The 72,089-nt window shown below is 41.9% G+C and overlaps 1 protein-coding gene across 1 annotated transcript; it reads right to left on the bottom strand.

Annotated features, from left to right (window-relative positions):
• Positions 1–8,223: 8,223 nt before the first annotated feature.
• MTAP (methylthioadenosine phosphorylase) lies at positions 8,224–54,852 on the bottom strand. Its single transcript, XM_019965874.2, has 8 exons — positions 54,698–54,852; positions 39,512–39,598; positions 38,303–38,361; positions 34,553–34,720; positions 21,662–21,764; positions 16,184–16,423; positions 12,303–12,425; positions 8,224–9,444 (listed from the first exon to the last, which is right to left on the bottom strand). Exons 1-8 carry the CDS (start codon positions 54,728–54,730, stop codon positions 9,406–9,408), a joined length of 852 nt encoding a protein of 283 aa, XP_019821433.2. The 5' UTR covers positions 54,731–54,852; the 3' UTR covers positions 8,224–9,405.
• Between the last annotated feature and the right edge of the window lie 17,237 nt (positions 54,853–72,089).

The following is a 72,089-nucleotide window of genomic DNA, read 5'->3' on the forward strand; positions in this document are numbered from 1 at the left end:
GGCCAGAAAATGTTAGAACATGCAGGGCTTGTGATAAGGAAGGGGAAACTGTACATTTAAAAGTATTGGCTGAAAGCCTTCTAAGTGCCAGACAGACACTGTTCTGGTCATTTGGAATATGTATCAATGAATGACAGGATTCCTGCAGAGTTTACATTTTTGAGAAGGCAGTAGGGGGAGGGTATCAGCAAACAACAAAAACAAATAAGCAAACACAAATACTAGCATATGTTGGGAACATTGAGAGCTATGGAGAAAAAAGAAAAGTTGAGCCAGGAATGCTGGGGGTGTGTAGGGGAGTGAGGATCTTTGCTTTCTGTTAAGATATGATGGTTGAGGTTGACCTATCGAGGTTTATTTTGAGCAGAGAATTGAAGGAGCTGCAAGCCTGAGCCACATGTTTATCCGGGGTAACTTTTCAGGAAGAGGGACACAAAGCAAATACTTAAGGAGGAGAAGGCCTGGTGTGTTATAGGAAAAGTAAGGTTGGTGGTATGGAGCAGAGTGAGTTTTGAGGATAGTTAGAAAGGAATTCAGAGAGATAAGGGAAAGGTACAGGTCTCATGGAGAAGAGTAGAAGCTGGAAGACCAGTTAGAAGATTATTTCAGTAGTCAGATAAAAATTAGAGCAGCTCAGATCAGGGTAGAAACAGTAGATGCTGTGAGGAATAGTTTCCAGATGTGTTTTGATGGCAGAGTGAATAAAGTTTTCCTGGTGTGAATATGGCTTTTGAAGTGGCATGGATGACTCCATGTTTTTGGTCTGAGTAACTGGAAGGAAGGAACTGCCAACTGTGCAGGGAGGGCAGATTTGGGATGCAGATGAGAAATGGTCCCCAAAGTATGAGTGAAGATAGAAAAATCCAAAGATTGAGCCCTAAGGCAGGTAATGTTGAAAGATTAGGGAGGAGGAACAGCGGAGACTGAGTAGCAGCTATCGACATAGAAGAAAAATCAAGTGTGATGTCCCTGAAAGCCACGTGAAGAAAGTTTATCAAATAGCAGGAATGGATAAATGTATCAAATGCTGCTGATAGGAAAAGGATGAAGTTGGAGAGTTGACCTAGATTTACTAGAGATGACTTTGAGAATAATTTCGGTGGTATTGGAAGTGGGTTGCTGGCAAAATTTGATTTGGAGTGAGCTGAACAAAGAATGAAGACAAGTTGGAGACAGTGAAAATATATAACTCTTCAAGAGGTCATATTTCAATGAAAGTCAAAGCATTAAGACAATCAGTAAACAGAATTGTGGTCAAGAAGTATGTTTTTTTAATGGGAGAAAGAATAGCATATTTGTGCACTGAGGTGCAATGATCCAGTAATGAGAGATGGTTTGATTTTTAGAGAGGGTCAAGTGTCAGAGTGACATCTTTGACTAGGTAAGAGTTACAAGATCCAGTAAGTGGATGAGCAGGGAAAAACATCTATGATAGCAGTTTTCAAAGTGTGGCTTCAGTGTCACCTGGAACTTATATTAGAAATGTAAATTATCAGGCCCTATCTCAGATGTCTTGAATCAGAAACTCTGAACCCTATCTTATATCTATACTACTCACAAAAATTAAATTGAAATGAATTGAAGACCTAAATGTAAGACCTGAAACCATAAAACTGCTAGAATAAAACTTGGGAAAAATACTTATTGACATGGGTCTTGGCAGTGATTTTTTGAATATGACACTGAAATCACAAGCAACAATACAACGGTAAACAGATGGGACTACGCCAATTTAAAAGCTTCTGAATGCCAAAAAGAAACAGTCAACAAAATGTACGAGCAGTTTACAGAATGACAGAAGATATTTGCAAATCATGTATCTGACAAGAGGTTAACATTCAAAATATATAAAAAACCCCATACAACTGAATAGCAAAATAATAATCATCTAATTGAAAAATGGGCAATGGACCTGAATAGACATTTTTCTAAGATATTCAGATGACCAAAAGGTCATGAAAAGGTGCTCAACATTAGGGTACTGCAATCAAGACCACAATGAGATTACATGTCAGCCATTCCATCAGAATGTCTATCCTCCAAAAAAACAAAAAACAGATAACAGATGCTTGTCAGGATGTAGAGAAAAGAGAACCTTTGTGCAAGGCTGGTGGGAATGTAGATTGGTACAGCCACTATGGGAAACACTGGATGTTTGCAAGAATAAACAAAATCACTATGTTGAAGAGCTCTCTGCACCCCCATGTCCTTTTTTTTGCAGCATTATTCACAACAGCTGAGACATGGAAACAAACTGTGTACTCACTGAGGGATGAACAAAGAAAATGTGGTATATATAGAAACAATGGAATATGCTACAGCCGTAAAGCGCAGGAAATTCTGCCATTTGTAACAACACTGATGGACCTTGAGGGCATTATGCTAAGTGAAGTAAGTCAGAGAAAGACATATACTGTTTAGTCTCATTTACATGTGGAATCTAAAATAGAACACTAAACTCATAGAAACAGATCAGATTTGAGGTTGCCAGAAGTAGGCTGTAGAGGATAGGGGAATTATGTGGATGTGGTTAAATGTATAAACTCCCAGTTATAAAATAAGTAAGTACTGGGGATGTAATATATAACATGATAACTATAGTTAATAGTGCTTTATGGCATATTTGAAAGATGCTATGGGCTCCAAAATCACTGCAGATGGTGACTGCAGCCATGAAATTAAAAGACATTTACTCCTTGGAAGAAAAGTTACAACCAACCTAGATAGCATATTCAAAAGCAGAGACATTACTTTGCCAACAGAGGTCTGTCTAGTCAAGGTTATGGTTTTTCCAGTGGTCATGTATGGATGTGAGAGTTGGACTGTAAAGAAAGCTGAGTGCCGAAGAATTGATGCTTTTGAACTGTGGTGTTGGAGAAGACTCTTGAGAGTCCCTTGGACTGCAGGGAGATCCAACCAGTCCATTCTGAAGGAGATCAGCCCTGGGATTTCTTTGGAGGGAATGATGCTGAAGCTGAAACTCCAGTACTTTGGCCACCTCGTGTGAAGAGTTGACTCATTGGTAAAGACTCTGATGCTGGGAGGGATTGGGGGCAGGAGGAGAAGGGGACGCCAGAGGATGAGATGGCTGGATGGCATCACTAACTCGATGGACGTGAGTCTGAGTGAACTCCGGGAGTTGGTGATGGACATGGAGGCCTGGCATGCTGCGATTCATGGGGTCACAAAGAGTCGGACACGACTGAGCGACTGAACTGAACTGAACTGAGCTGAAGGGAGCAGGTCCTAAAAGTTCTCACGAGGAAAAAATTTTTTTTCTGTAACTATGGTGATTTTCTGTAACTAAGGTGATTGATGCTGAAGCTAAAGCTCCAATACTTTGGCCACCTGATGCCAAGAACTGACTCACTGGGAAAGACCCTGATGCTGGGAAAGATTGAAGGCAGGAGAAGGGGATGACAGAGGATGAGATGGCTGGATGGCATCACCGACTCGATGGACATGAGTTTGAGCAAGCTCTGGTAGATGGTGAAGGACAGGGAATCTTGGCATGCTGCAGTCCATGGGGTCACAAAGAGTCGGACACAACTGACCAACTGAATGGAACTGAATTGATGAGGTGATGGATGCTAACTAAACTTAACTGCAGTAATGTTTGCAATATATACATATGCCATTGTGCTGTAGATTTAAACTTACAGTATCAAATGTAATTTTATTTCAGGAACACTGGAAAAGAAAATGAACTAAAGATGTTCAGGCAAAAGATCTCTTGGGAGGACAGATAGACCGCCATCAAATATTAGAACTGTGCTGTGTGGAAGAGATTAGATGACGCCCAAACAGTTCCAGAGAAGGATAAATGAAAGTTACAGGTAGATTAATTTCAAAATTTAAGAGAAAGAATTTTTTCTAAGTATCCTTTGTCCACCAGTGGAATGGGTTATGTTGGGAGCACCAGTCAACAAGCTCAGTAGAGGCTGGAAGACACAAAGATAGAAAGGGGGACTGAGACACCAGGACAGAAATTTGTGTATAATTTAAGATGGCTGCAAAGCCCAGATTACGATGTCCCAGACTGAGGACTTTTAAAAAAGAAACTCTAGGGTGGCGCCATGTAGTCTGTTTTAAGAAGCCCTCCAGGTGCTGCTGATATGTATATTGTCAGAAATAACAAGAGAGGAGAAAAGAGTTTGGGGAATGGTAAAGGGGGGTATGCCTGGAAGTTCTCTGCTGAGGCTTCAGTTTTGTCAGTGAATAAGGAACTGAAGTTACCTGCTGAAAGTTGACATGGAGGGGAAGGTTCAAGAAGAGCCGATGAAGGTTTTATGTAGGAAAAATAAGATCAGATTTTCACTTACACAAATATAGATTGATCTTGTGATAATAAGTTCAAGGAACAAAGGATCTCATAAATAAAAAGATGTTTCATGATTTTATGGAGGCTTACTCAATAGTGAGATAGATTAGTCTATAACTGAATGACAGCCTTTTAAATATTTGAAATGCTCACATAAGATTTTCTCTTAAATGGTTAGACATACTCAGTTGCTTCCACCATTACATATGTGGGCGTTGTTTTCCCAGTTCCTGTACTTTTCTGCTGGTCCTTTTTGGTCAGAGTTCCCCTGAAAGTATTGTGCCCAGAACTGGACACACTGACCTGGACATGACCTAACAGAAATCAATGTCAGGCTAAAGAGATTCTTTTATATAAACTGCTACAAAGCAAGGTCTCTATTCTCCATTCCTCAAAACGTATAAGCATCTACTGATGCTTATGGTAAAAAGTCCAAACAGTACAGAAAGGTATGAGGTAGATAGTAGGTCTCTTGATTCATACCTCAGAGGTGGTCACTCAGCTTCTTTCCAGAAACTTTGTGGCCATAAAACATAAATATGCTATTCACAAACTGCTTTATTTCACATAATTTTCTGATTTCTACTTTTGTCATAGACATTGTTCTATACTGATGTATGAAGACACTGATTTGAATTAATGCATCTTATTTAAACTTCCCCACACCAGTGAGAATTTTAGCCGTTCTTAACTTTTGACCTGTTATGAACAAATCCAGGATGCACTGAAGCTAATCTGCAAAGTATTTTCAGTTCTCAAATGTAACCCTACTATTCCAGCCTTCTCCACTCTTTGGTTAACACTCTGCCTATGAACTATTCTAGTTATCTACTCCTCAAAATCATGAAAAACAATGCAAAATAAAAATAAGCAGCTCACAATGCCAGTAAAATATTTTTATGTAGATGCGGATGTACTAATTAGTAATTCAGCACTCTTCTAAGGGGCTGAGTTGCTAAGCTAGAACTTTTCTAATATTCCTATCATTCTCTGGAGAAACTCTGACATACTCAGAGCTCATCACAGTGTTTACTTATTGTTGTAGCTAAGAAAAGGAGTGAAGAACCATGGAATTAAGAAGTATTCCAGGGAGAAATGGTCAGCAAAGTCCTCAAGGATGAGCTATGAGGAAAATTATATTGTTGGTTTTGCTTAAGGAGTGAATGATGGCAACAAAGTAAGTGAACTGTATACTTCATTTGAGAAGTTAAAAATGTTGCAATAAAACACTACTGAATCAAGAAAATAACTTCTATAATTTGGAAAGCAAAAGTAGGAAGTCAAGAAATACCTGGAGTAACAGGCAAATTTGGCCTTGGAGTACAGAATGAAGTAGGGCAAAGGCTAAGAGAGTTTTGCCAAGGGAATGCATTGGTCATAGCAAACACCCTCTTCCAACAACACAAGAGATGACTCTACACATGGACATCACCAGATGGTCAATACTGAAATCTGATTGATTATATTCTTTGCAGCTGAAAATGGAGAAGCTATATACAGTCAGCAAAAACAAGACGGGGAGCTGACTGTGGCTCAGATCATGAACTCCTTATTGCCAAATTCAGACTTAAATTGAAGAAAGTAGAGAAAACCACTAGACCATTCAGGTATAACCTAAATCAAATCCCTTACGATTATACAGTGCAAGTGACAAATAGATTCAAGGGATTAGGTCTGATAAAGTGCCTGAAGAACTATGGATGGAGGCTCGTAACATTGTGTAGGAGGCGATGATCAAGACCATCCCCAAGAAAAAGAAATGCAAAAAGGCAAAATGGTTGTCTGACAAGGCCTTTGAGAAAAAAAGTGAAAGGCAAAGAAGAAAAGGAAAGAAAGACTTACCCATTTGAATTCAGAGTTCCAAAGAATAGCAAGGAGAGATAAGAAAGCCTTCCTCAGTGATCAATGTAAAGACATAGAGGAAAACAACAGAATGGGAAAGACTAGAGATCTCTTCAAGAAAATTAGAGATACCAAGGGAACATTTCATGCAAAGATGGGCACAGTAAAGGACAGAAATGGTATGGACCTAACAGAAGCAGAAGAAATTAAGAAGAGGTGGCAAGAATACACAGAAGAATATACAAAAAAGATCTTCATGACCCAGATAACCATGATGGTGTGATCACTTACCTAGAGCCAGACATCCTGGAATGAAAAGTCAAGTGGCCTTAGGAAGCATCACTACAAACAAAGCTAGTGGAGGTGATGGAATTCCAGTTGAGCTATTTCTTTTTTTTTTTCAGCAATATGTGAACTGTGAACCTGAGATCAATCACCAACATCCACTGGGTCCTCAAAAAAGCTAGAGTTCCAGAAATACATCTACTTCTGCTTTATTGACTATGCCAAAGCCTTTGACTATGTGGATCACAATAAACTCTGGAAAATTCTTAAATAGATGGGAATACCAGACCACCTGACCTGCTTCCTGAGAAATCTGTATGCAGGTCAAGAAGCAAGTTAGAACTGGACATGGAACAACAGACTGGTAAGGAGTACGTCAAGGCTGTATATTGTCACCCTGCTTATTTAACTTATATGCAGAATACATCATGAGAAATGCTGGGCTGGATGAAGCACAGGCTGGAATCAAGTTTGCTGGAAGAAATATCAACAACCTCACATATGTAGATGACACCACCCTAATGGCAGAAAGCAAAGAAGAACTAAAGATAGCCTCTTGATGAAAGTGAAAGTGGAGAGTGAAAAAGTTGGCTTAAAGCTCAACATTCAGAAAACTGAGATCATGGCATCTGGTCCCATCACTTCATGGGAAATAGATGGGGAAACAGTGGAAACAGTGTCAGACTTTATTTTGTTGGGCTCCAGAATCACTGTAGATGGTGACTGCAGCCATGAAATTAAAAGACGCTTGCTCCTTGGAAGGAAAGTTATGACCAACTTAGCATATTCAAAAGCAGAGACATTACTTTGCCAACAAAGGTCCGTCTAGTCAAGGGTATGGTTTTTCCAGTAGTCATGTATGGATGTAACAGTTGGACTGTAAAAAAAGCTGACTGTGGAAGAATTCATGTTTTGAACTGTAGTGTTGGAGAAGATTCTTGAGAGTCCCGTGGACTGCAAGAAGATCCAACCAGTCCATCCTAAAGGAAATCAGTCCTGAATATTCATTTGAAGGACTGGTGCTGAAGCTGGAACTCCAATCCTTTGGCCATGTGATGCAAAGAACTGACTCATTTGAAAAGAGCCTGATGCTGGAAAAGATTTAAGGTGGGAGGAGAAGGGGATGACAGAGGATGAGATGGTTGGATGGCATCACTGACTCAATGGACATGAGTTTGAGTAAACTCCGGGAGTTGGTGATGGACAGGGAGACCTGGCGTGCTGCAGTCCATGGGGTCACAAAGAGTCGGACACAACTGAATGATTGAACTGAACTGAACGGAATTTGGAAACCACCGTACTTTTGAAGGAACAAGAATAATGCCTACATTTCGGCCTTGACATCCTCAGATGTCTACCAAGAAAGAAGGATAGTAAGGCATAGCATATATTACAGGGTAGTGAAAACAATCATGGTGTACAGAGCCAGAGAACCCTGGGTTCAGATTCATCACGTCCTCTGTGGCTGTCTCATGCACAGAGCTGAAATGCTGCATCAGAGTCCAAGAGCCATACTTACATGTAACCCAGACAGCTCTGTATTAACGCTGAAGGGTAACTGGTTTATTATTTACAGTTAGCAGCTCATTATCTTGAAGACAATTCCTTAGACATAAACACATTCATTCTACATTCTCTTTAAACAGCCAAGAGATATACATTACTAAAGGACTGAGTAACAGACTACAGTGAGGAGTAATTCTGAGGGAAAAATGATCTCTCTCTGATAAGAAAACAAACCACATTCCTTTAAAATTAAGAATAAAAAACAGTAAGAAGCTTCCACTTTTTTATTTAAAAAAACTCAACTCATGTAAAATAATTCATCAAATCATGAAAAGGTGTAGAAACAAAAAGTCAAATACCAGTTTTAAAAATATCTCACACACTATAATGTGTGTATATGGTCTCTTAAATAATTTAAGATTAGCTCCATATTAAACACTCAGCTTTTCTCACATTGTTGCAAATCCAAATACTGTTCTAACCATACAGTCATTAATGGCCTTTTTAACAATATAAAGATGGAACTCAAACAGAACTCCTCTTAGCAGTGCCATTTTAACTTCTGTTGCATTACCAAAAACAGTGGGTTTTCAAGAACTGGATCTTTCTAATCCCATTTTTATTTCTAAAACTTCACTATTCGATTATATTCATTGTAGAAAAATGTGAAGAAATGGAAAAAATAAAATAAAAAATTATCCAGTATCCCTCTTCCCAAATACAATAACAGAAGACTGCATATATTTCTTTCTATTCTTTGTACATAACTATGTAGAATTTTAAAACAAAATCAGTATTGTAAAATGCTTACATATCCTCATTCCATATTATACAGCAACAATGTCTTTTGTACATTATGTGAAGCTATGATGTTCAGTTGGCTGCTTCACAGTCTAATTAAGAGCTTGACCATGATTTACCTCCATTTGTTAGATATTCAGATTGTTTTGAATATTTGCTATGATAACTATGTTATACATCCTTCTTTATTCATAATTATTTATATGTATCTCTGATAATTCCTTAAAGATAAATTCCTAGGAGTTTAACCAGCACAAAGAGTATTTTTTAAGCCTTTGATACATTTTACCAAACTGCCCTCAAAAAAGACTATACCAACTTACAGTCACACCAGTAAATAGTCTAAGAGCTTTTCTTCTTCAAATTCCTTGGCAGCACAGGAATATTACTGACTACCTTTATTGTTACAAATTTAATAGGGGAATGGTGAAAGGTGTCTTCTTTTTTTTCTTTTCTGGAAGTGTAATTTGCTTTCCTTCAATTATTTGAAGCAGTCCAAGTCTTTGAGAAGGCATCTCTGATGAGTGCAATGTCTTATCACTTCTTCCTTGGGGAGCAAGGGCATGAAAGCTGCCTATCTTTTCTGTTTTCTCAAGCAGGAATTCCCAAAAGGACTGGAATTTCGAAGTCTCCTGGGCAGCCATGCTGTTTTAATGTCTTGGTAACAAAACAGAAAACTGGGCCATTTTCTGAAAGGAAGTAGGCACAGATTATGATTAATCAAACAATTAGTACAGGCAGGGAATTCTCATGCTTGGGGGCATGATAATCACCTGGAGTGCTTATTTTCACTTTGATTTTTATAGAGTGAGGACTCATGGGATATATACTTGATAAACTCTCCAGAAAATTCTCATGTTCACTGAAAGTTTAATAATCACTAACCACATATGGAGTTTTGGGCATAAATCTTTTTTAACTGTTCGTTCTTTATTCTCCTTTCATGTAAAGTGAGGTTTAGAATGTTTATCTCAGAGGACTGTTCTGATTCTCACTTATCTCCACCCCTGCCCCTTTACATCCACTGGGACATATTTTTACACCAACCCCTAGCCTTTGTCTTATTCCACTGAAAAATGTCATTGAAATTTTAATATGCGAGTATCTCCAAATAGACTAGGAGCTTCTCCATAACAGCGTCTTACATATCTGTGTAAACCATAGCTTGACATATAGTTGGTGCTCACTAAGTGATTCTGAAATGAATTAGTGAATTAATGATACACACTTCAGTATTCAGAGAGCTGAAAATACTGCCTTGGAATAAGGGATTATTAGTGTGGTATTCCTTATATGTTACAGAATGGAGGCTATGATTCTCAATTTTGTCAAGAGTAGCAATTCTTCATTTTCTCTCTTCTACACATATTAACCCGTTTAAAAAAAATGCCGTTTTACACACACTTTCAGAAGCTTCACAGAAGGAATAGAGAACACCAATCTACTATCCAAATATTTTTACTTAAAAATGAAGCTGAAATAATAAATTTATTCCTTGACAAATTATCTTTGAAAGTTCAAGGGGCTATGGTCAAATTGGCTTAGTAAAATTCTGACCAAGGATCAGAAACCTTAAAAAAACAAAAAACCAAAAAAAACCCAAACCCCAAAAAAACCCAAACCCCAAACCTCACCATCCCATCCAGCAGGTAACAGCCTCAGCAGTACCAAAAGAATGAATCACATTTCCTGCCAGTCAACAGTGTGTTTGTTTTGATAAGCCAAAGTCATACTGTTCAATCGCATTACACTCATTACGTTTCACCAGATGTAACTGTTTCTAGTTTAAAGTGACATTCTCCAATTCCTAGAACTGATTTTCTGTTCCCTTTTTCTTCATCCATATAAAAAGAGTTGCCTATATTTCAATTATGATGAAATAATTCATGAGGGAAAGGACCTATCATTAAAGAACATTTATCTCCTGAGTAGATAGGCTGAAACCAACAGATGTGTTTCCTGTTCCTTATGGATTTAAAATCTAGTAGGGAAGACAGTACTCTTGCCTGGAAAATCCCATGGACGGAGGAGCCTGGTGGGCTGCAGTCCATGGGGTCACAAAGAGTCGGACACAACTGAGCGACTTCACTTTCTCTTTTCACTTTCATGAATTGGAGAAGGAAATGGCAACCCACTCCGGTGTTCTTGCCTGGAGAATCCCAGGGATGAGGGAGCCTGGCGGGCTGCCGTCTATGGGGTCGCACAGAGTCGGACAAGACTGAAGCGACTTAGCAGCAGCAGCAGCAGGGAAGACAGAGTACAAAATGCCAGTATTCCTGGTTTTGCCAGTCCTCAAGGCTGAGAGACATTTTACACTGGTTTTCTGGAGCCTGCTTGTACCAGCTTTGTAAAAACTCATTATGTATATCACTTCCCAGCTTACCGGTGGCTTCATGTTGATAGCTTGAAATGGGCTGTGCAAGAGCATTTTATACTATGGCAGTCAGCAAACTACAAATCATGGCTCCTCCATGCCCAGCAGTCGGCAGTCATTTACTACCACAGTATTGTCATCACACTAAAACAATGGCTGTCATTCCAGGGTTCCTCCGTGGTTATTCAGGTTGAGAGGGGCTTTTATCAACTTTTCAAATCCTCTCTCAACTCTAACACCTAAGAGTAGAGATGTATTCTAGGAGACCTTTGGATATGCTGGCTACCCTCTTTGGATACTAGGTGAATGTAACATCTGATCAATTTCAGCCAACCCCTTATCTAAGGTGGTTAATCAAGAGACACAAGAGGTCCAGATAAAAACCACACATCTGAGCTCAGCAATCAGTTCAAATCATATTCTGGGAATTAATACTAGAGTTGAAAAGCTACCAATCTGCAACCCTCCACATGTTTATTACTATCTTAATTTGTCTGATGCAACATTAACTATAAGTAAACAGTCCCTGGCACCATTTTGGTATTGTATGCCAGTGTTTTGGCTTTAAAGGCTGCCAGTACTTAGCATAGATCTGCCCACGGACCGAGGAGCCTGGTGGGCTGCAGTCCATGGGGTCGCTAAGAGTCGAACACAACTGAGCGATTTCACTTTCACTTCTCACTTTCATGCACTGGAGAAGGAAATGGCAACCCACTCCAGTGTTCTTGCCTGGAGAATCCCAGGGACGGGGGAGCCTGGTGGGCTGCCGTCTATGGGGTCGCACAGAGTCGGACACGACTGAAGTGACTTAGCAGCAGCAGCCAAAGAGAAAACAGCCTTGTCTGCAGTATAATACGTGTACAGAGCAAACACTACCAATCTTCTGAAGTAAAATTTACGGATACACTGCAAAGCAGGACAGTGTCAAGAACCTGATAGACTAGATAATAAAACTCCTTCACCTCAACTTTTAGTGCTCTTGCATTACCAGCCAGAATATATCTCTCTTCCATTTATGGTTAGTATGCTAGTAAATGACATGAAAATATGTAGAAAACATCTAGTCTAGTATAAAATGCATGAACAGATGGACCAAGGGTCCAATGCAAATTAGAGAAACGGGCAGCTGAGAGTCTATGGAAGTGTCTGCTTGTAGATGGAGAGGATACTTACCTTCATGTTATGGAGGGTTTCTGACCATTCCATGGATCCTATCTGAGGTATGGTAGTGAGAAGTAAGCTTTTGGCTTTATTGGCATTTTCTTTCAGGGTCTTTAAGACCCGGTCCACTGAAACCTAGAAAAACAACAGCACAGGACATTACCAGCAATTTAAAATTCCACTGCTTTTCACAGAACATTTTTTTCTGAGTTCCTACTTGATCTGTTGAAGTCAGTTTACTCCCAAGAACTTGAACCCAAGTTCTGCATTTATTAGGGGAGAGGTCATAGAGAAATCCAATGACATCTCTGAAAAGCACAACTAGTTTTCAACATGGTGTCTGAGAAACCTTTTCAGTTGTATAATGTGTTGGCATGGCCCAGAAAGCTTGTGGCTCTTCTCATGTCCACAGAATGGATTCCAGTTTTAAAACTGTTGCTATACTGGATAAATCAGAAGATAAGAACACTTCCCTTTAGAGAAGTCTTTAATAAAAATAATGGAATCAAAGCATCACCATTTTTATAGTCCCAGTGAATTAATGGATGGGCTGTTAACATCACAAAACCAGAAACCCAAACCAAACAAACAGTCCACTTTCATGAGCTTCCTTGTGGATTATGATGTCAGAATTAGATCAAATCTCTGGATCCTGCTGCCAATTTACAGAAAATATAGAACACTGCGAAATTGGATAAACCATCCTAAGGAGATGATTTCAGTAATCAGACTGTGGGAAACTCTATAGGACAAATGACCTGGTTTCTTTTAAGAACACCTGGAAGCAAAAAATCACTTACGCTACTTGAGATAACTAGAAAATTGAACTTTGCCTGGATATATTAAGGAATTATTGTTGGACTGTGATAACAGCAATGTGGTTATGTTAGATGTCTCCTAAAATGTTCACAGATAAGTTCATGGATCAGCATGTAGATGAAACATGGTTGGCTTAAAATTGTTATGTTTATGACTGAAGTTGCATTCACGGAAGCTTACCCCATTGCTTCTGTGTATGACTGAAACTGCTTCCTAAGGAAGCTGAAGGAAGTTGAGTATAAGACAGATGACCAGAAAGAGTACTTGTCATGCTTAACTATGCTTAGAAGAAACCCAAGATTCAGGGGCACCATGATTATACCTTCCTATTCCTTCCTAGACCCCTCCCACAATATGGAGATGTGTTTACAACAAAATGATAAGCACCGTAGCAGAGAGGAGTGCCATCACTGTGGGAGGGATCACAGCAGAAGGAGGCAGCCAGCTGGGTGCCTGCCAGGTAGGCAACGTCAACTGCAGCGTCGTGAAACAACCAAGAGATTTGCCTTATATTTTACTCTTTTCCTCATTCTTTGTGGCTGCTATTTCTATACAGATTCTGACCTCCTTTTCCTCTGTGTTTTTGCTGCTGTGCTCCACCCAGAAAGTCCTTTCTGCTTTCTCACAATAAATTCTCACTCAACATCCAGCTTAAATCTCCAGAGTTTTCTTCGGAAACTACATCCCTCCACCATTCCATCACACCTATCATCTGACTACGACCCTCTTAGGGGCCAGTACTATACTGTGCGTGCTAAGTCACTTCAGTCGTGTCCAACTCTGTGCGACCCTACGGACTGTGGTCCACCAGGCTCCACTGTCTGTGGGATTCTCCAGGCAAGAATATTGGAGTGGGTTGCCATACCCTCCTCCAGGGGACATTCTTGACCAAGGAATCGAACCTGTGTCTCATATCTCCTGCATTGGCAGGCGGGTTCTTTACCATTAGTGCCACCTGGGAAGCCCTAGTACTATACTATTGGCTCCGTATTTATCATGTTTAATTCTTCCAGTAATCCTACAAGGTCAGAAATGTAATTAACACCCCCCACTCATGTGGAAGGGTTAAAGAAGTCACCCAATATTACAAGTAAAAAGAACAATGGGAATTTGAAGAAGGGGTTAGGCAACTCTAGAACCTTTTTCTGTGCCAGGCTGCACATCTGGTTTAAAGCACAATGACACACATAGCTGACTGAGATGATGCCATCTTTGTCTATGCTTTCCTTGTGGGATTTAACATTATTTGCTTTCATGCCTTACCACTTACACAGAGCTTAGTTTTTTTGCTTTTAACTGAAGTAGCTCCAGTTGACTGTTTTCCAAACCTCATGTGGCCTACTAAATGAAAGCACCATTAGCTCTGCAAAGGAGACAAATGTTATGAAACCACGCAGAAAGCCACAGGCAGGAAGCAGTCTACTCTCGGGGAGTGGCAGAGGCTGGAGTCTCCTATTAATTGGAAGCAACTTCTCAACATCATGAGGCAGAGCTGCCACTGAGGTGACCAAAGCTGCCAAGTCAGAGACTACATTGGGTCAGGATTTGCAAATCTCTTAACTAACAAACATCCTCAAAGAATCTGTGTTCATCCATGACCTAAACTCCATACCCATGGATGGAGAGGCAGCTAGAATATCTTAGCCTGTTTTACATGAAACTGGATGGTGAAACAAGCAGCTCTGAGATGGTGCTACAGTCCCCCTAGAGAAGACGTCACCTCCCCTAAATGTCTCTAGAACAGCCACTGCCATACTCCTTCCTTCAAAATTTCTTGGCTGCAGTTTTGTCCTTTTCTCTTTTTAAGATGAGATAAATGACAAGACAAATGATCTGGTTTCTTCAAGTAAAATGCAAGCAATGAAAAGGGAGGAGAATATTAGGTTAAAGATTTAAGAGGCTTATCATTCAAATACAATGTGTGGATTATAAGGGATCCTGATTTGAACAGTTAAAAATGATGAGACAGGAGGGAAAATGTGACAAGTCTGGACATTTGATTTTAAAGAATTAATATCACTAATTTTTTTGTACAACAGTGATGGTGTGGTTTTAAAAAAATTATTTTTAAAAGAGAGGTCTTTTAGAAAAATTTACTTCAAAATCATAAGGGTAGGGGGCAGAAAACTGAATAGGGGCATATAAGTAAGTCAAGAGTTGGCACGGCTGATGATTGTGGAAAGCTGGGTGATGGGCACCTGGGGTGTTCATTACACTAAACTCTACTTTTGTAGATGTTTTGAAGTTTTCCACAAAGGACATATTTGTTTTGGAAGCCTGACCTCAGTGGCCCATTATCCTCAAATACCAGCTGGATCTTGATGTTTTTTTCTGCTTCAAAACCCTCACTGACCTCCCATCTGAAATCCTTACATAGTCTACACGGCCCTGCCTCCCTCTTCCCCCTCCTCACCTCTCCAGCATGGCCCTCTTTCCCATCACACTTAAGCCAGGCTTCCTGGATGTCAAGTATTTGGTTGGGCCCATTCGATACGTACTTCTGTATCCTACCACATTATTTCTATATAACCCCGAGCCTTCTCACACTGGTTTGTTTGACCTCTACCCAGTTCCTTCAAAACCCAAAATGTTAGCTCCTTATGGACTTGTCTGTCTGCTATTGTATTTTTATACCAAGCACAGTACCCATCCATGGCAGGTTAGACATGAATACAGAATCCTCTTACCAGGAAAGGTACATTAATAGGTTTCCCCGCTACATAATAAACAGGAGCATAAAGAACTTATAACCAAGACTCTTTATCTGTAATGTAAGAGCTGAGTCTCAGTAAGATTCCCAACACACCTACATGTTTGCAATGTACTCTTCCCTGTTGATCCTTGCCTAAGTGTCCTTTCATTCTCTATGAAGATTTTGTTCTTCCAATGGGAACTACAGAAAAAAAATCTGGTAACACCTAATGATAATGTATCAAAAGCTGACTTTAAAACTTGGTATAAAGGCACTTTCTGGAACTAATGTAATAGAAACAAAAAGTTAAGACACTCTGTCACTGGCTCTCATGGCACTTGGAAACCCAGGCCATACATGTACCAAAGAGAATTCCACCTACCGCTTCCTCATGCTCCTTCCAGCAATCATAATCTGTCGCCATGGCGATACTTGCGTAGCAAATTCCCGCCTCCTTAGCAAGAACCACCTCTGGAACTGTGGTCATGTTGATAACATCTGCCCCCCAGGTCTGGAACATGATGCTTTCTGCCCGGGAGCTGAAACGAGGTCCCTCAATGGTGATCATTGTCCCTTTTGAGTGGCACCGGAGTCCTAACTTCTTAGCAGTCTCTATGAGGACCTAGAACAGAAAGAACCAAACTCAAAACATACAAACAGAAGCTAAGCTTTATTTTTTCTTCCCTGCTACTTTAAAAGATTCTTACTATAAATACCCAGTACCTGCAGGCCCTCAAAGAGAACCTGGGTGATCACAGAAGGGAGTTTCCTAGCTCCCCATCTATTTACATAACGCTCTGTCCCACCCAACCTCTAGCTCACAGCAATAAGAGCAAATACTGGGCTTTTTCTTTACACCAGGCATTTGTTTACATGCTTTAATCTCACTTTTTAGCTGCTTTAATAGATTATCATGGACTGAATGTGGGCTTGAGTCTGAGCTCTTAACCTTCAAAGCAACACAAGGCGCCCTCCTCATCCACGTCTCAGAGATGTGCAGAGTGAAGTTTCCAAGCTCCTGAGAAACCGATTCTCATTGCTCTTCTATATAAAACCTGAGGGCTTTTGTGAAAGCTTTTCTGGAGTAGAAGGTACTTTCATAATCTCTTTGCCTGCTGCCTCTCTAAAGACATACAATAAAAAACAGAATGCAGCTATGCTGATTTCTTCTATCCAGAGATAAACTTATCTTGGCACCCTTTAGAGGCAAGGCCATATATGAGTTTAGAAACATTATTTAAAAGTTTGATCACTTTTTCTAGTGTCTAATAATGTATATTTAATCTAATTTCATTTTTCTCTTACTCTGTGCTTAAACATTCCTGTTTAATTGAAAAAAAGTCCTTTAAACTATTAAAGTACTGACAAGAATTCACTTCCCTATGTCCTAGTTTTTTCATCAGTGATATGGGAGTAATAATATAACTCATAGATACTGTGAAGATTAAATGAGCTAAGGAATACACTTCCACTTCCCTGGTGACTCAGATAGTAAAGAATGCCTGCAGTGCAGAAGAAGCAGGTTCAATTCCTGGCTTAGGAAGATCCCCTGGAGAAGGAAATGGCAACCAACTCCAGTATTCTTGTCTGAAGAATCCCATGGACAGAGGAGCCTGGTGGGCTACAGTCATTGGGACTGCAAAGAGCTGGACACGACTGGGCAACACTTCCAAGGAATAAATGGCAAGGAGTGCCCAACACAATATATAAGTGCTTAACTGGTCTTCTAATTATTTTTTTTTAATCCTTTTGGCTGCACTGGGTCTGGATTGCTGTGCACAGGCTTCCTCTAAATGCAGTGCCTGGGCTTCTCATTGAGGTGGGTTCTCTTGTTATGGCCCACAGGCTCTAGGACGTGCAGGCTTCGGTAGTTGCAGCCCACCAGCTCTAGAGCGAGGGCTCGCTCATTGTGGTGCAGAGCCTTAGTTGCACCGCGACACGTGGAGTCCTCCCGGGCCAGGGATCGAACCCATGTTCCCTGCATTGGCAGGTAGATTATTAACCACTGGACCACCACAGAAGTCCTCTTCAAATTATTAACACTGGCAGCTTTTACACATTTCCCAAGTAATTGGTCAAAGTTCCTAGGTTACTGTATACAAAATGGAGTGACTCAAAGTCAATAGAAAGCTCCAATTTAGGCCAAAGTCTTGCCTGCACATGTCTGAAACACACAGGCAAATTAACCTATTTCCTTAAAAATAACATTGTCCTATGGCAATAGAAGAAAGAATTTTAGTAAGAGCCTTGGCAACTCTAAATTTAGAACCATGACAAGCCCTAGCCAATGACTAGTTGATGCTCCATCATGTTTATTTGGAGAAGGCAATGGCACCACACTCCAGTACTCTTGCCTGGAAAATCCCACGGACGGAGGAGCCTGGTAGGCTGCAGTCCATGGGGTCGCTAGGAGTCGGACACAACTGAGCGACTTCACTTTCACTTTTCACTTTCATGCATTGGAGAAGGAAATGGTAACCCACTCCAGTGTTCTTGCCTGGAGAATCCCAGGGACAGGGGAGCCAGGTGGGCTGCCGTCTCTGGGGTCACAGAGAGTCGGACACGACTGAAGCGACTTAGCAGCAGCAGCAGCATGTTTATTTATCCTGTACATGCTGAAAATAAGACTATGCTAAATCAAAACTGTTTCCTAAGGAGCAGAAGTTATAAATAATAAGCCTTATTAAATCACTCCTTCCCCTGCTGTCCCCACCCCCTTTCAAAATTAAGGTATAACCAGCCCAGTCCTGTCTTCATTAAATGTCTTTAAAAGTCCCAAATAACTGAGCTGTCTGTCTTGGCCAAACTTCAGAGTGCTTCTAAAGATGTGTGAAGGAAGATCACAAGTCTCGAAAGCCAGTGGCATATGGCATGTAAGTCTTCACTATCACCCTGGGGTGGGTGCCACGCTGGGGAGGAGGAAGTGGAGGCTATGGGCATGGCCCAGCCAGTGGCAGACCCTGAGGGCTTGCCACCCGAAGCAGCACTTGGCACTCTCACACAAACAGATAATGCCATTGTAAGGTGCCAGAAATACAGCTCCAGCCTGAGAGGTCTTTTTAATGTGTCAGGACTTTTTGAAGAAATTTGTTTCAGATTACTTTTTGACTAGAAGTGACAGTTTTCTGAATAGGTAATACTTGCACATGGTACAAAATGTAAACAGCACAAAGGTTCTTATTCTGTGACAAGTATTTCTTCTGCCTGTGTACAAGGGCTTCAGTTTCCCCATGGGAAATCACTGTTCCTAGTTCTTTGGTCAGCTTTCCAGAAACACGCTACTGCTACTGCTAAGTCACTTCAGTTGTGTCCGACTCTGTGCGACCCCATAGACAGCAGCCCACACACATAAATATTTTCATATTTATCTCTTTTATATACACATGCGTGAGCGCTCAGAGGCTCAGTCATGTCTGACTCTTTGCGACCCTATGAACTGTAGCCTGCCAGGCTCCTTTGTCCATGAGATTTCCCAGGCAAGAATACTGGATTGGGTTGCCATTTCCTCCTCCAGGGGATCTTCTGGACCCAGGGATTGAACCCATGTCTCCTGCATTGCAAGTGGATTCTTTACCACTGAGACACCAGGGAAGCCCCTTATATACACACACACACATATTTAACGCAAATGATAAGATACAGTACAACCATTATGTACCTTGCTTGCCACTGGACAATTCATCTTGACAATCTGTCGTCAGTACACAAAAGATCACAAGAATACTGAAAGTTTAAGTGATGATTACCGAGGGGCAACACCATCTACTCTTTACATTTTTGGATAGTATTTTTAAAATCCCTTTTAGGGTATATAAGAATAAAATAATATTGTGAAGGCCTCTTCCCTCCTCCCCATTTTCTTAAACTGCCTTCCCTAGCACTCTTAATCTTTATGTGAGGGTCCTTAGCTTGGCTAGACTAATAATAGCTGAATTAATTCAGTCTCAAAAGAGGCCAAACTGTATTTATTACTGGAAACTATCACTCAGCCACCACATTTACATGTACTCTGAATACCTCATTAGCACTTCCCTTACACACCTCTACTCCTAGTACCCAAATCTCTGGGGCAATACCTCAGATTTACTATTAACATGCATATTCTCTCACTAGTCTATTTCCTCCAAGCTTCTCCCAATCTGAAGTGGACAAAAATGTTATTATACACTTCTAAGTTCTCTTGGAGAGCACATGTATTTTGTGGACAGATCTGTGTTTCAGAGGTTAAGACCAACATCATTCTGATATATTCTGCTGATAACTACCCAGGAACATATACAGTTGAGCCTTGAACAACACAGGTTTGAACTGTGTGGTGTACTCTTACATGTTTTTTCACAATAGATTCATGCTACAATGCTGTTCACTCTGTGGGTTGGCTGAATCCTTGGATGCAGAACTGCCAGATATGGAGGGCCAACTGTAAATTTATACTCATATTTTCAACTGCATGATGGGTCAGTGCCTCTAACCACGCCCCACGTTGTTCAAGGCTCAAATGTATATCTAAACGCCTACTTAAAAATGTGCTTTCACAGAAGTCACAAAGCATAAACATGCAGTGATATATCTGAAATAGCTCCCTTCAACGCCTGGCTTTGGACTCTAGATTTCTGAGACCAGGGTGTGGTTATTTAGGGCACTCTAGCTGCACCCCACTCCAGTACTCTTGCCTGGAGAATCCCAAGGATGGAGGAGCCTGGTAGGCTGCAGTCCATGGGATTGCTAAGAGTCGGACACGACTGAGCGACTTCACTTTCACTTTTCACTTTCATGCATTGGAGAAGGAAATGGCAACCCACTCCAGTGTTCTTGCCTGGAGAATCCCAGGGACAGGGGAGCCTGGTGGGCTGCCGTCTCTGGGGTCGCAGAGTCGGACACGACTGAAGCGACTTAGCAGCAGCTTTGCCTGTAAAGAGGCTAGTTTTACATGATTATGCAAGGTTGAACATAAATCTGTGTTTCACATCACATGTTAAAATTATCTGAATGAGTAACATGTTTAGTTATTTGTATTGTCTAAGTAAGATTTTACTAGGCAGTTTGCTTCTGACAGTACTTTCGACCTACTAGGTGGCATCTGACTTTCAAATTTTGGGGTTATAAGAAAAGTACCATGGATGGACTTGTGAACCATGGTAGCCAGTTTTATTCTCTGAAAGCTAAGGCTAGGATTTCTTTCTTTATACCACCACTGGCTTTTGTAAGGGTTGCCTCTACAGTCCTGAGATCTTACTATAATCCTGGAGAGGAAAGGAGGCTGGACAGGAAAAGTCAAACTCAGCTCAAAGGCAAATGATGCCAATCTATTTATAGATTATTAATCATTTAATTCATAAAAGCAGTTACCAGTCACTAGATGTCTTATAACTGACAGGCATCATTCAAAGCACTTTATAAGTTACTCTTTTATCCTTCACAGTCCTGTGAGGTATCAATATGTTATCATTACTTTATTTTATAAATGAGGAAACCAGAGTCCAAGGTTCTGATCCAGAAACAAGCAACAATTAAGTTGAAGAATAAAGACCTGATCCTAAGAAATCTGGTTCCAGAGTGTATACTCCAAATTATGCTGTCTAAATTATTTTAAAAGGTATCCAGATATCCTGACACTAAAATCAAAACTTACTAAAAAAAAAAAAAAGGCAGGTTGCAAATTTGAGCGATTCAGCTTATAGATGACTGAGAGTAGTGGAGGGATTATTAACAAAGGGAAACAACTCTTCCTAAAACCTTACATAAGCATCAAACTAGAGAGCGGAAGAGAGACCACATGCTTAGCCAACTAATCTGTCTGTAGATGCCACCCCAAGCCCTCATAATTTATTCTGGCGCACCTTCCAGAAAGATTACGAACCTCTCTTGTTTTAGGGCAGAATGGCTCAGCCATTGGAATATGGCACACTCCTCTGGCACAGGAATGATTTCCATCATAGAAGGTCTGAAGCCTTCTGGTAGTCCTACAAAATAAAGTAAAAAAGATTATTTTTTTAAAAAGTTACCTCTCCACCCTTTAGAGCTGGTAATCAGTTGTATCTAGGTCAGTATCTTGGTCCTCACTCTAGAATCAATAGTTCTGGATAAGCTGAAAGAAACTGTTTAAAAAAGAGAGAGAGCTTCTTGATAGTACTTGGCTTTTCTGGCTCTGAGTTGGTAGCAACCTGCTTCCCAACAGGAGTTAAAGTATCTGAGGTCTGGTGACTGTGACAGGATAACCACACTGAACAGTAGGTGAAAGTCAACTGTGGGCTCAGGAGGCCAGGTGAAACACTTAAGAAGTCAACTATGAACATTTTCCATCATCTCAGATATAGAGGATTGTATAGTGAACCGCTTATATATATTTAGATTCAACAATTTCCTAAATTTCGTCAAACCTACTTCATTTATTGCAAATCCCAGACTTTGTCACTTTATCCCTACTTCAGATGGACCAAAATATATGGATTATTTTCCATGGCAATGTCATTATCACAACTGCGAAAAATGACAATTCCCAAGTATTATCTAATACATAGACCATCTGCCAATTTCCCTGGCGTCCTCAAAAAATAAAAAATCTTTTTTCTTTTTTTAAAAACTGTTGCTTGGTTAGTTTCATATTCCAAACAAGGTCTAACATCTAAATTTTGCACTTGACTGCCCTGTCACTAAATTGAGAGTAACTCCTGCCCTCCACCCTCAACCTTATTTTTTCATGCCTTTGATCCATTGAAGACAGCAGCCATTCATCCAGCTCTGTATTTCGAAACATCTGTCTCTGCTGTCTTGCTTAAACTTGTGCGTCTGCCTGCCAGAATTAATTCTGAAGTCTCATGAAAGTTCTAAAGTTAACGTTCTGATAAAACATTTTTGAGTCCATAAGAGAGTCCAAAATTAACCCAGTGCCAAGTCACCCAGCTACTTCTCTCTCCAAGTTTTCAGAATAAAGCACTTTTTGTATCCATTGCACTGTTCTAAACTTGAACTCATGAGTAATATAGGAAAGAGAGAGTCCTCATTTTCCTAGAGAGGGGAGAGCAGGGTAGCAACAGGGCATGGGAAACCAACAGCTGAAGGAACATCACTTCATTTCTACTTCTACCGGGAAGGTAGAGAACAGCATGGAGAAACATTCTGGTTCAGTTTACCCAGCTGGCATGTCCACCTCTCACAGTTAACCTGGCACTTCCTCCCCATCACACATTCAACAGTGATACCAGCTGGCATCAAAGCCACCTCTCTCAGAGATTAGGCCTCAGAGCTTGGGAGGAATGAAATCAAAGTTCATGTTCCTCTCAACCCCCTTATCACATGAGTCTTAAGGGAAAGGCTAAATTAACCCCAAGCAATTCCAGATGGGGTTGAAGAACAGGTCAAATGACTCTTCCAGCCTATATAAACAGAGGCTGTTTTCTTTTTGTAAAACTTACTAATAAAATGGTGCCACGTATTCCAGCTTTGGCTTGGTTTCAGCCTTCAGTGAGTCAAATATTAGCAATAATCCTATTTATAACCATGATTAAGTGTGAAAACAGGGCCACAGAACCCAGCAGGGGCTATGTCCCAGCAGACATCTATGCAGTAACACCCCATCTTATCTATTCTGTCCCTCTCTCTCCGTCCCTTCTTCGCCTAATTAGTCCTCTCTCTGTTCTGAACATTTACCTTAAGACATCATTATTGGGCTTCCCAGATGGCTCAGTGGTAAAGAATCCTTCTGCCAATGCAGAAGATGCATGAGATGCAGGTTCAATCCCTGGCTTGGCAAGATCCCCTGGAGAAGGAAATGGCAACCCACTCCAGTATTCTTGCCTGGGAAATACCATGGACAGAGGAGCCTGGCAGGCTACAGTCCACGGGGTCGCAAACGAGTCAGACCTGACTTGGTGACTAAGCAACAATAATGTATTATTCTTCAGCTCAGTTCACTTCAGTCACTCAGTCATGTCCGACTCTTTGCAACCCCATGACCACAGCACGCCAGGCCTCCCTGTCCATCACCAACTCCCAGAGTCCACCCAAACCCATGTCCATCGAATCGGTGATGCCATCCAACCATCTCATCCTCTGTCATCCCCTTCTCCTCCTGCCCTTAATCTTTCTCAGCATCAGGGTCTTTTCAAATGAGTCAGCTCTTCGCATCAGGGTCTTTTCAAATGAGTCAGCTCTTCGCATCAGGTGGCCAAAGTACTGGAGTTTCAGCTTCAGTCCTTCCAATGAACACCCCAGGACTGATCTCCTTTAGGATGGACTGGTTGGATCTCCTTGCAGTCCAAGGGTCTCTCAAGAGTCTTCTCCAACACCATAGTTCAAAAGCATCAATTCTTTGGCTCTCAGCTTTCCTTATAGTCCAACTCTCACATCCTTACATGACTATTGGAACAACCATAGCCTTGACTAGATGGACCTTTGTTGGCAAAGTAATGTCTCTGCTTTTTAATACGCTGTTTAGGTTGGTCATAACTTTCCTTCCAAGGAGTAATTCTTTATGTTATGCTATAAACACGTGATGTTAACTGCCTACAGTTTAACATTTTACATTTTTCTCTTTAAACAAAGCTCCCCAACTTCCACCTGTACAGTTTATAGCAAAACCACTGTATCTTTTTGATTCTTCATTTTCCAGTTATAAAATGTATTGTTCACCACCCATTTGTAAGAGTGCTACGAGGATTAAGTCAGCCCTGAGGCCCAGCTTCCCCACAGCAGCTCAGAACTGAGGTCTGAGCTGGAGGCTGAATCAGGAGTCAGCACCAAGGAGAAGCTGTAGTTGGTGCTCAGAACACCCAGCCTTGCAGGAGGGGTAGCCCCAGGAAGGCCCAGGGACTTTAATACCCATGTGTCTAATAGTTTCAGGGTTATACTGTTAAGATCCCAGGAAGGAAAATGCTGATAAGAAACATCTCTTCACACAGCCTGCCCACCTAGTCATGGTGTTCTACATAACTCAGATAGCAATACATTCAAGTAATGATCTGAATTTAAATTACTGTCAATACTCCGATACTGCATAAAATGAAGCATGATTTATGCTGAGTGAAATTCAGATCAAGAACGATGAGGTATGCAATCACAAGTGAAGGTACTGAAGGACACACCCAAGGGAAATTCTAAAATGAAAATACATGTAATTTTAATATCTCCTATCCTCCTGAGAACTTTAAATAGAAGTCAGAGGTTCTACAAGTCTGCAAGAAGCAAGGGACATCCCCGGGGGGACTGTGACCTGATTGAGCCTGTGTTGATGGGACTCCCCTGCCTGTTCACTCCTAATTTCTAGTCAAAAAAGAAAAGCTCTTCTGTAGACAGGATAGTGGCTCATCCTCAGTTTTGTACACGGATTTCAATCTTGTTACTGATTTTTCATGTGTCCTTGAGCAAATTACTTAACCTCTGTGAGTTCTTTCTTCATAAGGTATTAATAACATACACTTACACCCTTGTTTAAATATGAAAACATGGTCACAGAAATCTCCAGTAGTGACATCCCAACAGGCAGATGCAATAACTCCTCCATTTTTTTATGTCAAGTATGTGAGTTTGGGGATAAACAATAGTTGTTACAAAGCACTACTACTATTGCCCTGAGGATCAGTGAGGGAACAGACAAAGCATCCAGCACACAGATTCACACAAGTCACATTACAGAAGGATGCAGGCGCAGCAGAAGCAAGCATATGGAGCCCATCAATGGAAGACACCTGCAGATTTCTCTAGATCTGGAGCGGTGCCCACGTGAGCATCTTTTCCTGATAAAGAGGGGCCTTAATGGGATATCTTTTTCCTTCCATCAAGAGATAGAACTGAAATACATTCCTGGGCCATAGGAAAAAAATTAGCCTTAGACCACGTCAGACTGGCTGGATCCATGGGGAAGCAGTGTTCTAGACTGTGGGTGAGAAGAACAGGAAGGATCACCCAGTTGCTAGAAGCAACCTAGACCAAGGATGACAGTTTGGGGGCAGTGGCTCCATCCTACCAACCTGTAACAGTGGCATGTGGTAGTAAGCAGAATAATGCCTCCCACCATACCCCTGAATATCCATACCCTAATGCCCAGAACATATGTTGTCTTCCATTGTAGATGGAAGGGGGCCAGGAGCCAAGAATGCAGGTGACAAAGAACAAGGAAAGGGATTCTCCTGAGCTTCCAGAAAGGAATTCAGCCTTTGATTTCAGCCCACTGAGACCCATGTTATACTCATACCCTGCAGAATTAGCTAATAATGTTGTGTTGTTTAAGCCACTGCATTTGTGGGAATTTGTTACAGCAGCAAAAGGAAGCTAATACATGTGCTCATATGGTTTAACCTGGTTAACACAGTGTAATTTCTCTGGTAGGAAAGATCTGATACCAAAAGTCTTTCTCCAACTCTTGCTTCAACTGGTGAACCCTCCTAGCAGAGCAAAGGGACTGCTAATTCTCACTCCCAACCCCACCATCATCCTGGGACACGAACTGTAAATACACTTCAGGGACTGCCCAACTGGCTGGCTTTACTACTCCCTGGCTAGCTGTGTGCCTGCAGGAAAGTCAGCCTGACCTCTGTCTACCTCAGTCTCTTATCGGTCTTCTCATATTTAAAATGGGGACATGAAGAGGAAATACGGTCAGTGTGAAGACAGAGAGCACATGAAGCAAGTGCTCAGCCCAAGTCATCACTGCCCGTCGAAATCTGCTTCTGCACTTCTCGTCTGCCAACCTCTGAGGGTGACTTGTACGTGGGCCTCAAGTCAAGGGTACCCCCAAAAGGGATATGTGATAATAAAAGTTAGAAAACAAACAACAAACTGCTATGGAGGAGTGAAGGAGACAAAATTATGGTGTGTATTGGCAAGGGAATTGAGTTCAAGGCCATCGAGGAGAGAACACCAGGCACTTTCAGACACAGCAGGGAACAAAACGCAGAGAAAGAATGACTGGTAGGTTCTTTCAGGATCAAGACCCTTGAATCTGCACACAAAGATTGCTATCTGTTAATAGTTTTCCTTTGAAGAAATGCTGAGTTGCAGACAAGTTGAGAGAAAACACTTGTCCCACAGCAGAAACACCTGTCACACACCTGCACACTTCCAAGGTAGTTCTGGAGCACAGGACGTGTCCATAAGCCTCAGCACACAGGGATACTAGGCAGTTAATTTACCAGCAAGGTGGTGCCAAGGCCTCCTTATGAAGAGCTTGGTTTCAGGGAAATGACTGCACCCACATCTCTTAAGGTCTATCCAGTCTGTCTCAGGAGAACCCCTAATTGAAAAACACATCCTTTGGTGCAGTTACTCATAAGATTACAAACTGCAAAAGGGGGAAGGCTGGTTGGAAAGGCGTGTGTACTTAAAACTTCAGTTATGTGGCAGACTGCCTTTTATGATTCTAACCATCTCTACCAGTAATACATACATGTATGTTAATTACCCAGGACCTAACAGCATCGCATAGATGGGAACAACTCAGTATTCCGCCCCCCCTTCATAAATATCCAGAAATAACTTCATGTTCCAAAGACCAGAGATGACCAAATAATAAACATTAATGCTTCACTGGGGAAAGGAACATGAGCAAGGATGCAAAGTACAAAAGCAGTGAAGAAGCCACCACAAAGGTGACGGGACAGTTTTCAGTTTATGTCAAAGATTTTACCATCAGTGACAAAAGGAACGAGGAAAAATTACATCAAATTACAGTAACAGATTTCAGGGCAAGCCCTCCCAGAGGCAACAGATGTTTGGGCTTGGTTTCCAGCTCTCTTGTGACTGTGTCTTTCTTTCTATTTCCAGGGAGTAGTAATGGAAACCAGGGAGTCGAGCTGAGAGAAGCAAAAATGTTAAGAAACATTAATAACCCAGATGAGGACAGTGGTGATGGACAACAGGGTGGATTCAGGGCACATACGGGCACGACTTGGGAGACCAACTGCACACAGGGGTGACAGATCCTCAGCAGTGACCACGGTGGATGGCAGTGCCATGGTATTACCAACGCAGCAACTTACCAAGCGGAGAGGAGGGAGCTCAGGATAGGGGGAGGTGTGGCTTAGAAGACAACCAAGGGGGATAATTCAGTCTTTTTAAAAACAGCTTTTTATTGGAGTATAGTTGCTTTACCATGCTGTGTTAGTTTCTGCTGTACAGTGAAGTGCTGAGTTATACATAACATGCCCTCTTTTTTGGACTTCCTTCCCATTCAGGTTGCCACAGAGGACCGAGTTAAGAGCTACCAGCGCTGTACAGCAGGTTCTCACTAGTTACCTGGTTTACACAGAGTAGTGAATATATGTCAGTCCCAACTTCCCAGTTCATCCCACTTCTCCTTTCCCACCTTGGTGTCCATACCTTTTCTCTCTGTGTCTATTCCTGCTTTGTAAATAGGTTCATCTGTACCAATTTCTAGAGTCCATATATGTATTAATATACAATATTATACACTTGATCTGATAACATACACATGAATTACAAAGTGTGAGATGTCTCTGGGACCTTGTCCTGTATCTGGGAGCCAGTGTGGATCTCAAGGGGGAGGACAGATCTGGGAAGTCCACAGATCAGGAGTGGCTGAGGTCAGTCTTTGGCGATGAACTCAAATTCAGATCCCATAGGCCCCACTTATTAGCAAATGACCAGTATTTCTAAGCTTAAGTAACGTCAATTTAAACAGAAGAAGTGATCCTTTTATGCAGTGGTGGTTTAGTTGCTAAGTCGTGTCTGACTCTTGCGACCCCATGGACTGTAGCCCACCAGGCTCCTCTGTCCATGGGATTTTCCAGGCAAGAATGCTGGAGTGGATTGCCATTTCCTTCTCCAGGGGATCTTCCCGACCCAGGAATCGAACCCAGGTCTCCTGCATTGCAGGCAGATTCTTTATCAACTGAGCTATAAACAGGGTTAATTGATTTGTGGCACTTGGTGGGAACTCAAACACTGGGAGCTTATTAGCATTTTTAAACAAGAGTAAGGATAGAAGGTGAGAAGGTAGGTTGCAGAACAAGGAAAAGAGTTAACCTCACACAGGGAATAAAGGCCCCCACTTCAAGGACAATAGCATGATGACAAACAGGGATGCAAGTAACTGGTGAAAGGGAGGGTGAAGGAAGATGACGTGTTTGTGCCTAATAACATCTGTTTTCTTGTAAAGAGGCAACTGTCTCAACCAAGAGTGAAGGATATGAGCAGGAAGCTGTGAGAGAACAGAAAGGTTTTAAAATAACTGCTGACAGGAATGGGAGCAAAGGTTTGCTGTATAATTCTTTATCATAAACCTCCATTTCTATTGGTGAGAACCCACCCCTGCCCAAGAGGCAGAAGGACTCGTGAACTGACATCAGTACACATCTTAACCTCCCCAGGCTGACCTCCCAAGGGTGGGGAGGAAGAACTTTGCACTGTGACACCGTCGGGGAAGCCCAAGGCTGGGCTGTGTCTTTGGGAGAGGGAAATAAACTGACATAATCCCTTACCACTGTTACAGCGGGACTTTCCTGATGAGTAAGTCTGCATCACCAGCCAACGCTTGTCCCAACCCCCAACCTCTCCTGACTCTAGCGAGAAAAGAATTCTCTTAAGAGGGTGGACATCAGAACTCTTAGGAATCAATCCAGCACCCTCGCTTAGCAGATGAGGACACTAAGTGACACAGGAATTTGGGGGCAGAGCCAGGAAACAATTTTGGATGTCCTCACTTCCAAGCCAGGACTTCTACCACATTCTTTTAATAGAACCTAACCGGGGGCCGCAGGCCAGTGTGTTAACAGCGTTTTGCAAAAAACACCTGGCATTAGGAATTACTTCCTGCCTTTCTTTAATCTTAATTTTTTGGTCATACTTTTCTCATTATTAAAAAAACAAACAAAAAACACCCCTTAAGAGGCCACTATTAAAAAACACAGAATCTTATTCTTACCCTTATGGATGTTACCCAGCCTCACCTTGAGATATTTCTGGTAGAAACAGAAGCAATTTAAGAGATCCAACTAGTTTGCATTTTTTTAAAACCTAATATAATGTAGGCATCTTTCCAAACACTCTTCAGAGCCAGTTGTTCCTTTAATAAATGTGTAAGTTGAATTCCCTTCAATGATAATAATCAGGATTGATGGTGAAGAGGAGAAAGGTCATTTGTGGAAACTTCTAGAATCCCCTGCCCATGTGCGTCTTCCATGGCATGGACAGTTACTAGTTTGGAGTGAAAGGCCATATAATCAGCTCACCCCCCACCCCAAAGACAAATGAATTTGTGGAAGTACCTAACTGGTCCACAATGGCAGGGATGGGCAACAGAAGGAAAACAGGAAGAGACAACAAAATGCCTCATGCTTTGAAAAAAGCAGCTAGTGGGAAACAGTGTTGCTTGCTCTGTAATGGCAAAAATCTCATCAGAGATCAGCTCTACACTCCATTTATAACGTATCATTAAAGTCAGGCTTTAAAAGTGGGGTAGGATGTGAGGGATGGTTATGTCTTTACCTGCAAGGCTGAAAAGCAAAAACGAAACAAACGCCAAGTAAATGCATAGTCATGCCTCTAAATTTCTAAGTCTCATCTCAGAATTTGGTTAGTCTTATATGGAGCCATCACCAAACCTCAGGCAGGGAGGACCCAGCTCTATAGAACAAGTATCACTGATCCTGCTGGGCTCAAAGGAGGGGAGCACTTCTATCAGTAGGAAGGGAGGGAAGCAGAACCAATGAACAAACAAAGCCAGCTGACTGTCCCAACTGCTTGCTGGGTGGTGGCAAATAGACATGGGAGAGCACCAGACCATAAGGATGCAGGCAGGTATAAAGCACAACAGAGAAACAATTTGAAAAGCCTAGTGAAAACCTGAGAGTAGCTGAGCTCTTAGACTGCGGTCTCAGTTTCCTGAGCAAAGCCAGATTCTGGGGAGGGGAATGGACTAGGATTTTCTATGAAATCTTTTCTCTCCCTCGCTCAGAGAGTCCTGCTTCCCCAGCAGTGATACTGTGAGAACCAGGTGTGCCCTGCTCAGGCACAGACTTGTACCACAGAAGTACCCCATATTATGAATCTTGGGAGCGTGTCGCTTATAAGATCCTTTTAAAGTAGAAATAGCCTCACAGCTTTCTCTTAAGACAGATGAAAGGTCAGCCACATTCTGTCCACAGTTCATACGGACTGTTAAATGATGGTCAAGAAGCAAAACAAGCCCCATGCTTAACCATGTTTTATCCTGAATTGCCAAATGACTCATGACTCTGTTAGTGGAGGCCTCCACCAGGCAGAAGAAAGGGATTAACCAAACCAGTGCATCAGGAGGCCCAAGGCGCTGAGGACATTTACTGTGGGTGGGCCTCTTACAGGTCCCTGGAATGAGTTACTATTTTTGGTTTGTGAAGAATATTGCACATGTGAGCCAGGATGAGGGAAGAGTCACTGGGAAACCTGTCACTGTGTAACAGACATGGGAAAATGACAAAAGGACTCCTTCTTTCAGCTTTAAGTGCTAGATCCATGTCCGTTTTCCTTTATGCAGCAGCCCTAATCACAAATGAATAATTACTTTCACTTTGCGCGTTAGCAAAGGTTATTTCCTTCCATGTCTGAGAAACAGAAGGACTAAGAGGACACACCCCAAAATACTGCAACCACTCCTCTCCCCACCTGTCTGTTGTTCTGATTTCTCCAGGTCAGCCACACCCAGGATTCCCCTTTTCTCATGCCCAGGCTTTCAAGTTTTCACAGGCTGGAAGGTAGCATGAGCAATCCCAATGATTTTTAGAAGAGAATGATCTTATTTTCTTAAAAGAGGCTTCAGCCTGTCAGATACCTTTCAAGGATATTTTTCATTTTTAGCTTATAAAAATCTGATGATTTTAAAAAGCAACCATAAAAATCAAAGCTGCCTGTCACTCTTAAATGTTAATGACCTCTAAGGTATGCACAGCATAGGTGAGAGGCCAGGTTGATGTCTTTTTTCCCTATGCTAAGCACCAAGGGCAGAGAAAGCAAGAGGTTCCAGTTCTGTCACCTATTAAAAAAAGAATAGCCACACTCTTCCCTTTTGATTCTTTATCATGAATGTATGTCCGAGATTAAAACAATCCTTCTAGCCTTTGAAGACACTTTAGGACGAGGACATTGTTTCTTAGATGATGTGCTGGCAAAGTTATAGCAGTAGGCAAATATGTGTTTCCAGATCAATCCCTGGAGAAGAACCCATGGATCGTTCAAGGAAAAGGAGCTTAAGTGATAGAATTCAACTTGTAATTCCTAAGAGAGGACCAAAGCCCACATGGGTAAAATGATCTGCCTGAGGCCAAACAGAGCCAGGATGAATCCTTCTAGTCCAGGGCTCCTGCCCCCACAGCGCTAATCCACTGTGCAGCTTGGCAGGATGTTGCAATTCTACTCAACATGTTGAGGCTGTGGTTATAGCTGTGGGCACTCAGTCTACAAACAGCACAGCCTCCAGCTCACTGTTCCTCCCTGATGACAGGAGTAAGTGGAGGTGCCTGCCTCAACACACCAGGATTTACTCCGTTAAAGTAATAAAGTACTATCAGTAAAACACATATAGGCCATTTCCACAAGGTAAAAAGTTCTGATTCTCCTATCCTATAAGACATTCTCAAGCCTGGTTAATAGAAACCACACAGCTCAGCCAGCAGCAGTAATACTTTCAAGATGCTCTCCAAGAGAAATATAATGCAAGTCACATATGTAATTTAAAATTTTCTAGCAGTCACATTAAAAAAGTATAAGAGAAATAGGTAAAATTAGCTTTATATCTTATGTAACTTAATATATAAAAAGTGTTACTGTTATATAATCAATATAAAATTTGAGATTGCATTCTAAATGATTCTTAGGGGATTCTTCCTTTTAACAGATCTTTTCTTCTGTCTTTACCAAGTGATGTTAACTAGGAGACATACTCCAGCCCAGACTCACAGTAAAGGTGTTTATGGGCAGGTAACACAAACTAGATTCCATTAAAGGCACTCTCTAAGTCGAGAGTAAGGAGGCAGGTTAATGGACATGGTACACAGAAGCAGATACCAGAAGACTTTAAGGTCACACAGCTAAGTGCCAAGGCAGGAAGAAACCAGGTCTGATGGCAACACTCTTTCTATCCTCTTTGTGTCCCAAATGCTCTCATGGGAGCCAGTATGTGAAACACCTACATTTACTACGTGAGAAAAAGGTCTGGGAAATACAACAGTGTATAGTTACACCACTTAAGTAACAAATTAATCCCAGGCTTAGTAACCAAGCCAAACTTTTCTTTCCAGTATCATATATAATACTTTATAAATCCGCATCATTCTAGAGCTTTGTGTATTGCATTATTAAAAAACCACATTACACCCATTTTCTTAAGTCATTACCCCCAAACACTCGTCTTTGACAGCCATAGAGATTTTTATCAAGATACCCCCTAAACACAGACTCCAGCCTCCCTCTCCCTTCGAACAATCATGTTCACGCACTCACTCAGGAACTACTGACTGAACAACCACAGGCCAGGTAGTGTGGTGGGTGTTGGGCATAAAGTGGCAAACAGGAGATATGGGGTCTGTAACCTTCACAGTTTACATTCTAGAGGGCAAACTGTAAAACATGTAGTGTCAGATGCAGAAAAATGACTGGAAAAAATCAAAGGGGCAGGTAATGATTTTACTCTGTCCTCACACTGAACCACATGAAACTGCTGGGATTCAGCCATTAACTTACAGAACAAACAGTTGCATTTGGTTCAAGCTAGGAGCTTCATTTCATCAGGAAACATTTGAGAATGTTCCTGATGGACTAGGGATCATTTTAAATCCGTGAAAACAGAAGACACAGAATAGGACTGAATAAACTTTCCTCCTCCTGTAACAGATGCGGTAGGAGAGGCATTGGGTATAGCGAGCAGGAAGAGCAGGACAGACAGAGGTGACGGTCTGGGTGACTGGGTGGGGGACTCCGATAGGAGCTACCGGGTGGTTTATTCTCTGTGGTACTTCTCCCCATCTCAAGTAGCAGAGTGCAGTTACCCATCTCCATCGAGTGCATTCCAGTAGGCGGTTACTCCCACCAGGAATGGGAGGTGAAGGCAGTATGTGGATGGGATCCCTAGGAGACCATCCACTCTCTCTCGTCATTTCTTCTCCTACTTCTAAATGCAAAGCCCAGGATATTGGCAGTCCATCCTCGTTTAATATTTTAGTAAAGGAACATTATATATTCCTTGTGCAATTCAGTAACAAAAAAATCCCCTAGTTCATGAACAAACTATTGATCTTAACATCAGAAAAAGACAACCAGACATTACATGCCTCCTGATATGACACAGAAAGATTCTTGCCAAGAATTCGAACCTGGTTCTGATCAGGCCTCCAGAATTAAGCACTGTTTTAGAAGGTAAATGCATGGGACAGAGGAATACACTAAATGACACTTGAGGATGCAATCAGTAAGATCTAGCATGTGGGGAAGACTAAAGGACAAAAAAACAGAAAAACAGGCTTCTTTGGATCTTCATTTGAACAAATCAACTATAAAAAAGTTTGTGAGACAACAGGGAAAAAAATATTGCCTAGATACCTAATTCTAAAGAAATACGAAGTAATTTGTTTTTCAAAGAATTCTTATCTTTAAAAGTTACAAACTGATAAATGTTGAAGCTGGGAATTAGGAACTTGAGAGTTCACGAGGATTATTCTGTTTTGTTTCTGTAGGCCTGTGCCACCTCTCCCCGAGGTCCCCACACTATCCCCCGGGGCTAGGAATGACCTTACAGGAGCCCGAAGCATCTTAGGTGACTGCTCACCTGTCAATGAACTGATCAATAATGATGATGTCGCCAGGCTGAATCTCTTCCTTCAAGGAACCGCAAGCTGTGGTCACTATGACGTGTGTGCAGCCCTCCTCCTTCAGAGCCCAGATGTTCGCCTGATAGTTGACTTTCGAAGGCATGATGGTGTGCTGCCTCCCATGCCTAAGGAAGGAGAGTAGACACAGGAGAGGAGTGAGCAGGGCATTTTCACACTCCTGGAAAAGAAAACTCATTTCCAGCAGTGCCTTCCAGCCCTTTTCACCAAAGTGCTTTCCTTGGCAGAGGAAGAACGCAAACAGGTCAGGCAATTACCGGCCGACTTTAAACTATCTGGTTTTAAAGTGTGGACTCACTTTACTCTCCATATTGACTTTCCTATTGAGAGTAGGTAACAGCTAACTTAGAATTCACTCCCCGGGAAGACATGCCATATCTATCCTGTGGGGTACCAATACCCCAGAATCCGAGGCATCTGGTCTCCCCTAAGCCACAACACAGAAAACAAGAGGTGCCAATGAAGAAACACACAGAAATAGAAACTCCAGTTTAATCTATTCTTTTCTGCCTGATCACCCAAATAAATTTAAATTTTGAAACATTTAAAATACCAGATTTCCCAGTTGTTTGACATCAGCAGGTATGGTCCAGGAAGGGGTCACCTCACACACCACCACTGTTATGGGCTGAATTATGTCCCCTCCAAATTCTTAGACTGTATTTGGAGACAGGCTGTTTAATGAGGTAATTAAGTTAAAATGAGGTCATTAGGGTGGGTCCTAATCCAACACAAATGGTGTTCTTATAAAAGGAAATCTGGACAGACACACACAGAGAAGAACATGTGAAGATTCCTGGAGAAGACAGTCCTCTACAAGCAAAGAGAGGGCCCTGGAACAGAGCCTTCCCTCCTAACCTCAGAAGGAACCAATCCTGATGATCCCTTGGTCTCGGACCTCTGGCCTCCAGAACTGTAAGGAACAAATTCCCATTTCACTCAGCCTGTGGCTTCTTATTGTGGCAGCCCCAGGAAACTTCATACAGCCACTAATGATTTCCTGTCACACTTCACACAAAATCCAAACACCTTACCATGGCCCTCAGGTCATCTGGGCCCAGCCCACAAATGGCCGCTTCAGCCCTCGCCTTTCTCCTGCCCCGCCTGCTTGGCCTTGCTGGCCTGGCTGCTCAGCTGTACTCATGGCTGCTCAGGCTTGGCCCCCACGTCACCTCCCCAGAGGCGTGCTTTCCATGACCACGGCATCTACAACACATCACTACCCGTAACCTTATTTTTCTTCCTGGCACCTACTGGCCACTCAGACTATATATTTCCTTCTCAACACCCATCTTCCCACTAGCATCAGTGCTGAGAGGGTGAGCTCCTTATCTGTATTCTCTGCTGGTACCTAGAACTGGACTTGCCATGAGGAGTTCATTCATTGGACAAAAAACAGTACTCACACACACAATCTTTCCCCACTCTCTCTCTCTCACATCCACCCACACCCACCCACCCAGTGTGGGTGTGCCAGTGTTTCCAGTGCCACCCACCCAGTGTTTCCAGTGTGCCAGGAAACAGCCAGTGAAGGGAACCCAATTTCTAAAATTATTTTTTAAAAACTCACACCTTGTATATTTACAAGCAGTATTTCAGAGTTAAAATTATCCCGAGCTGCTTGAAAAACTACAGACATCACGGGTAATATTAGATTACAACAAGGCTAAGTCTCAGGAGACCAGTGGTCTTCACACATAATAACGAAATAAGCAGCCTCTCAAGGAAGTGACTGACACACAAAAATCTTACTGTGTACCATAACGATTTAAAGCTTGGGCTTTGAAGTAAAACTGCTTGGGTTTAAATCCTACCTCTGTCACTTACTAGCTGTGTGACCTCAAAGTCACTCAGCTCTCTCAGCCCCGATTTTTTTGGTGGTGGTGGGGGGGGTGGATTTGTTAAAACAGATAATAAAAACCAGTACCACAGGGTTGTTAGTATCTCTTATATCATTCCATATTTATATTTTGAAATAACTTTATCTCTTCTGATCACTAACAACAGAATTAAGACTATCAAAATAATTTGTACGTTAACTGCAGATAAGCATAGCATATCAGGGTTTTTACCCCAAGGTCAAAAATGGCCTCTTAGTAGGTGGAAGTCCATGAATGCCCAGAAAGTACAGCCGCCCCTCCTTATCCACAGGAAATGCATTACAAGACCCCCTGTGGCTGCTATGCAGGTTTTTCCTACAACAGGTGGATACGCTGGATAAAGAGTGATTCCTGGTCCAAGCAGATGGAGCAGGATGGCACAGAAATGAAAACTTATGAATTCTTTCTAGATTTTCCATTTAATATTTTTGGACCACAGCTGACTATGGGTAACTGAAATCTCCAATGAGAGTGGACTACTACTCTACATGCATTTTTCTAAGGCTGGTCTCCAAATCTCTGATTAGATTTTCAACAGAAGTTCAAACATCAAAAGGAGTTATGAACCACTACACAGAGTGGTTCACAATTCGACACACTTCAGATCAGCTGGTAGGAGTATAAAACCTTCACCATGGGGCTACAACACCAACCACTTTCTCTTAAAAGTCTGGAAGAAATTAAGTGTTTCTCCAGCAATGACCACAGATTAACAACAAGGTTGCCTGAAACCAACCCTGTGTGACCATCTAAAACTAAAGTTTAGTTTCACTGGTTTCCGCAAAGCCACTTCTGTTTCAAGTGTGGCACAGACCTTAGGGTGGGCTTCATTTTCATGCTCTGAATAATTCCTTCCTTCTCGACTGTGGATGGACCTGAGATGCTTCTAACCAATAGAACACAGACACACAGGAGCTGGAAGTCACTCCCATGATCAGGCCCCTCCTTCCAGCATGCACCAGAGACCTCTCATTGGCTTTGCAGAAGCAAGTTACTGTCTCCTGAAATGGCCATGGGGAGGGCCACAGTGCAGGGAACATGGACAGCCTCTAGGAGTGACAGCCTCAGTCCTTCAACCCCGAGGAACTTAGTTCTGCCGATTACTATGTGAGCTTGAGCATGGACCCAGAGCTCCGGATAAAAACAAGCACTTAAATATACCCATGTGACCTTGTATGACCCTGAAGAAGACACAGATGAGCTGTGGCCACACTCTGGTTACTTGGAAACTGTGGGATAATGTATGCTGTTTTAGGCTGCTAAATCTGTGCTCATTTGTTATGCAGCAATAGAAAGCTAATATATGCAGTCTCACTAATTTCTAACCGTGAAAAATGACTTGTTCCTTTCTTTACGGAAGCGCATGAGCCTTGTCCAGGGAACAAGGGTATAGACACCATAGAGAACTCAACTTCAGGGACCTGAAACCCTCTCCCAAAGATCCAGAACTATTATTAAACAAAGGGTCACGAATAAAACAGTTTTTCTTGATCTTGATAAAAGACAAAAAAGAACAGAAGAAAACATTGCTTCTTACTGCTAGAACTGAAAGCAGAGCTTCAAGTTTAGTCAAATCATCACATCAGTTATTAGATTCTTCTAAGCATTTTCCCAACCTAAGTGTGTATGGGCAAGATCTTTAATCTCCTAAGTCAGTAAAACCTACCCCCAAACCATAAGCAATAAAGAGGACTCAGATGTTATGGCTCCACCAACACATTAAAAACTCATACCTGCACCAATACTCTTTTCAGAATTTAAGTTAAACTGTCCTTTAGTAGTAACATTCAAAAGATTGAAATACCTTACCTTGCAAGGAGGACGCAATCAACATTCTTTATCTTCCCCAAAACTAAGGCATCAGAAGGCTGCACATAATGAAAAATGGTTACAAGTCAGTGATTTGAAAATACATAGAGCAACCAAAAAAAGCTGCCCTTTCAATTGCTCACCTACAGGATTCATAGAAACTTGAGGTCTGAAGATATATTTTAAAGACATAAAAGAGTCTAGATTTGATGGTTCAACTTAATCACTCAGTATTACTGAGCCCTCTCTACTAGCACAGAGACATGTAAGACTTAGAAGGGTGCGTGGGTAGGTACCCTTTAGTAAGATCTATTTGTAGCAAGCACCCCTGGGGACTCTGATGCCAGACTGATCATACACAGATGTGTCAAGGGTTTTTGGCAGATTCAAGAACAGGTGTGTGAGAGTGAAATGCAAAAGGAGTAGGAGGCCACTCTCAGGCAATTTATGAGCTCAGCACTGGGAGCATTCACTGTGTTAACTAGGTTTCAGATAAAGGTCTGAGAACCTAGGAGGTGAAGAAAACATGTCAGTGAGTTGACAGCAGGACTTGGGAGGATGAGAGATCAAATCTAAGGACCTGGCTGAAAAGAGGGATTTGGGTTGGGACTGCTGGGTGCAGGGATCTTTGTAGGAGGATCAGAGGAACCACAGGTTTGGAAGTACCCCCATGGAATTAGGAGAAGACAGACACCCTCCCCCTGGCTGGATGACGCATGGTCTGGGAAAACTAAACAGCCTCCTTTTAATAGACAAGGAGGAATGTTTTACTTCCAATTCTGTTCCGCAGTTGTGTTCTCAGTCCCCCCCAAAATCTCCCCTTGAGCCAGGGTTTACTAAGAAAAGACCATTTGATATTTCTTCCCATTTGTTAAAGACTGTGGCATGACCAACAGGCCCCAAATTAGAAGCTGATTTGAATGCATTGATCTAGAGGGTACAGTTCCTGTGTTTGAAATGAGCATCTGGCTTCTAGGGATATAATTAAGAAATTTTTTGTACGTATTTAAAAGCTATGTTCTTGGTAGTCAAGTACAAGGCATCCTTAGGGACACCGTCTCGGTTGGCAGAACTCCTGGCCCCTCTGTGCCTGGGGCAGGCAGCCCTGTGCTGCCAAGACAAAAGCAATTAAAATTTTTTTTTGTAACTTAAAAAAATCAAGCTAGCAAGGAAAAAGAAAAAAGCTAGTATGTCTCCATAAATGGATACCTTGCCAAATGGAGTATCCACATATTTTTCGGTTCTTCCTTCTAAGATTTCTGGATCATCCAGGCCTGTTCCACCAATTATTCCAATCTAAAAGAGACAATAAAAAGATACCACATTTGATCATTTTTCAGTAGAAACAAATTCATCATTTTAAGCAAATTCATTTATCCATACTTATATGCTCTTCTCCATTCCTGCTAAGCCCTAAATTATTTTTAAAAATCTGAGCATTACTGAAAAGCAGTCATTTATTCAACAAGTATTCGAAAGCCTTCTGTATTTGAGAAATAACCAAAGCATGAGTCAGCTTTTTGGACTAAATCACATTTTTACTGACTATCTGAATAACAAATTAGCATAGAAAAGTACTTTAGTTTAAGTTATAAAACCAAACATAAAGATAAATAAATATGGTTGGAGAAAGTACTTTCTAACCAATTTTATTATCTTTATTGAATAAGTAATGGAATAAATGTTCAAAAGACAACTAGGATAGAAAATAGTTGGTATTTCCATTTGGTAAGGATTTCTCATTACCCCACTTGTAAAGAAATGAGAGATTTTCTTTCCTATGCCACTAAAATCAGAGCTGTAAGGGATCACAGAGGAATACAGAAATTTAAATTTAGCCTCATGTATATTTATGAAATTCAACTATCATTCATACATATGTAAATAAAAGTAATTCGAAGGCCATAGTCCTAAATTAATTTTAAGTGTTATATTACATTTTCCAGAGATTAACTTTATTGTGCTTATCCTCAGGGATTAATTTGAATTAAAAAAACCTGACATTACCCTCTAGAGTTAATCTAATTTGATGATTAAGACACATGAACAAAAACAATTACAAAGATAACTGATTAACTGTAAACTAAAAATTAAATAGCTAAAATCATTAGCAAGCCTTCCCTGGGCTGATACTTCCTAAAGGAAAAATATTAAATTGTCAGCAATAAGCTACAGAGATGACTCATGACTAGAAACCTAATGAAAAGTCACCTGAGCATTTTTTTTTCAATGAATAGCTTTAAATCTATTGTCACCTGAGTAAAATTTCTATTCAACGAAAGAAAGTAGCTCCTTGAGAAAAAAATTTTCCAAGTTAAGAATTAACTGAATATCTAAATAATTTTCAGATAGGGTTACACAAGTTGAATTATACTAATATGTGGGAAAGCATTTACCCTACTAGTTCTAGTCCCTAGAAAAAGACATCAGCACGGTAAGAAAAAGCACAATTGAGTAAGATTTTTACAAAGAACTTTAAAATTTTTACAAAATCAGGTTATATGACAGCACTTTGAAAGCATTCCCAATCAGGTGGCTAAACCAGTTTTTGAGGTTGCTGCCACCTTGTGGCACATTGTTGAAACCACAACAGGTTAAATACTGTATAGCAATTCAACATTTTCTGCTTTGTTAATCATAGGTGAAGACTAACCAGTACAGTATTGCAGCTTTCAAATCAGTGGAAGTGTTCATTCACTTAAGTCAGTGGGTTTAAGTCATTCTAGTTCAGTAGAAAATTTTAAAATCACACTGTTTTATGAAATTCTAATCCTTCCTCCAGTTGGCATCTCCATTTTATCATTTTATGTACTGCCAAAGCATCACAGATCATAGCTGGGATGGGTAGGGGATGTAATGAACTGTTCAGCCCATGTCATCACCTAGACCGCCAAATTCAGTTGATGACTCTGAAATCACTCTCAGCCTACTTTTGGGGATTCTACTACGGATGCAAACTTTGGGTGCTTTTTTTTTTTTGGTTTCTTTTTAATTTAAAAAAAAATACTACCACTTTGACTTGACTGTTTCCTCGGGTCAAGACATCTCCCATTCTGGATTTAACAGTGGACTCACTCGTACATACAAAACAAACCTGACTTAGCTGTGAAACCACTCTGTTTAGGCAAGCTAGCCCAGGACCACAGCAGTGAATAAGAAATGCCAGTTGGGGTCTTGCTCAAGTTCAGTGCCCTGGAGCTCACCCTCAGCTGCCCTAAGCTTCAGCCCATACCACTCTGGCTGTATAGTGACCGTGCACTAGGTAGCTATTAACTCAGCCCCGGTGGGCAAGATTTAGTTGCTGTTCGATTGCAAAGCTGTGTCCAAATATTTGCAACACCATGAACTACAGCACACCAGGCTCCTCTGTCCTCCACTGTCTCCTGGAGTTTGCTCAAATTCATGCCCATTGACTTGATGATGCCATCCAACCGTCTCATCCTCTGCCACCCCTTTCTCCTCCTGCCCTCAATCCTTCCCAGCATCAAGGTGTTTTCCAACAAGTTGGCTCTTTGCATCAGGTGGCCAAAGTATTGGAGCGTCAGCATCAGTCCTTCCAGTGAATATTTAGTGTTGATTTCCTTTAGGATTGACTGGTTTGATATCCTTTCAGTCTAAGGGACTCTCAAGTCTTCTCCAGCATAATTTGAAAGCATCAATTCTTCGAAGCTTAGTCTTTTATGGACTGTCATATCTGTACATGACTACTGGAAAAGCTATAGCTTTGACTATAGAGACCTTTGTTGGCAAAGTGATATCTTTGCTTTTTAATACACTGTCTAGGTTGGTCATAGCTTTCCTTCCAAGGAGCAAACATCTTTTAATTTCATTTATTTAGTATTGGATGTAAAAACAAGAGCTGTTACAACTCAGAAAGGCCAGGATATGGTCTTTAGTACTAGAATTATCCGCAGGAGAGCCTGTCCAGTCAAAATGGCTTCAGTGGTTTATGAAAACCCATTATCTTATAAGGGACAGAACAAGTGTAGCAACTGAGCCAAACCAGGGAACTGAATCACTCACCTTTTTCTTGCTGCCTATGGAGGCCAGCAGTGAAAAGATGTGGCAAAGTCGCCACCTGTTGGTTCCACGGTAAAGTACAACTAAGGGATGAAACTCCTAAGCACCAGTGGCATAATTCTATCATTCCCAGTTCAGTTCAGTTCAGTCATGTCCTGTCCAACTATTTGCGACCCCATGGACTGCAGCATGCCAGGCTTCCCTGTCCGTCACCAACTCCCGGAGCTTACTCAAACTCATGTTCATCAAGTCACTGATGCCATCCAACCATCTCATCCTCTGTCGTCCCCTTCTCCTGCCTTCAACTTTTTCCAACATCAGGGTCTTTTCAAATGAGTTGGTTCTTCACACCAGGTGGCCAAAGTGTTGGAGTGTCAGCTTAAGCATTAGTCCTTCCAATGAATACTCAGAACTGATTTCCTTTAGTATTGACTGGTTGGATATCCTTGCAGTCCAAAGGACTCTTAAGAGTCTTCTCCAATACCACAGTTCAAAAGCATCAATTTTTCCGCATTCAGTATTCTTTATAGTCCAACTCTCACATCCAAACATGACTACTAAAAAAACCATGGCTTTGACTAGATGGACCTTTGTTGGTAAATGTCTCTTCTTTTTAATATGCTGTCTAGGTTGGTCATAACTTTCCTTCCAAGGAGTAAGTGTCTTTTAATTTCATGGCTGCAGTCACCATCTGCAGTGATTTTGGAGCCCAAAAAATTAAAGTCTGCCACTGTTTCCCCATCTATTTTCCATGAAGTGATGAGACCAGATACCATGATTTTGTTTTCTGAATGTTGAGCTTTAAGCCAACTTTTTCACTCTCCTCTTTCACTTTCATCAAGAGGCTCTTTAGTTCTTCTTCACTTTCTGCCATAAGGGTGGTGTCATCTGCATATCTGAGGTTATTGATATTTCTCCCGGCAGTCTTGATCCCAGCTTGTGCTTCATCCAGCCCAGCATTTCTCATGATGTACTCTGCTTATAAGTTAAATAAGCAGGGTGATGATATACAACCTTGACATAATCCCTTCCCGATTTGGAACCAGTCTGTTGTTTCACATCCAGTTCTAACTGTTGCTTCTTGACCTGCATACAGATTTCTTAGGAGGAAGGTCAGGTGATCTGGTATTCCTGTCTCTTTCAGAATTTTCCAGTTTGTTGTGATCCACACAGTCAAAGACTTTGGCATAGTCAATAAAGCAGAAATAGATGTTTTTCTGGAACTCTCTTGCTTTTTCAAAGACACAGGGGATGTTGGCAATCTGATCTCTGGTTCCTCTGCCTTTTCTAAATCCAACTTGAACATCTGGAAGTTCATAGTTCACATACTGCTGAAGCCTGGCTTGGAGAATTTTTAATATTACTTTGCTAGCATGTGAGATGAGTGCAATTGTGCAGTAGTTTGAGCATTCTTTGGCATTGCCTTTGTTTGGGATTGGAATGAAAACTGACTTTTTCCTGTCCTGTGGCCACTGCTGAGTTTTCCAAATTTGCTAGCATATTGAGTGCAGCACTTTCACAGCATCATCTTTGAGGATTTGAAATAGCTCAACTGGAATTCCATCACCTCCACTAGCTTTGTTCGCAGTGATGCTTCCTAAGGCCTACTTGACTTCACATTCCAGGATGTCTGGCTCTAGGTGAGTGATCACACCATCATGGTTATCTGGGTCATGAAGATCTTTTTCTATAGTTCTTCTGTGTATTCTTGCCACCTCTTAATCTCTTCTGTTAGGTCCATACCATTTCTGTCCTTTATTGTGCTCATCTTTGCATGAAATGTTCCCTTAGTTATCTCTCATTTTCTTGAAAAGATCTCTATCTTTCCCATTCTATTGTTTTTCTCTACTTATTTGCACTGATCCCTGAGGAAGGCTTTCTTATCTCTCCTTGGTATTCTTCAGAACTCTGCATTCAAATGGGTGTATCCTTCCTTTTCTTCTTTGCCTTTCGCTTCTTTTCTCAGCTATTTGTAAGGCCTTGTCAGACAACCATTTTGCCTTTTTGCATTTCTTTTTTTTGTGGATGGTCTTGATCACTGCCTCCTGTATAATGTCACAAACCTCCATCCATAGTTCTTCAGGCACATCTGTCTATCAGATCTAATCCCCTGAATCTATTTGTCACTTCCCTACAATCCCTGTAATCATAAGGGATTTGATTTAGGTCATACCTGCATAGTCTAGTAATTTTCCCTACTTTCTTCAATTTCAGTCTGAATTTGCAATAAGGAGTTCATGATCTGAGCCACAGTCAGCTCCTGGTCTTGTGTTTTGCTGACTGTATAGAGCTTCTCCATCTTTGGCTGCAAAGAATATAATCAACCTGATTTCAGTACTGACAATCTGGTGATGTCCATGTGTAGAGTCTTCTCTTGTGTTGTTGGAAGAGGGTGTTTGTCATTCCCCTCCAGTCTCTAAATTCAAATGGTCAACACAGTATCTGCCTTGATAAAGGAGCTGTGTCTTCTCATTTACACATCATAGGCACTGTGCTAAGTGCTTCAGTGGCCTTACTTCATTTACTTTCCACGGTCATCCTGTAAAATAGGCTCTATAGTGTTAATACCCATTTTACCAAAGAGCAAACAGAAACACAAAAATTAAGAAATTTTTTTCAAAGAGCAAAGCTGGGATAGGAACCCAGGTTTTCATACTAAACCACTATGATGTATTACCTCCCAATATACCCTGGAATCCATAATAACACCCTACCCTATTAGAACCAATGCAACGAACACGAACTTGAGCAAACTCTGGGAGATGGTAAGGGCCAGGGAGGCCTGGTGTACTGCAGTCCATGGGGTCGCAAAGAGTTGGACATGACTGCAACTGAACAACAACAACAATTAGAAACCTGTCTTCATGTTAGGAAGAAACTGATGCTCGGTTCAAGTTCTGGACTACAGTCACAGAAGCATGGAAATGCAACTCTGGGCACCTGAGTGAACCACCTCAGAACGGAGGGGGCAGTCCATCCACGACCTCATGCATATTTATCAGGTCTTCAAGGTATGGCATGCATCCAAGCAACCCTAGAATGCTCAGGAGAAGCGTTCAAGGTCTGAGATGGAATTTCTGTGCCAGTTCTGCCCAGCCAGGATTTCTTCACTACACAAGATAAAGTTCGGAAATAAGAATCCCCTGGTCATTTAAGGCCACTGCTAGATTTTAACATTAAGTTGATTCTGCCCACATTTTTTTTTTCCACTTGCAGTCCAAGTCAGACTCTTCAAAAACAAGAGAGGGCTTCACTTCTTCTGAGACTGTGAAAGCATTCTATCTAAATGCTGGCTTAGCTGGCAAGAATGGTTATTTCCAATGATGCCAGAAGGGTTCATGCTAACCCCTACTCTGTGTGCAACTCTACTGGCAACTGATTTCACATACCTCACTTGCTTTCAACAACCACTCACCATCACTTTGAAGCCTGGAAATATTACATGGAGGAAGCTAGAACTCCATGAAGGCACTCTCAAAAATACCATAACCCTAAGCAGGTGAGACTAGCCCCTGCCAGGGAGATGGGCTGCCTCTGAGTTCGTCAAGCCCATGATGAGGAAAGAGCCAAAGCTCCAGCTGGCGGCAACCCCTGCTCTGAGCACTGCAGTCCTTCAGCTTTGGTCACCACTGACAGGTCTGAAAGTACAGCAGACAAAAGTCCTCCTCTTAATGGGCTGACCTCGCTGTGAGGCCTTCTAGCCAGAGTCTTGCAAAATCTTGGAAGGTCAGCTGTATGGGGAGCGTGGCCAAATGTCTCAGTCTGGGAGCCCGTCCAGAACATGCAATATGGTCCATGGTGAGAGCCAGCTGCTCCATCTCTGACAAGAGGCCCTTCTCTGTAAGCCACCCTAGTAGGTGATGGTTATGGATGCCATTGTGTTTTACAGATCCACATGTTGAAGTTCTAACTCCTAACCCCTCAGAATTTGACTATTTAAAAAATTTCTGAAGTACAGTTATGCTACAATATTTGTTTCAGGTGTATAGCATTGTTGCTGTCCAGTCGCTAAGTCATGCCTGACTCTTTGCCACCTCACGGACTCCAGCACTCCAGGCTTTCCTGTCCTTCACTATTGCCTGAAGTTTACTCAGATTCATGTCCATCGAGTTGGTGAAGCTATCTAACCATCTCTTCTTCTGCTGCCTCCCTCTCCTTTTGTGTTCAGGCTTTTCTAGCATCAGGGTCTTTCCCAATGAGTTGGCTGTTCACATCAGGTGACCAAAGTGTTGGAGTTCCAGCTAAGTGATTCAATTTTTGTAATGATACGCGGGCGGCTGCGACAGCGCACAAGCGTGGCTGAGAGGAGCTACCCCACGTCCGAGATCAGGGGCAGAAGCCGGGAGGACCCCATGCCCAAGGGGTGGCAGCCAAGAGGAGCTACCCCACATCCAAGGTCAGGGGCGGCGGCTGAGAGTGCCAGGCTGCGACGGCACAGGAATGGCCAAAAGGAGCTACCCCACGTCCAAGCTCAGGGGTGGTGGCTGAGAGTGCCAGGCTGCGACAGCCCCGGAGCAGCCGAGAGGAGCTACCTCCAGCCTGAGGCCAGGGGTGGCGGCCGGGAGGAGCAACCCCACATCCTAGGAGTGGTGGCTGCGCGGGTGCAGGAGTACCTAGAGGAGCTATTCCACATTCAAGGTCAGGAGGGGTGGCCGTGAGGAGCTACCCCTCGTCCAAGGTAAGGAGCAGCAGCTGTGCTTTGCTGGAGCAGCCATGAAGAGATACCCCACGTCCAACGTAAGAGAAACCCAAGTAAGACGGTAGGTGTTGCAAGAGGGCATCAGAGGGCAGAAACACTGAAACCATAATAGACAGAATAGACAGAAAACTAGTCAATCTAATCACACTAGGACCACAGCCTTGTCTAACTCAATGAAACTAAGCCATGCCCTATGGGGCCACCCAAGACTGGTGGGTCATGGTGGAGAGGTCTGACAGAATGTGGTCCACTGGAGAAGGGAATGGGAAACCACTTCAGTATTCTTGCCTTGAGAACCCTATGAACAGTATGAAAAGGCAAAATGATAGGATACTAAAAAAGGAACTGCCCAGGTCGGTAGGTGCCCAGTATGCTACTGGAAATCAGTGGAGAAATAACTCCAGAAAGAATGAAGGGATGGAGCCAAAGCAAAAAGAATACCCAGCTGTGGATGTGACTGGTGACAGAAGCAAGGTCTGATGCTGTAAAGGGCAATATTGCATAGGAACCTGGAATGTTAGGTCCATGAAGCAAGGCAAATTGGAAGTGGTCATCCAGGAGATGGCAAGAATGAATGTCAACATTCTAGGAATCAGTGAACTAAAATGGACTGGAATGGGTGAAATTAACTCAGATGACCATTATATCTACTACTGCGGGCAGGAATCCCTCAGAAGAAATGGAGTAGCCACATGGTCAACAAAAGAGTCCGAAATGCAGTACTTTGATGCAATCTCAAAAACAACAGAATGATCTCTGTTTGTTTCCAAGGCAAACCATTCAATATCACGGTTATCCAAGTCTATGCCCCGACCAGTAACGCTAAAGAAGCTGAAGTTGAATGGTTCTATGAAGACCTATAAGACTTTTTAGAACTAACACCCAAAAAATATGTCCTTTTCATTATAGGGGACTGGAATGCAAAAGTAGGAAGTCAAGAAACACCTGGAGTAACAGGCAAATTTGGCCTTGAAATACGGAATGAAGCAGGGCAAAGACTAATAGAGTTTTGCCAAGAGAATGCACTTGTCATAGCAAACACCCTCTTCCAACAACACAAGAGAAGACTCTACACATGGACATCACCAGATGGTCAACACCAAAATAAGACTGATTATATTCTTTGCAACCAAAGATGGAAAAGCTCTATACAGTCAGCAAAAACAAGACCGGGAGCTGACTGTGGCTCAGATCTTGAACTCCTTATTGCCAAATTCAGACTTAAATTGAAGAAAGTAGGGAAAACCACTAGACCATTCAGGTATGACCTAAATCAAATCCCTTATGATTATACAGTGGAAGTGAGAAATAGATTTAAGGGACTAGATCTGATAGACAGAGTGCCTGATAAACTATGGACAGAGGTTGGTCACATTGTACAGGAGACAGGGATCAAGACCATCCCCATGGAAAAGAAATGCAAAAAAGCAAAATGGCTGTCTGGGGAGGCCTTACAAATAGCTGTGCAAAGAAGAGAAGTGAAAAGCAAAGGAAAAAAGGAAAGATATAAGCATCTGAATGCAGAGTTCCAAAGAATAGCAAGGAGAGATAAGAAAGCCTTCCTCAGCGATCAATGCAAAGAAATAGAGGAAAACAACAGAATGGGAAAGACTAGAGATCTCTTCAAGAAAATTAGAGATACCAAGGGAATATTTCATGCAAAGATGGGCTCGATAAAGGACAAAAATCGTATGGACCTAACAGAAGCGGAAGAGATTAAGAAGAGGTGGCAAGAATACACAGAAGAACTGTACAAAAAAGATCTTCACGACTCAGATAATCACGATGGTGTGATCACTCACCTAGAGCCAGACATCCTGGAATGTAAAGTCAAGTGGGCCTTAGGAAGCATCACTGCAAACAAAGGTAGTGGAGGTGATGGAACTCCAGTTGAGCTATTTCAAATCCTCAAAGATGATGCTGTGAAAGTGCTGCACTCAATATGCCAGCAAATTTGGAAAACTCAGCAGTGGCCACAGGACTGGAAAAGGGTCAGTTTTCATTCCAATCCCAAAGAAAGGCAATCCCAAAGAATGCTCAAACTACCACTCAATTGCACTCATCTCACACGCTAGTAAAGTAATGCTCAAAATTCTCCAAGAGAGGCTTCAGCAGTACGTGAACCACGAACTTCCAGATGTTCAAGCTGGTTTTAGAAAAGGCAGAGGAACCAGAGATCAAATTGCCAACATCCGCTGGATCATCATAAAAGCAAGAGAGTTCCAGAAAAACACCTATTTCTGCTTTATTGACTATGCCAAAGCCTTTGACTGTGTGGATCACAATAAACTGTGGGAAATTCTGAAAGAGATGGGAATACCAGACCACCTGACCTGCCTCTTGAGAAACCTATACGCAGGTCAGGAAGCAACAGTTAGAACTGGACATGGAACAACAGACTGGTTCCAAATAGGAAAAGGAGTACGTCAAGGCTGTATATTGTCACCCTGCTTATTTAACTTATATGCAGAGTACATCATGAGAAACACTGGGCTGGAAGAAGCACAAGCTGGAATCAAGATTGCTGGGAGAAATATCAATAACCTCAGATACGCAGATGACACCACCCTTATGGCAGAAAGTGAAGAGGAACTAAAAGGCCTCTTGATGAAAGTGAAAGTGGAGAGTGAAAAAGTTGGCTTAAAGCTCAACATTCAGAAAACGAGATCATGGCATCTGGTCCCATCACTTCATGGGAAATACATGGGGAAACAGTGGAAACAGTGTCAGACTTTATTTTTCTGGGCTCCAAAATCACTGCAGATGGTGACTGCAGCCATGAAATTAAAAGACACTTACTCCTTGGAAGGAAAGTTATGACCAACCTAGATAGCATGTTCAAAAGCAGAGACATTACTTTGTCAACAAAAGTCTGTCTAGTCAAGGCTATGGTTTTTCCAGTGGTCATGTATGGATGTGAGAGTTGGATTGTGAAGAAAGCTGAGCGCTGAAGAATTGATGCTTTTGAACTGTGGTGTTGGAGAAGACTCTTGAGAGTCCCTTAGACTGCAAGGAGATCCAACCAGTCCATTCTGAAGGAGATCAGCCCTGGGATTTCTTTGGAAGGAATGATGCTGAAGCTGAAACTCCAGTACCTTGGCCACCTCATGCGAAGAGTTGACTCATTGGAAAAGTCTCTGATGCTGGGAGGGATTGGGGGCAGGAGGAGAAGGGACAACAGAGGATGAGATGGCTGGATGACATCACTGACTCGATGGACATGAGTCTGAGTGAACTCGGGAGTTGGTGATGGACAAGGAGGCCTGGCATGCTGCAATTCATGGGGTTGCAAAAAGTCGGACACGACTGAGCGACTGAACTGAACTGAATGATACTCTATTCAAAGTTCTTACAAAATATTGGCTCTATTTTCCTGTGTTGTATATCCTTGTTGGTTTTTAATTTTATACATAGTAGTCTGTATCCCTTAATTCTATACTCCTATTTTACCCCACCCTCTTCCTTCTCCCCAATGGTAATCACTAGCTTGTTCTCTGAGTTTGTTTTTTTTTTTGTTATAGACATTTGTTCATAGATTCCACATACAAGTGATAAAGAGTATTTGTCTTTGAGTTATTTCACTAAGCCTAATACTTTCTAGGTCCATGAACACTGTTGCAAATGGCAGAATTTCATTCTTTTTTGTAATGGCTAATATTCTATTGTGCACACACACACACACACACACACACACCATTTCTTTATCCATTCATCTGCTGATGAGTACTTAGGTTGCTCCCATCAACATATTTGTAGACCCTTGTATTTATTTATTTTTGGCTGTGTGAGTCTTCATTGTTGCATGTGGGCTTTTCTGTAGTTGCGGTGAGCAGGGGCTACTACTTTTCACTGTGGCCCGTGGGCTTTACTGCAGTAGCTTCTCTTGTTGGGGAGCATGGGCTGTAGGCGTGAAGACTCAGTAGTCGTGGCTCTCGAGCTCTAGAGTGCAGGCTCAGCAGCTGTGGTGCAGGTGCTTAGTTGCTGCACATGTGGAATCTTCCCAAACCAGGGATCAAACCCATGTCCCCTACACTGGTAGGCATGTTCTTAACCACTGGCCCACCAGGGCAGTCCTGTCGACTTTTTGATGATAGCCATTTTGACAGGTATGAAGTGATCTCATTGTGGTTTTGATTTGTATTTCTTTGATGATTAGTGACATTGAGCAGAATTTGACTATTTTTGGAGAATGGTCTTTGAACAAGTAACATTAACTGAGGTCTTGGGGTGGGGGCGCTAATCCAAAATAACTGCAGGGTCAGAGCATCATGGTTTTAATTTAACCCAGCTCTCCTTGCAAAGTCAAGGTATTATTCTAATGGGTCAAAGTGTTAGTCACTCAGTCCTGTCCAACTCTTTGTGACACCATGGACTATAGTCTGCCATGCTCCTCTGTCCATGGAATTTTCCAGGCAAGGATGCTGGAGTGGGTTGCCAGTCCCTTCTCCAGGGGATCTTTCTAACCCAGAGATCAAAAAAAAAAATGCAATCTGCATTGCAGGCAGATTCTTAGCCACCAGGTAAGCCCAGCCTTTCCTTAATCTGTACAACTGTGAGAATCAAATGAAATAATGCATGTATATCTATCACTGTTCCTATACACCTTCTCACTTCCAGCAAAAGTAAAATAAAAAAAGCTTTCCTTAATGCAACAACAACAAGCCCCTTATCTGTGTCTTTCTCTGCTACTCAGAACACAACCCTGGCTGTGTCGTCTCCTCACCAGGTGGTCTGTGCCTCAGGGGTGCCCAACCAAGTGCGGAGGCTCTCCCGGGAGGTGCCTGGGAACCCACAGGGATATTTCTGGCCGTCACCATGACTGGGGGGAGTGCTACCAGCATTTTGTGGGGAGAAGGGACCCAGGATGTGTTTGTTTTATGTCCAACAGTGCTCATGACAGTTCTACTAAGGGAGGAACCGTCCTGTCCTTGGGTCTCTAGGCAAAAAACAAAGGCTCGTTGTCATCTGGTTTCCAGTTGGGGTCTGTGGGTTGTCTACCAGTTTTTAAGGTCACTCAAGGACTTTTCAGTGTAAGGTCTACACTCAGCCAGCAAAAAGGAGAGTTTCAAAGGCCTGTTCTCCACAGTCTACATTCCATAACTTGCCCATCATCCCCCTTACTACCATTTAGTTTACAGCCCACTACCCGACTATGATGGGACCACATCCCCTCCTTGTCATAGCAGTCATGTAAACACGATAGATTTTTAATCTCTCAGAGTAAAAGCTGGGCAGCTACCTAAGGGAGCCATGGCCCATTAAAGGAGCCCCTCAGAATGGTAAAGACTGGTTCAAACCTTCTACATGGTTAAGCATGCCACCCGCCCATGCCTGGTGCTGTAGGATATTGTATCTCTGAGGTCCTCTCAGACAATGGCTGCTATTAATTCTGTGGGAGAGTGTCCAGAAGGCACTTGGGAGGCTGCTTGCGTATGGACACACTTTGTAACCCCTCTTCTTTAAAGCTGCATGACCTTTCTCAACACAGTAAAACAGGGCACAGGGACCACATGTGTCAGAGTTCAGAAATGGCTCACAGCATCTAACTGGTGGAATATCTACACCAGTTCAATCACTGTCTAGGTCCAACTGTGTAATTCTGGACTCTTCAGGTGAACTTTCTGGGCCTCTGAAAAAAGAGGTATGTGTGGTTATTGGTCTTAAGAAACACTCTAGCTCTACATTTTATGAGCTGGGGCTAGGATATGGTTTTCATTAGCTTATTTTGCTCAGGACATTAGCATCTCATGTTCTTTATATAGGATGTTGCCTCAACAGTCTGGCAGAAATGGTGTAGGAATGAAGGAATTGCAACAGCAAAGTTTTCACCTGTTCTGATTCCAAAGAGAAATCAGCAGGCAGGCCCAGCACTATTTGTACCTATTAATTTTATATTCAGCAGCTGGTCAAGAACAAATATATATCATTCAATATTTATATCAGAGTTTTAATCACAGTGCCCATTCTTCACTTAAATACACTGCACTGATTTTACAGGGAAACTGCGTGGTAGGGAGAATGCCAAACGAGGTTAAAGTGATCCTGTTTTAAATATCACCCCTCTCCATCTTTAACATCACTTTAAGTGTATTCCTGTAAGAGAAAGGCAATAGTTTCTTGCTTGCCCACTGAAAGCTGCAACCTAATTTAATTTTTGGAAAAAAGACAATCAAAATTAATCTCAACCCTCTCACTTGAAAGCGCTACCACTGAATAAGTTTCAGCCATGTGCTAAAAGACAATACAATTCTAATGTCCCAGCAAACCCTACAGTAAGGTTCCCATTTTACTGAAATGAAGAAGAGCTTCATAAAAATTCTGCTTTGTTCTCGATGCCTGATAAGGAAGAGGCAGTCTACAAATACTTGTTTAATGCAAGATTCTTTTCAAAATGGAAAAAGGAATTTAGTATCTTAAGTGTGACTGCAACTCTGTCCACCCCACCCCCTTTTCATCTAGTGTCTCCGATAGCTGCAAGGGCTACTAAGGTAATCACTCTGGCTGAGTACACACTGACCACTGATTTGCTTTCTCCAGGGGAACTGAAAACTGATTCCACAAAACATGGAATCATGGACCTTCCTATCTCATCAGCCAAGAATGTCTAAAGCCAGACAAGTTAACTGACCTCTTAACTGGTTAGGCCTGAAAGCAATGTTAACTTTGATCATTAATTTACTTCTGTGGACTGTAATTCTACATTCTCCCCCCACCCCCGGCAACCGGGACCAACAGGAAGAAGTGCTTAAAAGCCCCTGGGAAGCTCGTTGCAAACCTCGAAACTAGGGCCTTCCTCTGGTCAAAGCTCCCACAGCACAATGATCCCTTATATGGAGACTCCTGAGGACCGAGGGCACAAGGAAACTGATCTCCACCTTTCAAGGTTCCCCACAAAGCAGTTTGGGCTTCCCTGGTGGCTCAATGGTGTAAGAATTCGCTGCCAAGGGGGAGTCGGGGGTTTTATCCCTGGGTCGGGAAGATCCCATGGAGAAGGAAATGGCAACCCACTCCAGTATTCTTGCCTGGGAAATCCCACGGATAGAAGAGCCTGGTGGGCTATGGTAGTCCATGCGGTCCCAAAGAGTCCCACACGACTTAGCGACTGAACAACAGCAAAGCAGGTTAAAGCCAGAGGCCTCCAAACAGGGAGCGGCCCAGTACTGCTATACTCCATTTCCGTGTTGTAAAAACTCTCAAGAGTCCCCAAAGCGGAGAAGGCCTACGTTTATAACACAAAAAGCCGGAAGCTTGCAAAAGAGCAAGTATGCAGTTTTCTCACGTGGGCCGCGGGCAGAGGGCCAAGTCAGAGCGGAAGCGTTTAAGTCGGGCAGGGCTCAGGGCTCGAGGAGACCCTCAGGGGTTGTAGGTGCCCACCCACGTGGTACACGCAGCCCCAGCCTGACCCATCTGCTCAGAAAGGTACTTGCAGTACCGATTCGCGGCCCCTCTCCGAAGGGCGTGCCTTCGCCCTGCGTGAGCAGCTGAGACCAAAGGCAGGGCAATGGCAATGGTTTCCTGTCCCTCGCTCGCCGCTCCGGGCTAAAGAGCCGCAGACCCTCCCCGCCGCGGCGGGGGCGCCCCGGCTAGGCGCACGGCCCAGAGGCGCTGTCCCTCCGGACGGGAGAGACAGCGTACAGGTCAGGGAGCATCGCAGCAGCCAGGACGACTAATCTCACCTTCACGGCAGCGGGAGTGGCACCTGAGGACATGTCTGGCGAGGAAGGAGCGGAGGCCACGCTCTGAATGCAGGCGGGGAACAGAGCAGCTGCGCGGGTGCTGGCGCGCGGCGCGGGACTGAGCAGGGAGGTCCCGGGGTCGACGGTGGCTCCTCCTCTTCCTCCCGGGGACAGCTGGATTGGCTGCTGGCGTGGGCTCTCCCCCGCCTCTCCTCTCAATTCCAGATGCCCGCCTCCCGCCTCTTTTGCGACCTTTTCGGTTCTCTGTTGATTTCCCCGCACCCCGCCTTACCCCGAGGTGTAGCTAACGGGTTCATGATAGTGATAATAATGGGGACCGTTGATTGACAGCTTATGCTGTTCCAGACTTTGTGCTTTGCACTCTCATCGGCTCCGTTAACTTTCACAAGAACCCGACAAGGAAGAGAGCGCTTCTGGCGCCGTCTCGTATCCATGGCAAGCTCGGCCTCATCTGTAGAGCCAGGCCCATCTTGTTCCAAAAGTTCTCGGGGTCGGGGGAGGGAGAATCGTGGCGATGAGGGGACAGACTCTTCGCTGAGGCTACCTCCAGCTGCGAATGCGGGGCGGGGTGCGGTTGACTCGTCTCATCCCCGCGACTCAACCGGCGGTTTGCTCCTTTCTGTTAAGTCGTTGGAGACAGAGCAGAGGTGCGGTTGGCTGGCCCAAGACTCTGGGATGACAGAAAAAACAGAGTAACGTGCTGTTGGATAATGATAACCTTTCTGACCTACAAACTCTGGCTATGGGGCAGGTTTTCCAGGGGATAAAACATTCCTTAACTTCCAGCCTGGGTCCACAGGGCCAGGGCTAACTTCAACCCTAACTACCCCAATCAAAGTCCAATTCAACTAGATTCAGAATCCAGATTTCTGTCTTCATCACTCAACACTAGTTGGGCACCCCCTACCCCCACCCGCCCTTTCACTTTGCACCAGCCCTCCATTGGGATAATCCAATTTAAACTCTGGATGGATTGAATTCTCTTCAACAAAATGCTGGGTGACAGTGATATTCTGATAGACAGAAATGTTGCAAAGATTTTACTCTGGGGGTGTGAGAATGGCTGTGGAGGGGTGAACTTCCTTTTTTCCCTACAGCAGTAAAACACTGAAACCCCACACAAGTATAATTTCATTCAGACATCACTGGGTGCTTCCCATATCCTGTTTACTTAAAACAGTAAAAATTTTCACTCATTATTTGCTCAAAGTTTAAATTTTCTTGCAATGTAAAGTTTTCTTCTGTTTCTTTTAAATTATAAAATGAAATGGCAAAGTGAAAGACTGGAGTGCTCCTTTGAAAGGGCAGGAGGCTGGGAGTTCCTCCTGAATGTGGTTTCCTAGGAGCTTGTCTGCTGATTGTCCTGTTGATAGCTCACTACTCAGAGGGGAACCATTGCAGGGACACAGAGACCTTGGGTTATATGGTGCCTCACAGTTAGGGAATCTTGACCAACTTAGGTGCTCTGATGTAAGATAACTACCACCAGAGTTTGAACCCTTATCAATAAGAAACAATAAAACACAGTTACAGCCCTTAGGTAAGAGGTCTGCAAGCCTTGCCTACAAAGAGGCAAAAAGTAAGGAGTGTGTGAAGTTAAAAAACACAGACAATATCTAACTGAATGAGCCTGGCTGTATTCCAGTACAACCTTATGGACACTTAAATTTGAATTTCATATACTTTTCACCTGTGACAAAATATTCTGTAGATATTTCAGTTCAGTTCAGTTCAGTCGCTCAGTTGTGTCCGACTCTTTGCAACCCCATGAATTATTTACCCAGTCACTTAAGATTGTAAAAATTATCCTTAGTTTGAAGCTATGCAAAAACAGATGGAAAGCTGGGTCAGCGGTGGAGAACCTGTCCTGTTGCTGATAGCCCACTACTCATAGGGGAAAAACATAGATAATATCTAATTGAGTGAACTTCTCTCCTCCCAGAAGCAGATGACCTTTGGGCTGACTTGTCAGACAATGCTTTGATAGGCAGGCAATAATCTTTTTGGCTTATTTCCAAGTTTGGATAATTTTTTTTCTTAACAAGGCCCAGAATCAAGGTAGGCCAAAATTTCTGATTGTCAATGGTCTCTCCCTTTATGATTGGTATAGAGAATCTGGAACAAGATAAGGTGTCTCTAACCTTTTTGGCCCTGCTGTTCTTGCCCTGTAAATTCCCTCTGTTTATTTGTACCTTATCGTTCTGAAGACAATTCTAAAAAAGTACCCAGGCCACCTTACAACAGTTATGATTAAGGTACTATATAGATATTTCAGTGGTTTAGTTGCTAAGTAGTATCTGACTGTTTTGTGACCACATGGACTGTAGCCCACCAGGCTTCTCTGTCCATAGGATTTCCCAGGCAAGATACTGGAGAGTGTTGCCATTTCTTCCTCCAGGAGGTTTTCCCTACTCAGGGATTGAGTCTGAGTCTCCTGAATTGCAGGCAGATTCTTTTACTGCTGAGCCACTAGGGAAGCCCCAGAAATCCCATATTTAATAAAAATGGAGTGTCCAGCAATAACATGTAATTTGTATCTTTGATTGAGGGAGGTATCACATGATTTGAAATGAGATAATAAGGGTCAGTTTTGACCAGCTATTTTGAACCTGATGTGCTCAAGATAGTTGGAGATTCCCTTATTAATTGTCTTATTTCATCCAATCAATTTCTACTTCTTTAGTTTTTTCCGTTACTTATTTCTACCATGAGTTCATTTCGCCCTAAAATGCCTAGAAATAGCTTCCATTCAAGTCATCTTGTCTCTTCTTCCATGTTCACTTCAAATTGTGTCTGTCCTTTCATTTCTGGAGATCCCACCAAAGGTGAACTGTTACGTATTATTTGGATTTGTTGAAGGAAAATCTTGACCACTCTCCCTAGAGCAGTGCTGCACAGTAGGAATGTATTCAGGTTAACAGAATAGCTATTCATCCCGGAATTCCAAAATCCTCACATCCTCTGAGGTAGTTATTATTGCTTCTATTGTAAGAAAAGGAATATCAAGATGAATTCCTAAAGCCTATTCACCTCGCCTGGTGAAGCAAAGAGTATTCAATGTTGTCATAAAGAGACATGGAACAGACTTAGAGAATGAACTTATGGTTACCAGTGTGGAAGGGTAGGGGAGAGTGAGAGTTTGGGATTGACATGTGCACTCTACTGTATTTTAAATACATAACTAAAAAGGACCTACTTTAAAAATAAATACATTTTAAACAAGATAAAAATGACATTACAGCAAATTAGTCCGGACGGCGGCCAATCGTGTCGCTCGCCGAGGGTCCGGGCCCGGGGGATCTGGGACGCTTGCTTGAGAGCAGGCTCTTGTCTCTGCTGCCCCGGGCTTTTGCAAGCGCCACGGCTGGCCTGTAAGTTTAAAAAAAAAAAAAAATGACATTACATGAAAATGCTTCAAAATAAAAATATGTGCCATAGAGTATCTATGTAACTAAATCATTCTCTGTATCTTCTTCTTATTGTGAAACATAGGCATCACGAATTCTCAAAAAAAAAAAAAAATAGAAGAAAAGAAAAGAGAAAGAGACACGGGCATTTCTGTGCTCTGGAAGAAAAAGGACCAGAATGTTTTAAGTGCTCAACTATATTTTAACATACAGTTGTGATGTAATATGCTCTGTTCAGTAAGTCAGTATCTGAACTATGACAAATGTTACATGCTGAATGTTTGTGTCCTTCCAATATTCGTATGTTGAAATCCTAACCCCTCCCCATGTGATGGTATTAAGAGGTGAGACCTTTGGGAGATGATTAGGTCATGGAGGGGGGTATCTCATGAATGGAATTCATTGTCTTATAAAAGAGACCCCAGAGAGCTTCCTTACCTTTTCTGCCCCGTAAGAGAACAATCACCTATGAACTAGGAAGCAGATCCTTACTAGACGCCAAATCTGTCAGAACTTTGACCTTAGACTTGCCAGCCTCCCGAACTGTGAAATATGCTTGCTGTTTGAGCCCCCCAATATGTGGTATTTTTGTAATAGCAACCTGTGGTATCTTCTTTTCATTCTGCTTTTAAAACATGAGGCACACCTGTGGGCAATGGAGAAAAATTAAAATATAGAAAATAACTTATGTTTCCTTATTTCCCTGCTAAATCCATGTGCTGTCTGGAAATAATATCTTAAAAGTAAGTTGAGAATGGGGTCATGTTTTTCTTCTGCAAATCTTTATGAACAACAATAAGAACAGCTGATATTTCTTGAAAACTACAAATTCTTCATTTAACCCTTACAAACACCTTAGATGCTGTTATAATCCCCATTGTAGAGCTGAGGAGACTGAGAAAAGCTGACTCACCTTCACCCCTCTTTTTCTGCTTATTTACCTTTTTCAAAAGCTTCCTTGTCTATTTGGGCCTTCAGTCTTCTCTCTCCCACCCCCACCTGCCATCTAAAAGTCCATCAAATCTATCACTGTTGATAAATTTTAAATGTCCAGTGGCAGTTTTTAATGTCACCTTTCCTAGGGATCTGGGAATTTTACAGAGATTAAAACAAACTAAGATAATAAAATTCTAGGTGGAATGTGATGTTAGAGAAGGCACAAGGGTATGGTGTTATTATGCCAATTATCACATAAGGCTCAGTACATTTAAGAAGTTTTCTCAAATTTATATAACTAGGTAATTGGGATTCAGTCCTCAATCTAACTGCAAAGTCTAAATTCTTAACAACTGTATTATCCTTCCCACCATGTGCTGGACCTTAAGCTAAGAGCTGAAAAGAGAAAGATGTATAACTTTATCCCCTCTCAGCCCTTAACGAACTGCCATCTGGTGAGAGGAGTCAGAAAGAGAAGTCAGATATTCTAATACATTGTGGTGACGGTGAGGGTAGAGATTGCCACTAGATACCATGAAAGGACAGAGCAGAGCACATTTCCTGGTCTTCCTGGAGAAAGTTAAAACATCAGACAGAAAACTTGTTCCAAAAGGAACATACTTGTGTTAAACTCATCTAGCTCCTTACTAAAAAGTTTTATGCTTGTAATGGATTAAAGAGGGTGCAGTAAGTTGTTATGACTGGATTTCTTCATGTTCACGGTGCCTACCCACACTCTGCTTTTCCCTCTCCCACTCCTTACCTGTCCTCCCCTTCCATTCTCTCTTTCTCATCCTCATATTATTACTAAGCCCAGGCATCACAGATTTTGTACAACTGATTTGATGAGTTCTCAGTTCAGTTTCGGAGAAGGCAATGGCACCCCCCTCCAGTACTCTTGCCTGGAAAATCCCATGGACAGAGGAGCCTGGTGGGCTGCAGTCCATGCTAAGGGTCGGACACAACTGAACGACTTCACTTTCACTTTTCACTTTCATGCATTGGAGAAGGAAATGGCAACCCACTCCAGTGTTCTTGCCTGGAGAATCCCAGTGACGGGGGAGCCTGGTGGGCTGCCGTCTATGGGGTCGCACAGTGTCGGACACGACTGAAGTGACTTAGCAGCAGCAGTTCAGTTTAGTTCAGTTGTTCAGTCGTGTCCGACTCTGTGCGACCCCATGACCGCAGCACACCAGGCCTCCCTGTCCATCACCAACTCCCGGAGTTTGCTCAAACTCATGTCCATTGAGTCGGTGAAGCCATCCAACCATCTCATCCTCTGTCGTCCCCTTCTCCTCCTGCCTTCAATCTTTGATGGGTTCTAGGGACGTGTAAAAACAGATTTCATGTAATTTTGCCTTGAAGTTCTTCTTTGTTCTCTCCTTGTCACATTGGTCAGTTTTGTGTCTCAGTCACCTGCAGACAGCATGGCTTGTAGGTACATAGGATGGCTTACGTTCTTTAATTTAATGAAAAACTGAGTGAACGGCTATGTGAGTGAATGAATAGAGGAACGAATGCGTTAATTATGTTTGGTTTCAGCGAGAATTAAAGTTCAGAAACGCTAAGGAATTTGAACAGCAGGGGGCAGCAAACGTTAGCTTTTTTGTTGTTGCCTTTAACCCTGCAAGTCAACATTGTCTAACGCTTGAGTCATATTAGCTTCATATGAGAAAGAGAGTGTGATAATTTAAAGGTTAAACAACTGTCCTCAGCTTCCATTGCTTGTATAGAACAAGGAGCCTTTTTTTTTTTTCAGAGTTCTTTCCTCAAAAATCTCAAAACTGTTCATATGGAGTTATATCTATCAGTGGCCAGCAGATGGCAGCACTTTTCATGGGTCAGGAATATAGAACACTATTTTGGGCGGGGGGGGAAGTATACAGAGGGTATGAAAACTTTATTTTAAAAATTACCGAAGTAAAAATACTAACTAGAGGATTAGACTTTCTATGTCACAAATATCTAGATTAAAGGAAGGTAGAATTTTAACCATGAGTACATTGTTCATTTTGAAGCAAGGTGATAACAAAAATGTTTTAAAATGTCAAGTTTGAGCCTTACAAAAGGTGAGCTGTAATTGATGGCAATCATTTGGATTTTCCTGCGTACTTCAACAATGTTCCCTTATCAGATTTTTCAATGATCATTTCACAGATGTTAGCCAAGAAAAAGACACTTGCACACAGACACAATGCTTTTAGATTACTGATTAATAGCACTAAATGACTCCCTAAGTTGTCCTTGGCTACATTATTTGAGTGTCAACAGAGTACCTCAAAGTCTCTTACATATTATCAGGTCTTCACCTTTTCTAAACATTTAACTGCTTTAGTTGGACATTTATAATCAGATTAAAAACAGTAACAACATCTATAGTTTGAGTACTTGAGCTGCAAAGGAAAATGCAGACCTACTGGTTTTTGAGACTGACAGCACTTACCCTGAAACTCACACAGGCCTGCGAAACTTCCATGTGGGTAAAAGAGCAGAGGCCAGTCTAGCACTTAGTTTCTTTTTAGATTTTCCATTCCTTAGCTGTGCAGAAAAATAATAACTGCTTGAATGGGAATACAAAGCATTTCATTGCGTTTCTGTATATAATGAAAAGTCCCTTTCTTTGGCTCTTTGATTTCCCACATGAAACTCAAACTTGGATTTTACTGTAATAACAAAGAGCACTAGAAAAAACAGAAGGGCATATTTGCTTAAATTGCTATTTGCACCAAATGAAACTCCCTAATGGGGTTATCACTAGGTCAAGCTGCACTCTGTTTTTCACCAAGGCTGAATCAAGGGCAGATGAATTCAGAAACCTGGGTAGGTTTAGATTCTTTAAACATTATTTTAGTGAAGTTTTGCCTTCTTGACAAAATAGTCTTTCAGCTTTTCTATTTGATTAGCAAGTGAAAGATACATTAGAAAAGCATTAGAAGTACTAAAGAGTGATCCTGTATTAGAAAATGACCGTTAGATACAATTTTATTTCCAAAGAATAATGCTGCTCCATGTAGTCTAATGTGGTCTAACATCTAGACCATGCTTCTAGATTAGTGTCTAGAAGTGTCTAGATTAGTGTCCAATTCCAGACTATTCGATGTTGAATCTTCTTGCACTCTGTGCTTCAGTTTCCTCATCTGTCAAATGAGGAGGATATTACTAGTCTGGTGTGAAAGTTCAGGTTAATACTTGCAAGGCATCAGGAACATGGTTAAATACTGTGTGTGCTAGTGATGATGGTGAGGTACCAGGCCCTGCATTGAGAGAGAAATTGATAAAATACTGCTCCTGTCTTTGGGGAGTTTAGAGTCTCTTAGGAGGAGTCAGATAAATAAAAAAGAGCAATACATTACAGATGTAAGGGAGAAGATACATGGAGTTTGGACAGAAGGGTACAAGGGACAGTGTGGTGAATATGGTCTGAGTCAGGGTCAAAGGGTGTCTTGAGGAAAGGCCCTTGAGCTGAATCATGAAATATGACTTATGTGTTCACAGGCAAGAAGGGGCTGGTGAACATGGGACTGAAGGCAGGGCATTTACAGAGCTGCCTTTCTCAGAACGTGACCTGAGCACAGGGTATGCGCTTAAGGGGTGAGTGAGAGGTGATGCCCTACAGGCAGCAGACGTCAGAGTCCAGCCTTGCAAAGAGGGCCATGTGGCCTGAATTTGAAATTAGATTGATTTTGTTTGGCTCATTCAGTGTTTTCCTTAAATCAGGGACATTTAAAATTTAGCATGTATTACATGGGAAAATAGGGACTCCGGGCTTTCCAGAAAATCTAGAGGATCTGGCAATACTGCTGAAGTTCCAGCACAGCGACATGGGTGACATGTGCACCGCCCAGCTTGCACCGGGTCTCTCCGGCTTCAGCACGGTCATCAACCTCCTGTCCATCAGCAGTTGCGTCTTTGATCTCTATGTTATATACACTAAGAAGTTCTGACTCTCTTCTGGAGGGCGTGCAGAGCATTACAGTGTTTTAAGTAGGAGATTCTGTGTGATCTAATTGCATTTTCATGTGGAGGATAAAGCAAACATTTTATCACGAGAAGTGACTGGATACACAACAGGGCAATGGAATATCATTGGCTTTTACTATATGATTTTATTAGTAAATCAATTCCATTCTTTGAAAAGCATGACTTTTAATCTTGTTATGGAGGAGTGATCAATCTTCCAGTCACCTCTGTGTTATTTTAATTTTTAAAGGTAGGCCGGAAGCCCAGGATTTTAAGAGGAGAACTCAATCTAGTTTGACAGCTCCTTTAAGGATCAATAGATGGCCCCCTCAGAATTGATAGTGAGATAAAATCATATCTTAGGACATCTGGAAAGGGCTAAAGGGAATGCTTACATTTCAGCAGGGGAGGTGGATGGTACAAAACAACAGTTATGGAGAAGCAGCAAAGTATTTCTAGCAGAGGGGTTTTGCTATCTAAAAGGCACTCTTACTATAAAGACAACTTCTCATCTTCAAATAATCCATGATTTTCTGGGGGAAAGGCACCTGAGTTAAATTGAGGTGATCAGATCAGATCAGTCGCTCAGTCGTGTCTGACTCTTTGCGACCCCATGAATCACAGCACGCCAGGCCTCCCTGTCCATCACCAACTCCTGGAGTTCACTGAGACTCACGTCCATTGAGTCAGTGATGCCATCCAGCCATCTCATCCTCTGTCATCCCCTTCTCCTCTCCATTGAGTCAGACCAATGTGATGGACATGAGTTTGAGTAGGCTCCAAAAGTTGGTGATGGACAGGGAGGCCTGGCATGCTGCAGTCCATGGGGTGGCAAAGAGTTGGAAACGACTGAGGGACCGAAGTGAACTGAACTGATGAGTCCCCTATGAGAAGCAATCTCAGACTCATTCTGTTTACAGGTTCCCCCCTTTCATTGCGAGATGCCCCTGGGATAGTCTTTGAAATCTAACTGGACTGAAGATTGGTGAACATATCTAGGTCCAAGGATACCTTCTTCCTTTTCAGGCCCTAATCGGCAGTCACACTGATTGCTGCTTAACAGGCCCAGTCTGTGGCAGACTGAAATTATGATTCTGTATGTTCTGGAGGCAGGAGGTGAAGAAGTAGGGTGAGCCTTCCAAAGTTGAAAAGAGTAGGGAGGTGAGGGGGCCATAAATGATGGTTAGCTGAGAGTACTAGGTGTTATAACACAAATCTCTTTAAGTATCCGTGGCTTAAATCAATAAGAAATGAAGTCATTTATTTCAAAGTGATCTGAGAGGGAGATCATTAAGAAAGTAGAGCTTTCTGGTCATTAAGAAAGTAGAGCTTACACGTGTCCACCCCTGACACAACATGAACTTTGGATCCAGGCCTCTGGAGACCACCTAGAATTCCTTATTCCTTAGAGATCACAGCCTAGCAACCTATCGGCTGCCAGCAAGTGACTGAATGCCTGCCAGCACCAATCACAGCTCTGTAAAGATAACCTGTGTAATTTCTCTTTGTTGCCTTTTAAGCTCCCAATGTTTTCTTCCCTCCACCAGAGCACATTGGAGTTGCCATTCAAATTGGTGCCTCCTATAATGCCATTTTTAGGATTGTAAAGAAACTCTTTTTCTTATTTGTAGATAAAAATAAAGAACATTTGAAAAGAATATTGATTCTTAGGAGTGAGCTAGAGAACAGGGCTAGTTTGGAGTGATGAATCAGTATTCCGGGTCTGCTGAAAAGGCTTCCACAATCCCGTAGTCTCGTGCTATGCCAGAGACACCAGCGGACTGTTCCTCTAAAATCAATCTAAACTGCACGTGTGTGCTGGAGGACACTCAGATTACCTTTGTTTTTGAGGGAAAGCAAAAGAAGATTGCTATGATATTGGGCAAAAATGCTCAAGGCGAGGTTTCCTACAGGCTTTTTATTTTTGAAAGAGGGAAAAGAAATCCAATTGTTTTAATATAATCTTAAAAAATTTTATTGAAGTATAGTTGATTTACAATGTTGTATTAATTTCTGTACAGCAAAGTGACTCAGTGATACATATATATATATATATAGTTTTTCGCATTCTTTTCCACTATGATTTGTCACAGGACATTGAATATAGTCCCTGGTGCCATACAGTAGGACCTTGCTGTTTATCCATCCTATATGTAATAGGAACTCGCATTCCTTCCCTCTCCTACCCTCCTCCACCACTGGCAACAAGTCTGTCTATCTGTGAGTCTGTTTCTGTTCCGCAGATATGTTGATTTGTACCATATTTTAGATTCCACGTATAAGTGATATCATATGGTATTGTTATCTTTTTTTCTAGCCTGTGCCTTTGCATTTCTTCATTTGCCCCCAGGAAGCATGATTTTCTATGATTTGACTGTAGTTTTTTCAACAGCTGGATGGTAACAGTACTCACCACATGGATGAGCACCTATCAGCGTTACCTTTATCTCAGTATGGAGATAGGGCTGATTGTCCCCTAGAACTGCTAAGTTGCTTCAGTTGTGTCTGACTCTGTGCAACCCCATAGACGGCAGCCCACCAGGCTCGCCTGTCCCTGGGATCCTCCAGGCAAGAACACTGGAGTGGGTTGCCATTTCCTCCTCCAATGCATGAAAGTGAAAAGTGAAAGTGCAGTCTCTCAGTCGTGTCCCACTCTTAGCGACCCCATGGACTGCAGCCTACCAGGCTCCTCTGTCCATGGGATTTTCCAGGCAAGAGTACTGGAGTGGGGTGCCATTGCCTTCTCCCCCCTAGAGCTGACGGTATTAACTCTCCCTGAATCAGTTATAGTGGAGACTGGTTTATTAGGAATGATAGCAGGAATGGAGAAACAAGGAATGCTCCTTGGTTTCCAAGTTCCTTTTAAATAAATAATTCTTAGGAGTTAGAGAAATCCCCATGGCAAAGAATTAAAGAGATCTATTTTCCATACCTTTAGCTTTATCTGAGTAGAATAGTGCATAAAAACCCTTCTTTGTTAATCATTTAAGCAACATCTCAACCATAGTATAAAGCAGCTTGAAAAAGAAAATAGTTCATTGTTATGTCATCATGAGGCCAGATTGGCAGGGGTTGAATTCTGACTCTCTGCCTTCTGACCTCATGGTAGCTGAGTGACCATGAGAAAAGTTATTAAACATTAAACCTCTTTGGACTCCCATTTCCTCATCTGTAAAATGGAGATATTAATAATACCTACTTAATTGGGAGATTTGAGGATTACATTAGATAAAACACGTAGCGTACTTAGAGCAGATCTTAGCCCAAGTAAGTGCTTAGTAAATATTAGCTGCTACTATTATTCATTTTGAAATAGTTATATTAAAAATGTTAGTTCCTTTTAATCTTAATCCAAATTCCACATATTTATTGAGTGTAATCTCAGGGCATATATAAGTTTAAACTTCTCATTTTTTGTTGATCTACAGAAGTACTTTTTCATGTGGCTAAATAGACTTTGTAAACTTATTTAATTATAATAATTATTAATTATAATTTCTATAATGATAATGAATATAACTCCATGACATTGTTCCACTGTCATATACTACTGCAGTCCCTTATGTGGGGTGCATTTCAACATCCTCATTGAATGCCTGAAACCATGGACAGTACTGAACTCTATATATACTATGTTTTTTTTCTCTGCTGCTGCTGCTAAGTCGCTTCAGTCGTGTCCGACTCTGTGCGACCCCATAGACGGCAGCCCACCAGGCTCCCCCGTCCCTGGGATTCTCCAGGCAAGAACACTGGAGTGGGTTGCCATTTCCTTCTCCAATGCTTGAAAGTGAAAAGTGAAAATGAAGTCGCTCAGTCGTGTCGGACTCTTAGCGACCCCATGGACTGCAGCCCACCAGGCTCCTCTACCCATGGGATTTTCCAGGCAAGAGTACTGGAGTGGGGTGCCATTGCCTTCTCCGGTTTTTTCTCTATATATGTATATATTGTATGATCAAGTTTAGTTTATAAACTTGGCACAGTAAGAGATTAACAATACTAATAATAAACTAGGACAATGATAACAATATACTATAATGGATGTTATGTAAATGTAGTCTCTATCTCTTAAAAATATCTTACAATATAAACTTAATGTCTTTTCCATCCTGTGGTGCATGCCTGCATGCTGAGTCGCATCTGACTCTTTGTGACCCCATGGGCTGCAGCCTGCCAGGCTCCTCTGTCCATGGAATTTCCCAGGCAAGAATACTGGATCAAGTTGCCATTTCCTTCTCCAGAGGATCTTCCTGACCCAGGGTTTAAACCCACATCTATCTCCTAGCGTCTCCTGCATTGGCAGGCAGATTCCTTACCACTGAGTCACCAGCATTTTCTATCCTAACTAATCATTTATCACACAATGTGACCATAACTTTTGTAATCTGAGGTACAATAGCAAAACCAGCATGAATTTCTTTTTCTTTCTTAAAATTTCACAGAAAGATTAGTTCTGACTTAGATTTTAGCAACCTCTGCATACATTTTTTTTTCTTTCCTTAGTAAGTCAAGAACTTTAACCTTTTCACTTACGGTAATCTTCCTACAGCTTCTCTTTGGCATATTCGAATTGCCAGCATCACTACTCCTGTGCTTTGGTGTCATTATTAAGTAAAATAAGGGTGACTTAAGCATGAGCACTGCGACAGTGCGATAGTTGATCTGATAACTGAGATGGCTGCTAGGTGAGTAAGAGGCAGGATAGCTGGACAAAGGGATGACCCACACCCTGGATGGGACAGTGAGATGGCGCAACCTTTCTTCTTGCTACTCAGAATGGTGTGCAATTTAAAAACTTATGAATTATTTCTGAAATTTTCCATTTAATACTTTTCGACTATGGTTGACCATAGGTAACTGAAAGTGAAACCATAAATAAGACGGGTTTTTCTGTAGAGCAGTCAGTCTACGGATTTCATATAACTTTCATAGTACTCTAACTATAACTATCCCTTTGTTATAATTTATATGGATTGTTCCTATTATGATTTTACAATTGAAAATATTCAGTGGACATCTTGGAAAATTTTGTATCCACTCTATTGATTTCTTTTTTTAACTGAAGAGCTAGAATTATTAAATATAAAGGTAGGAATGTTAAAACAATAACACTTCAATATAAGTTTTTTAAATGGTTACCCTAAATTACAATATTATAAGTTCTGTGCAAATATTTTATACCACACTTTCACTAGCATATGTATTTTTATTAATCTAGTTTGGCTCATTTGTTAAGTATAAACTAGTATTTTGATTGTCATCTTAAGTTTATTTCCTTTACAATTTATATCTCTTTGTGAAGTGACTGTCATTCATATCTTTTGATTATTTAACTATTGAGGTTATTTTTCTTATTAACTCTTTTTCCTATTTAATGAAAATATTTTTCCTTTCAATTGTTTTGTGATTTGCATAGTTATGATTTTATAAATTTTGTATATTTGAATATTTTCCTTTGTATTTTTTTTTGCACTTGGGTTGCATAAATTTAGGATGGTCTTGTTCTATTTTCCTTATTTTTTTCCTCTCATAATAAATCTTTATTTTAATATATAGCATAAAAAAGATTTTTTAAAAATAATATACTAGCAAATCACATATTAGATTACACTTGGTACCTGGATTTTTGAAATATATCATTATAAATGAGGAAGAAATACAACAGGGTTCTACCACAAAAACTGAGATCAGACGGCAGATTTTTTGAGCAGAGATTCTCTCCTCTTTGCTTTTGCTTTGTGTTAGATTGCCCAGAGTCCAAACAACAAATTCCAAAGAAAGGGAAAACCTGTGCCCCAAATAGAACAAAAAGTTTTGAGCTAAAGACTATGTTGAGGTCTCATTTTCTCCTTGGGTTAGCTGATCTAATTTATCTTTTCGTGAAATGAATCTTAAGCTCACACACTGTTCACGCTTCTAAATTAAGGGATGCTAATGTACTTAGTGCAAGCTAGAAATATTGATTTCTTAATGTAATACTTAACCATATATATTGTGGCACCAGTTCCTGGCAGAAACTATTTTAATTTAATTATTTTAACAAGTGAAAAATAAAAGTGCTCTTTGTGGTTAGAAATGTAAGTGTACTTAGCAGTGGGTCCAGCCTGGTAAGATTACAATCTAGAATTGCTAACAAAATATCGTGCCTCACTTGTTTACTTAACTCTAGATGCAATAAAATCTTGTCTTTAGCTTTTTAAGCAGTTCATTTCAGTACATCAAACATTTATTAAGCACTTCCTTTGTAGCCAGCACTGTGCTAGGTGCTAAGGGTAAAAAGTTAATAAAAAAAGATTCTGCTAGGGCAATTTAAAGCCTAGTTGTAAACAGACACATAAATAGATAATACAACAGGACTCATTAAGTTCTGAGATTCAGGCCATTTGACTGCTCATGTCAAAGATTTTAAGGAAAGCTCATAGCTTACACTTGTGGGACTATTCTACAGCTTTTGACACTGCTCTCAGTCCAACTTCAGAGGGTTTGAGATTCACAGATTCCCACTCCACCTACCCAGTTCCTCCACTTGCTTCATCACCACATGCTACCTAAGCAACCTATCCCAAGAAGGAAGTGATCCTTAGAATTAATTTTCCACATTTCCCTGAGAGACCATGGGACTAATCACTACAATTCAAGCCTCTCAGATTAATATAGGGACTCTCATCCATACATTTCTGAATATCCCTTTACCTGACCTACTCTCTCATTCCATCCCAAACTGCAGTCTTTGCCAGGCAGCCTTTGGAACTCAGGGCTTGAACCTCTTTTACCTTCACACTCTTTTCTAAATTGTTTTTTCTGAATTCTTGTCTCAGACTATTCTCTGGATACATCACCTTCTAAGACCTGACTCTCCCAGTTTCATCCAGCTTACCTGCTGCCCTTTTAAAGGATGGTTGTTTTGCTTCCATGCCCCACATTTCCAGATCAGAGGGAGGAATAGAATAATAGTTATTCTCCTTGTTTCTCATCATTGCTTCTCTTTCAGAAACCCCAGTTCCCTTGAGATTATGTTAGAGTGCTTTCATTTCCTATCTACTCAGTCATTCTGCTTCATGCATGAAAGATTTTAGCAGCTGGCTTACTGTGTTTCCCTTCACCACTACTCCTGAAATTGAGTTCCCTAAAACCAAGTTCCCCTGCCAAGTTTATGATTAACATCTCTATTGGAAACTTTATTCCCTTTCTTGTCTCACCCCTGTTCCCCTCCGGATTGAAGAGTATCAAAGAGAAGCGGGGGTTAAAACCAAGTAGGACCCTATGAAGTTGTCTCAGGTAAAAAAGCCCCCCATGTTCTCCATTTCTTGTTTGTAGAGAAAGGCATTACTCTTCTAGATTTTCCCTTAGGTTGCAAAGAACAGACTCAAGCAGTTACCAATTATGGAAGATGGGGATTGCAGAAAGGAAAAGCAGTCAAGCAAGAAAAGTAACGACAATGGTTCAGATAAAATATTCCTTCTCAAGGAATATACGTAACAATCTGTCACGTACCTTTGAGTTGTTTAACTAAGACCTTCTGGGGGAGGATGCTGATTACATGCTGACCGCAAGCAAGCAGACCCCAGACTGATTAGAACCAGAAGGCGGATGATTACGATTCCTAAATCATCACCCTGTTACCTCACCATTAGCCAATCAGAAGAAGGTCCACAGGCTGCAACACTCACCCCAAGTGATGCCTTTAAAACCCTCCCCTGAAATCCACCAGGGAGTTTGGATCTCCTGAGCATGAACTACCTTGTTTTTGTTGCTTGGCATGCTGTAAATGAGCACTGTACTTTCCTTTATTACAACCAGTGCAGTAGATTAATTAGTCAAGATGGAATTCAAGTACTCGAGGGTTTTTTTTGTTTGTTTTTAACTCTCAGATTGATCTGAATGAACAGAAACGATTCAGAACCACTTACTTGGGAGATCAATTCTAGTTCTTTGACCTCGTCACTCCAATATCTCTTCCTCCCTTCCACCCCCACCCCCAACTGTGTTCACCTACTCCCACAGTCATAGCCTAGATTTTATGATTATCAGTAACCTCCAAATTCTTCTTTTCCATCATCCCACTTTCTGATATCCAGAGCATCTCTTCCTGTCTCCTCAAGAACCCTACCACTCCAATAATTCATGGGTCCACCCCATACCTCTTCTCTGTCCAGTTCTCCCCTTTGTCCTTCTTTAATTACCCAGCTTAGATTCCACAGATGTCACCATAACTCCCTTTCATGTACTGTCAATTCTTTCGTTCTTCCCTGTCTCCATTGTGCTTCTTTGGCAAAACCCAAACCCAAACTCTGTTTACTTGACACTTTCATTTAAGCAGCTAAGTAAAATGGAGGAAAAACACATTTGCTTTTTGGGTATTGCCACAGATCTCAAAACTGTAGGACAGATAATTTTGCTAGAATCCTCTCAACAGTTTCCTGTCCACTTTTTCAAATGAGCGCTTTATATCTTCTCATTTGTCAAAGCTCCAACATTCCTTCCCAGTCCTCACTCTCAGGTGATAATCTTGACTTTTAAAAATTTCACTAAGAAAATAAAAACAAGAACAAGAGAATTGCTTCCTTTCCCCTTTACCAAATCTACCAGCCTCCTTGATCCTACCCTTATGCTCTTCCCTCTAGATACCAAGGACGAGCAGGTCCAGCTCTTCTGAAGGACAGTCCCTCCACTCTTGCTGTACCCGGTGAACATCCACCCCCACCCCCCTAGTATTGGATCATTCTCATCATCATACAAATAGACCTCCCACCTCAATAAAATAAAATGACCCTCCTAGACTTATGATCAAACTCTGGTTCCAGCAGCTTTTCTGGGCTTTGCTTTATGACAAGACTTCTCAAGAGGTTTCTGTATTTAGCACACACATCAGTTCAGTTCAGTTGCTCAGTTGTGTCAGACTCTTTGCGAACCCATGAATCGCAGCATGCCAGGCCTCCCTGTCCATCACCAACTCCCGGAGTTCACTGAGACTCACATCCATCGAGTCAGTGATGCCATCCAGACATCTCATCCCCTGTCGTCCTCTTCTCCTGCCCCCAATCCCTCCCAGCATCAGAGTCTTTTCAGTG

This window comes from Bos indicus, chromosome 8 (genome assembly GCF_029378745.1).
Source record: "Bos indicus isolate NIAB-ARS_2022 breed Sahiwal x Tharparkar chromosome 8, NIAB-ARS_B.indTharparkar_mat_pri_1.0, whole genome shotgun sequence".
NCBI lineage: Eukaryota > Metazoa > Chordata > Mammalia > Artiodactyla > Bovidae > Bos > Bos indicus.

Excerpts from the sequence above, each read along its gene's own strand:
- MTAP (XM_019965874.2), bottom strand. The coding sequence starts at position 54,730 with ATGTCCTCAGGTGCCACTCCCGCTGCCGTGAAG. Across the intron at positions 39,599-54,697 it reads CCACTCCCGCTGCCGTGAAG|ATTGGAATAATTGGTGGAAC; the intron begins GTGAGATTAGTC and ends TGTCTCTTTTAG. Across the intron at positions 34,721-38,302 it reads GATTGCGTCCTCCTTGCAAG|GCATGGGAGGCAGCACACCA; the intron begins GTAAGGTATTTC and ends CTCCTTCCTTAG.